Genomic DNA, 72,089 nt, shown 5'->3' with positions numbered 1-72,089 from the left:
GTGTTTCTGTACAGTTCCCTTACTCTGTGGAGTGTCTCACACTGTCACTGTATTTATGTAAAAATCTCTCAGTCTGTGTACAGTCCCACACTGTCACTGTGTTTATCTGGAGTTCCCTCACTCTGTGTACAGTCCCACACTGTCACTGTGTTTCTGTACAGTTCCCGTATTCTGTGTACAGTCCCACACTGTAACCGTGTTTATGTAGTGTTCCCTCACTCAGTGTACAGTCCAACACTGTAACTGTGTTTATGTAGAGTTCCCTCACTCTGTGTACATTCCCACACTGTCACTGTGTTTCTGTACAGTTCCCTTACTCTGTGGAGTGTCTCACACTGTCACTGTATTTCTGTAGAGTTCCCTCACTCTGTGTACAGTCCCACACTGTCACTGTGTTTCTGTACAGTTCCCTCACTCTGTCTACAGTCCCACACTGTCACTGTGTTTCTGAACAGTTCCCTCACTCTGCGTACAGTCCCACACTGTCACTGTGTTTCTGTACAGTTCCCTTAATCTGTGGAGTGTCTCACACTGTCACTGTATTTATGTAAAATTCTCTCACTCTGTGTACAGTCCCACACTGTCACTGTGTTTCTGTACAGTTCCCTCACTCGGTCTACAGTCCCACACTGTCACTGTGTTTCTGAACAGTTCCCTCACTCTGTGTACAGTCCCACACTGTCACTGTGTTTCTGTACAGTTCCCTTAATCTGTGGAGTGTCTCACACTGTCACTGTATTTATGTAAATATCTCTCAGTCTGTGTACAGTCCCACACTGTAACCGTGTTTATGTAGTGTTCCCTCACTCAGTGTCCAGTCCAACACTGTAACTGTGTTTCTGTACAGTTCCCTTACTCTGTGTACAGTCCCACACTGTAACTGTGTTTATGTCGAGTTCCCTCACTCTGCGTACAGTCCCACACTGTAACTGTGTTTATGTAGAGTTCCCTCACTCTGTGTACATTCCCACACTGTCACTGTGTTTCTGTACAGTTCCCTTACTCTGTGGAGTGTCTCACACTGTCACTGTATTTATGTAAGATTCTCTCACTCTGTGTACAGTCCCACACTGTCACTGTGTTTATGTAGAGTTCCCTCACTCTGTGTACAGTCCCACACTGTCACTGTGCTTCTGTACAGTTCCCTTACTCTCACACTGTCACTGTATTTATGTAAGATTCTCTCACTCTGTGTACAGGCCCACACTGTCACTGTGTTTATCTGGAGTTCCCTCAGTCTGTGTACAGTCCCACACTTTCACTGTGTTTCCGTACAGTTCCCTTACTCTGTGTACAGTCCCACACTGTAACTGTGTTTATGTAGAGTTCCCTCACTCTGCGTACAGTCCCACACTGTCACTGTGTTTCTGTACAGTTCCCTTACTCTGTGGAGTGTCTCACACTGTCACTGTATTTATGTAAGATTCTCTCACTCTGTGTACAGTCCCACACTGTCACTGTGTTTATGTAGAGTTCCCTCACTCTGTGTACAGTCCCACACTGTAACTGTGTTTCTGTGCAGTTCCCTTACTCTGTGTACAGTCCCACACTGTAACCGTGTTTATGTAGAGTTCCCTCACTCAGTGTACAGTCCAACACTGTAACTGTGTTTCTGTACAGTTCCCTTACTCTGTGTACAGTCCCACACTGTCACTGTGTTTCTGTACAGTTCCCTCACACTGTGTACATTCCCACCCTGTCACTGTGTTTCTGTACAGTTCCCTTACTCTGTGGAGTGTCTCACACCGTCACTGTATTTATGTAAAATTCTCTCACTCTGTGCACAGTCCCACACTGTCACTGTGTTTCTGTACAGTTCCCTTACTCTGTGGAGTGTCTCACACTGTCACTGTATTTATGTAAAATTCCCTCACTCTGTGTGCAGTCCCACACTGTCACTGTGTTTCTGTACAGTTCCCTCACACTGTGTACATTCCCACCCTGTCACTGTGTTTCTGTACAGTTCCCTTACTCTGTGGAGTGTCTCACACCGTCACTGTATTTATGTAAAATTCTCTCACTCTGTGCACAGTCCCACACTGTCACTGTGTTTCTGTACAGTTCCCTTACTCTGTGGAGTGTCTCACACTGTCACTGTATTTATGTAAAATTCCCTTACTCTGTGTACAGTCCCACACTGTACTGTGTTTATGGAGAGTTTCCTCACTCTGTGTACAGTCCCACACTGTCACTGTATTTCTGTACAGTTCAATTACTCTGTGGAGTGTCTCACACTGTAACTGTGTTTATGTAGAGTTCCCTCACTCTGTGTACAGTCCCACACTGTCACTGTGTTTCTGTACAGATCCCTTACTCTGTGCAGTGTCTCACACTGTCACTGTATTTATGTAAAATTCTCTCACTCTGTGTACAGTCCCACACTGTCACTGTGTTTCTGTACAGTTCCCTCACTCTGTGTACCGTCCCAAACTGTCACTGTGTTTCTGTACAGTTCCCTCACTCTGTGTACCCTCCCAAACTGTCACTGTGTTTCCGGACAGTTCCCTCACTCTGTGTACCGTCCCACACTCTAACTGTGTTTATGTAGAGTTCCCTCACTCTGTGTACAGTCCCACACTGTCACTATGTTTCTGTACAGTTCCCTCACTCTGTGTACCATCCCAAACTGTCACTGTGTTTATGTACAGTTCCCTTACTCTGTGGAGTGTCTCACACTGTAACTGTGTTTATGTAGAGTTCCCTCACTCTGCGTACAGTCCCACACTGTAACTGTGTTTATGTAGAGTTCCCTCACTCTGTGTACATTCCCACACTGTCACTGTGTTTCTGCACAGTTCCCTTACTCTGTGAAGTGTCTCACACTGTCACTGTATTTATGTAAGATTCTCTCACTCTGTGTACAGTCCCACACTGTCACTGTGTTTATGTAGAGTTCCCTCACTCTGTGTACAGTCCCACACTGTAACTGTGTTTCTGTGCAGTTCCCTTACTCTGTGTACAGTCCCACACTGTAACCGTGTTTATGTAGAGTTCCCTCACTCAGTGTACAGTCCAACACTGTAACTGTGTTTCTGTACAGTTCCCTTACTCTGTGTACAGTCCCACACTGTCACTGTGTTTCTGTACAGTTCCCTCACACTGTGTACATTCCCACCCTGACACTGTGTTTCTGTACAGTTCCCTTACTCTGTGGAGTGTCTAACACCGTCACTGTATTTATGTAAAATTCTCTCACTCTGTGCACAGTCCCACACTGTCACTGTGTTTATGTAGAGTTCCCTCACTCTGTGTACCGTCCCACACTGTAACTGTGTTTCTGTACAGTTCCCTTACTCTGCGTACAGTCCCACACTGTAACTGTGTTTATGTAGAGTTCCCTCACTCTGTGTACATTCCCACACTGTCACTGTGTTTCTGTACAGTTCCCTTACTCTGTGGAGTGTCTCACACTGTCACTGTATTCATGTAAGATTCTCTCACTCTGTGTACAGTCCCACACTGTCACTGTGTTTCTGTACAGTTCCCTTACACTGTGGTGTGTCTCACACTGTCACTGTATTTATGTAGAGTTCCCTCACTCTGTGTACAGTCCCACACTGTAACTGTGTTTATGCAGAGTTCCCTCACTCTGTGTGCAGTCCCACACTGTAACTGTGTTTCTGTACAGTTCCCTTACTCTGTGTACAGTCCCACACTGTAACTGTGTTTCTGTAGAGTTCCCTCACTCTGTGGACATTCCCACACTGTCACTGTGTTTCTGTACAGTTCCCTTACTCTGTGGAGTGTCTCACACTGTCACTGTACTTATGTAAGATTCTCTCACTCTGTGTACAGTCCCACACTGTCACTGTGTTTCTGTACAGTTCCCTTACTCTATGGTGTGTATCACACTGTCACTGTATTTATGTAGAGTTCCCTCACTCTGTGTACAGTCCCACACTGTCACTGTGCTTCTGTACAGTTCCCTTACTCTGTGTGCAGTCCCACACTGTAACTGTGTTTCTGTACAGTTCCCTTACTCTGTGTACAGTCCCACACTGTAACTGTGTTTCTGTAGAGTTCCCTCACTCTGTGGACATTCCCACACTGTCACTGTGTTTCTGTACAGTTCCCTTACTCTGTGGAGTGTCTCACACTGTCACTGTACTTATGTAAGATTCTCTCACTCTGTGTACAGTCCCACACTGTCACTGTGTTTCTGTACAGTTCCCTTACTCTATGGTGTGTATCACACTGTCACTGTATTTATGTAAGATTCTCTCACTCTGTGTACAGTCCCACACTGTCACTGTGTTTATCTGGAGTTCCCTCAGTCTGTGTACAGTCCCACACTTTCACTGTGTTTCCGTACAGTTCCCTTACTCTGTGTACAGTCCCACACTGTAACTGTGTTTATGTAGAGTTCCCTCACTCTGCGTACAGTCCCACACTGTAACTGTGTTTATGTAGAGTTCCCTCTCTCTGTGTACATTCCCACACTGTCACTGTGTTTCTGTACAGTTCCCTTACTCTGTGGAGTGTCTCACACTGTCACTGTATTTATGTAAAATTCTCTCACTCTGTGTACAGTCCCACACTATCACTGTGTTTCTGTACAGTTTCTTCACTCTGTGTACAGTCCCACACTGTCACTGTGTTTCTGTACAGTTCCCTCACTCTGTGTACCGTCCCAAACTGTCACTGTGTTTCCGGACAGTTCCCTCACTCTGTGTACCGTCCCAAACTGTCACTGTGTTTATGTAGAGTTCCCTCACTCTGTGTACAGTCCCACACTGTCACTATGTTTCTGTACAGTTCCCTCACTCTGTGTACCGTCCCAAACTGTCACTGTGTTTATGTACAGTTCCCTTACTCTGTGGAGTGTCTCACACTGTCACTGTATTTATGTAGAGTTCCCTCACTCTGTGTACAGTCCCACACTGTCACTGTGTTTCTGTACAGTTCCCTCACTCTGTCCACAGTCCCACACTGTCACTGTGTTTCTGAACAGTTCCCTCACTCTGTGTACAGTCCCACACTGTCACTGTGTTTCTGTACAGTTCCCTTAATCTGTGGAGTGTCTCACACTGTCACTGTATTTATGTAAAATTCTCTCACTCTGTGTACAGTCCCACACTGTCACTGTGTTTCTGTACAGTTCCCTTACTCTGTGGAGTGACACACACTGTCACTGTATTTATGTAGAGTTCCCTCACTCTGTGCACAGTCCCACACTGTCACTGTGTTTCTGTACAGTTCCCTTACTCTGTGGAGTGTCTCACACTGTCACTGTATTTATGTAAACATCTCTCAGTCTGTGTACAGTCCCACACTGTCACTGTGTTTATCTGGAGTTCCCTCACTCTGTGCACAGTCCCACACTGTCACTGTGTTTCTGTACAGTTCCCGTATTCTGTGTACAGTCCCACACTGTAACCGTGTTTATGTAGTGTTCCCTCACTCAGTGTACAGTCCAACACTGTAACTGTGTTTATGTAGAGTTCCCTCACTCTGTGTACATTCCCACACTGTCACTGTGTTTCTGTACAGTTCCCTTACTCTGTGGAGTGTCTCACACTGTCACTGTATTTCTGTAGAGTTCCCTCACTCTGTGTACAGTCCCACACTGTCACTGTGTTTCTGTACAGTTCCCTCACTCTGTCTACAGTCCCACACTGTCACTGTGTTTCTGAACAGTTCCCTCACTCTGCGTACAGTCCCACACTGTCACTGTGTTTCTGTACAGTTCCCTTAATCTGTGGAGTGTCTCACACTGTCACTGTATTTATGTAAAATTCTCTCACTCTGTGTACAGTCCCACACTGTCACTGTGTTTCTGTACAGTTCCCTCACTCGGTCTACAGTCCCACACTGTCACTGTGTTTCTGAACAGTTCCCTCACTCTGTGTACAGTCCCACACTGTCACTGTGTTTCTGTACAGTTCCCTTAATCTGTGGAGTGTCTCACACTGTCACTGTATTTATGTAAAAATCTCTCAGTCTGTGTACAGTCCCACACTGTAACCGTGTTTATGTAGTGTTCCCTCACTCAGTGTCCAGTCCAACACTGTAACTGTGTTTCTGTACAGTTCCCTTACTCTGTGTACAGTCCCACACTGTAACTGTGTTTATGTCGAGTTCCCTCACTCTGTGTACCGTCCCACACTGTAACTGTGTTTCTGTACAGTTCCCTTACTCTGCGTACAGTCCCACACTGTAACTGTGTTTATGTAGAGTTCCCTCACTCTGTGTACATTCCCACACTGTCACTGTGTTTCTGTACAGTTCCCTTACTCTGTGGAGTGTCTCACACTGTCACTGTATTCATGTAAGATTCTCTCAATCTGTGTACAGTCCCACACTGTCACTGTGTTTCTGTACAGTTCCCTTACACTGTGGTGTGTCTCACACTGTCACTGTATTTATGTAGAGTTCCCTCACTCTGTGTACAGTCCCACACTGTAACTGTGTTTATGCAGAGTTCCCTCACTCTGTGTGCAGTCCCACACTGTAACTGTGTTTCTGTACAGTTCCCTTACTCTGTGTACAGTCCCACACTGTAACTGTGTTTATGTAGAGTTCCCTCACTCTGTGGACATTCCCACACTGTCACTGTGTTTCTGTACAGTTCCCTTACTCTGTGGAGTGTCTCACACTGTCACTGTATTTATGTAAGATTCTCTCACTCTGTGTACAGTCCCACACTGTCACTGTGTTTCTGTACAGTTCCCTGACTCTATGGTGTGTATCACACTGTCACTGTATTTATGTAGAGTTCCCTCACTCTGTGTACAGTCCCACACTGTCACTGTGCTTCTGTACAGTTCCCTTACTCTCACACTGTCACTGTATTTATGTAAGATTCTCTCACTCTGTGTACAGGCCCACACTGTCACTGTGTTTATCTGGAGTTCCCTCAGTCTGTGTACAGTCCCACACTTTCACTGTGTTTCCGTACAGTTCCCTTACTCTGTGTACAGTCCCACACTGTAACTGTGTTTATGTAGAGTTCCCTCACTCTGCGTACAGTCCCACACTGTAACTGTGTTTATGTAGAGTTCCCTCACTCTGTGTACATTCCCACACTGTCACTGTGTTTCTGTACAGTTCCCTTACTCTGTGGAGTGTCTCACACTGTCACTGTATTTATGTAAGATTCTCTCACTCTGTGTACAGTCCCACACTGTCACTGTGTTTATGTAGAGTTCCCTCACTCTGTGTACAGTCCCACACTGTAACTGTGTTTCTGTGCAGTTCCCTTACTCTGTGTACAGTCCCACACTGTAACCGTGTTTATGTAGAGTTCCCTCACTCAGTGTACAGTCCAACACTGTAACTGTGTTTCTGTACAGTTCCCTTACTCTGTGTACAGTCCCACACTGTCACTGTGTTTCTGTACAGTTCCCTCACACTGTGTACATTCCCACCCTGTCACTGTGTTTCTGTACAGTTCCCTTACTCTGTGGAGTGTCTCACACCGTCACTGTATTTATGTAAAATTCTCTCACTCTGTGCACAGTCCCACACTGTCACTGTGTTTCTGTACAGTTCCCTTACTCTGTGGAGTGTCTCACACTGTCACTGTATTTATGTAAAATTCCCTCACTCTGTGTACAGTCCCACACTGTCACTGTGTTTCTGTACAATTCCCTTACTCTGTGTACAGTCCCACAATGTAACCGTGTTTATGTAGAGTTCCCTCACTCAGTGTCCAGTCCAACACTGTAACTGTGTTTCTGTACAGTTCCCTTACTCTGTGTACAGTCCCACACTGTAACTGTGTTTATGTCGAGTTCCCTCACTCTGTGTACCGTCCCACACTGTAACTGTGTTTCTGTACAGTTCCCTTACTCTGCGTACAGTCCCACACTGTAACTGTGTTTATGTAGAGTTCCCTCACTCTGTGTACATTCCCACACTGTCACTGTGTTTCTGTACAGTTCCCTTACTCTGTGGAGTGTCTCACACTGTCACTGTATTCATGTAAGATTCTCTCAATCTGTGTACAGTCCCACACTGTCACTGTGTTTCTGTACAGTTCCCTTACACTGTGGTGTGTCTCACACTGTCACTGTATTTATGTAGAGTTCCCTCACTCTGTGTACAGTCCCACACTGTAACTGTGTTTATGCAGAGTTCCCTCACTCTGTGTGCAGTCCCACACTGTAACTGTGTTTCTGTACAGTTCCCTTACTCTGTGTACAGTCCCACACTGTAACTGTGTTTATGTAGAGTTCCCTCACTCTGTGGACATTCCCACACTGTCACTGTGTTTCTGTACAGTTCCCTTACTCTGTGGAGTGTCTCACACTGTCACTGTATTTATGTAAGATTCTCTCACTCTGTGTACAGTCCCACACTGTCACTGTGTTTCTGTACAGTTCCCTGACTCTATGGTGTGTATCACACTGTCACTGTATTTATGTAGAGTTCCCTCACTCTGTGTACAGTCCCACACTGTCACTGTGCTTCTGTACAGTTCCCTTACTCTCACACTGTCACTGTATTTATGTAAGATTCTCTCACTCTGTGTACAGGCCCACACTGTCACTGTGTTTATCTGGAGTTCCCTCAGTCTGTGTACAGTCCCACACTTTCACTGTGTTTCCGTACAGTTCCCTTACTCTGTGTACAGTCCCACACTGTAACTGTGTTTATGTAGAGTTCCCTCACTCTGCGTACAGTCCCACACTGTAACTGTGTTTATGTAGAGTTCCCTCACTCTGTGTACATTCCCACACTGTCACTGTGTTTCTGTACAGTTCCCTTACTCTGTGGAGTGTCTCACACTGTCACTGTATTTATGTAAGATTCTCTCACTCTGTGTACAGTCCCACACTGTCACTGTGTTTATGTAGAGTTCCCTCACTCTGTGTACAGTCCCACACTGTAACTGTGTTTCTGTGCAGTTCCCTTACTCTGTGTACAGTCCCACACTGTAACCGTGTTTATGTAGAGTTCCCTCACTCAGTGTACAGTCCAACACTGTAACTGTGTTTCTGTACAGTTCCCTTACTCTGTGTACAGTCCCACACTGTCACTGTGTTTCTGTACAGTTCCCTCACACTGTGTACATTCCCACCCTGTCACTGTGTTTCTGTACAGTTCCCTTACTCTGTGGAGTGTCTCACACCGTCACTGTATTTATGTAAAATTCTCTCACTCTGTGCACAGTCCCACACTGTCACTGTGTTTCTGTACAGTTCCCTTACTCTGTGGAGTGTCTCACACTGTCACTGTATTTATGTAAAATTCCCTCACTCTGTGTACAGTCCCACACTGTCACTGTGTTTCTGTACAATTCCCTTACTCTGTGTACAGTCCCACAATGTAACCGTGTTTATGTAGAGTTCCCTCACACAGTGTACAGTCCAACACTGTAACTGTGATTCTGCACAGTTCCCTTACTCTGTGTACAGTCCCACACTGTAACTGTGTTTATGTACAGTTCCCTCACTCTGTGTACAGTCCCACACTGTAACTGTGTTTATGTAGCGTTCCCTCACTTTGTGTACAGTCCCACACTGTAACTGTGTTTCTTCACAGTTTCCTTACTCTGTGTACAGTCCCACACTGTACTGTGTTTATGGAGAGTTTCCTCACTCTGTGTACAGTCCCACACTGTCACTGTATTTCTGTACAGTTCAATTACTCTGTGGAGTGTCTCACACTGTAACTGTGTTTATGTAGAGTTCCCTCACTCTGTGTACAGTCCCACACTGTCACTGTGTTTCTGTACAGATCCCTTACTCTGTGCAGTGTCTCACACTGTCACTGTATTTATGTAAAATTCTCTCACTCTGTGTACAGTCCCACACTGTCACTGTGTTTCTGTACAGTTCCCTCACTCTGTGTACCGTCCCAAACTGTCACTGTGTTTCTGTACAGTTCCCTCACTCTGTGTACCCTCCCAAACTGTCACTGTGTTTCCGGACAGTTCCCTCACTCTGTGTACCGTCCCACACTCTAACTGTGTTTATGTAGAGTTCCCTCACTCTGTGTACAGTCCCACACTGTCACTATGTTTCTGTACAGTTCCCTCACTCTGTGTACCATCCCAAACTGTCACTGTGTTTATGTACAGTTCCCTTACTCTGTGGAGTGTCTCACACTGTAACTGTGTTTATGTACAGTTCCCTCACTCTGCGTACAGTCCCACACTGTAACTGTGTTTATGTAGAGTTCCCTCACTCTGTGTACATTCCCACACTGTCACTGTGTTTCTGCACAGTTTACTTACTCTGTGAAGTGTCTCACACTGTCACTGTATTTATGTAAGATTCTCTCACTCTGTGTACAGTCCCACACTGTCAGTGTGTTTATGTAGAGTTCCCTCACTCTGTGTACAGTCCCACACTGTAACTGTGTTTCTGTGCAGTTCCCTTACACTGTGTACAGTCCCACACTGTAACCGTGTTTATGTAGAGTTCCCTCACTCAGTGTACAGTCCAACACTGTAACTGTGTTTCTGTACAGTTCCCTTACTCTGTGTACAGTCCCACACTGTCACTGTGTTTCTGTACAGTTCCCTCACACTGTGTACATTCCCACCCTGTCACTGTGTTTCTGTACAGTTCCCTTACTCTGTGGAGTGTCTCACACCGTCACTGTATTTATGTAAAATTCTCTCACTCTGTGCACAGTCCCACACTGTCACTGTGTTTCTGTACAGTTCCCTTACTCTGTGGAGTGTCTCACACTGTCACTGTATTTATGTAAAATTCCCTCACTCTGTGTACAGTCCCACACTGTCACTGTGTTTCTGTACAATTCCCTTACTCTGTGTACAGTCCCACAATGTAACCGTGTTTATGTAGAGTTCCCTCACACAGTGTACAGTCCAACACTGTAACTGTGATTCTGCACAGTTCCCTTACTCTGTGTACAGTCCCACACTGTAACTGTGTTTATGTACAGTTCCCTCACTCTGTGTACATTCCCACCCTGTCACTGTGTTTCTGTACAGTTCCCTTACTCTGTGGAGTGTCTCACACTGTCACTGTATTTATGTAAAATTCTCTCACTCTGTGCACAGTCCCACACTGTCACTGTGTTTCTGTCCAGTTCAATTACTCTGTGGAGTGTCTCACACTGTCACTGTATTTATGTAAAATTCTCTCACTCTGTGTACAGTCCCACACTGTCACTGTGTTTCTGTAGAGTTCCCTCACTCTGTGTACAGTCCCACACTGTAACCGTGTTTATGTAGAGTTCCCTCACTCTGTGTACAGTCCCACACTGTAACTGTGTTTATGTACAGTTCCCTTACTCTGTGTACAGTCCCACACTGTAACTGTGTTTATGTAGCGTTCCCTCACTCTGTGTACAGTCCCACACTGTAACTGTGTTTCTTCACAGTTCCCTTACTCTGTGTACAGTCCCACACTGTACTGTGTTTATGTAGAGTTTCCTCACTCTGTGTACAGTCCCACACTGTCACTGTATTTCTGTACAGTTCAATTACTCTGTGGAGTGTCTCACACTGTAACTGTGTTTATGTAGAGCTCCCTCACTCTGTGTACAGTCCCACACTGTCACTGTGTTTCTGTACAGATCCCTTACTCTGTGCAGTGTCTCACACTGTCACTGTATTTATGTAAAATTCTCTCACTCTGTGTACAGTCGCACACTGTCACTGTGTTTCTGTACAGTTCCCTCACTCTGTGTACCGTCCCAAACTGTCACTGTGTTTCTGTACAGTTCCCTCACTCTGTGTACCCTCCCAAACTGTCACTGTGTTTCCGGACAGTTCCCTCACTCTGTGTACCGTCCCACACTCTAACTGTGTTTATGTAGAGTTCCCTCACTGTGTGTACAGTCCCACACTGTCACTATGTTTCTGTACAGTTCCCTCACTCTGTGTACCATCCCAAACTGTCACTGTGTTTATGTACAGTTCCCTTACTCTGTGGAGTGTCTCACACTGTAACTGTGTTTATGTAGAGTTCCCTCACTCTGCGTACAGTCCCACACTGTAACTGTGTTTATGTAGAGTTCCCTCACTCTGTGTACATTCCCACACTGTCACTGTGTTTCTGTACAGTTCCCTTACTCTGTGGAGTGTCTCACACTGTCACTGTATTTATGTAAGATTCTCTCACTCTGTGTACAGTCCCACACTGTCACTGTGTTTATGTAGAGTTCCCTCACTCTGTGTACAGTCCCACACTGTAACTGTGTTTCTGTGCAGTTCCCTTACTCTGTGTACAGTCCCACACTGTAACCGTGTTTATGTAGAGTTCCCTCACTCAGTGTACAGTCCAACACTGTAACTGTGTTTCTGTACAGTTCCCTCACACTGTGTACATTCCCACCCTGTCACTGTGTTTCTGTACAGTTCCCTTACTCTGTGGAGTGTCTCACACCGTCACTGTATTTATGTAAAATTCTCTCACTCTGTGCACAGTCCCACACTGTCACTGTGTTTCTGTACAGTTCCCTTACTCTGTGGAGTGTCTCACACTGTCACTGTATTTATGTAAAATTCCCTCACTCTGTGTACAGTCCCACACTGTCACTGTGTTTCTGTACAATTCCCTTACTCTGTGTACAGTCCCACAATGTAACCGTGTTTATGTAGAGTTCCCTCACACAGTGTTCAGTCCAACACTGTAACTGTGATTCTGCACAGTTCCCTTACTCTGTGTGCAGTCCCACACTGTAACTGTGTTTATGTACAGTTCCCTCACTCTGTGTACATTCCCACCCTGTCACTGTGTTTCTGTACAGTTCCCTTACTCTGTGGAGTGTCTCACACTGTCACTGTATTTATGTAAAATTCTCTCACTCTGTGCACAGTCCCACACTGTCACTGTGTTTCTGTCCAGTTCAATTACTCTGTGGAGTGTCTCACACTGTCACTGTATTTATGTAAAATTCTCTCACTCTGTGTACAGTCCCACACTGTCACTGTGTTTATGTAGAGTTCCCTCACTCTGTGTACAGTCCCACACTGTAACCGTGTTTATGTAGAGTTCCCTCACTCTGTGTACAGTCCCACACTGTAACTGTGTTTATGTACAGTTCCCTTACTCTGTGTACAGTCCCACACTGTAACTGTGTTTATGTAGAGTTCCCTCACTCTGTGTACAGTCCCACACTGTAACTGTGTTTCTTCACAGTTCCCTTACTCTGTGTACAGTCCCACACTGTACTGTGTTTATGTAGAGTTTCCTCACTCTGTGTACAGTCCCACACTGTCACTGTATTTCTGTACAGTTCAATTACTCTGTGGAGTGTCTCACACTGTAACTGTGTTTATGTCGAGTTCCCTCACTCTGTGTACAGTCCCACACTGTCACTGTGTTTCTGTACAGATCCCTTACTCTGTGCAGTGTCTCACACTGTCACTGTATTTATGTAAAATTCTCTCACTCTGTGTACAGTCCCACACTGTCACTGTGTTTCTGTACAGTTCCCTCACTCTGTGTACCGTCCCAAACTGTCACTGTGTTTCTGTACAGTTCCCTCACTCTGTGTACCGTCCCAAACTGTCACTGTGTTTCCGGACAGTTCCCTCACTCTGTGTACCGTCCCAAACTGTCACTGTGTTTATGTAGAGTTCCCTCACTCTGTGTACAGTCCCACACTGTCACTATGTTTCTGTACAGTTCCCTCACTCTGTGTACCGTCCCAAACTGTCACTGTGTTTATGTACAGTTCCCTTACTCTGTGGAGTGTCTCACACTGTTACTGTATTTATGTAGAGTTCCCTCACTCTGTGTACAGTCCCACACTGTCACTGTGTTTCTGTACAGTTCCCTCACTCTGTGTACAGTCCCACACTGTAACTGTGTTTCTGTCCAGTTCCCTTACTCTGTGGAGTGTCTCACACTGTCACTGTATTTATGTAAAATTCTCTCACTCTCTGTACAGTCCCACACTGTCACTGTGTTTATGTCTAGTTGCCTCATTCTATGTAAAGTCGCACAGTGTAACTGTGTTTATGGAGAGTTCCCTCACTTTGTGTACATTCCCACAATGTCACTGTGTTTATGTAAAATTCTCTCACTTTGTGTACAGTCCCACACTCTAACTGTGTTTATGTAGAGTTTCCTGACTGTGTGTACAGTCCCACACTGTCACTGTGTTTGTGTAGAGTTCCCTCACTCTGTGTACAGTTCCACATTGTAACTGTGTTTTTGTAGAGTTCCCTCACTTTGTGTACAGTCCCACACTGTAACTGTGTTTATGGAGAGTTCCCTCACTCTGTGTACAGTTCCACACTGTAACTGTGTTTATGTCCAGTTCCCACACTCCATGTACAGTCCAACAGTGTAATTGTGTTTATGTACAGTTCCCTCACACTGTGAACAGTCCCACACTGTAACTGTGTTTATGTAGTTTCCCCAGTCCATCTTTGTGATAAAACCGGCCAACACCGTTAAATTGAGATGATAAATCTCTCTGTACAATAACCCAATTTGTTATCCATACCTTCCTCAGTACATGTTTAACAGGAGATTTTGAACGTTAACTGTGGGTTTGAGTCAGCTCTGAGGTGAGGATGAAATCTTGATGTTGGAGATCTTTTGCCCATTAGTTTCAGTTCTGCCAGTCTGTCCCCTTTCGGTAAATATAAACCTGTTTGTTGGTGCAAAGAACAAAATCAGAATTGTATTTCCATATCTAAAGCAGCGTGCTTATTCTTTTTAGTAACATTGTTCCTCTGGGAGGTCCCCCTGCTCAGATTAAACTGGACTGTGATCTCTGAGAGGAAGTGTAATGAGAAGGAACTAGTCTTGATGTTATCGCTGAGTTTCGGACATCTGTTAAATATTAATAACAAATAGACACTGTGCTTCTAGTAAACGAGGGCTGCTCATCGAGGGCTTTCTGGAGCATTCATTCAGGATTAATTTGAACACCAGAATGCCAGTTTTCCATGATACATAAAGTAAACAGTTCACTTTCTCTGTAATCCCACTAGACTGTCCCATTTGAACACTCCTAGGGCAGGCATAGCACACATTAGATAGAGGCCTTCCGCAACTGATGGGCACCGCAGGGTCTGGAGTGCATCATTGATGCAGAGAATGCTATTTTAATTTGAGTTTTTGTTTATTGATCCACTTTTAAATATAGTTATTTTTATAAATTGTGTATCATGGGGGCCTGAGAAATAAAGGCCCCTTCACCAAATATACATAACAGGGGCCTGTAGTATAAAGGCCACCTTCAGATTAAAAGGTTAGATAGAGAGCAAAGCTCCCTCTACAATATCCCAATGAAATCTGGCAGGACAGATACACAACAGGTTCCAATTTTTTTCATAGCATGTGAGCATTGATGGCAACACCTGCATTTGTTGCCCATCACTAATTGTCCATAAGAAGGTGGTGGTGAGTCGTCTTCTTGAACTGCTGTATTCTATGGGGTACAGGGACATCTGCAGTGCTGTTAGGAAGGGAGTTCCAGGATTTTGACACAGCAACAGTGAAGGAATGGTGATATAGTTCCAAGTCAGGTTGGTATGTCAGGAGGAGGTGGGCGACCGTCTCTTCCCCACCACAGCCACCACGGGGGCATTGTGCGGAGAGGGCGAGACTTCGGGTATGCATGAAGGATCTGACGGGGGTATGGGCCAGACCTGCGCCACGTAGAGCAACAACGTGAGCGCCTCGCACCTGATGACCAGGTTCTTACCCACAATGGAGAGAGATCGCTGCCCCCACATGCCCAACTTTTGTCGTACCTTGGCTACTCGCTCCTCCCAGGTTTTGGTGCATGCCCCGGCCCTTCCGAACCATATCCCCAGCACCTTCAGGTAGTCTGACCTGACGGTGAAGGGGACAAAGGATCGGTCAGCCCAGTTCCCAAAGAACATGGCCTCGCTCTTGCCGTGGTTAACTTTGGCTCCCGAGGCCAGTTCGAACTGGTCGCAGATGCTCATCAGTCTGCGCACGGACAGCGGATCCGAGCAGAAGACGGCGACGTCATCCATGTACAGGGAGGTTTTAACCTGAGTGCCTCCGCTGCCTGGGATTGTCACCCCTCTTACGCTCGCATCCTTCCTAATAGACTCAGCAAAGGGTTCAATACATCAAACAAACAAGACTGGGGAGAGAGGACAGCCCTGTCTGACTCCAGATTGAATCGGGAAACTTTCCGATTCCCACCCATTGATTGAGACTGCGCTACTGATGTTTGTGTAGAGCAGTTGGATCCAATTGCAGATTCCCTCCCCAAACCCCACTTTGGAAAGCACGTCCATCATGTAGGTGTGCGATATCCTGTCAAAAGCCTTCTCCTGGTCCAGGCTGATGAGGCAGGTGTCCACCCTCCTGTCCCGTACGTAGGCGATCGTATCCCTGAGTAGCGCGAGACTATCAGAGATCTTCCTGCCGGGTACAGTACAAGTCTGGTCAGGGTGAATCACCAACTCCAGAGCAGACTTGACTCGACTGGCTATGACTTTGGACAGAATTTTGTAGTCAATATTAAGCAGTGAGATGGGCCGCCAATTTCTGATTTCTGCCCTCTCCCCCTTCCACTTGTAAATGAGGGTGATGATGCCTTTCCTCATGGATTCTGACATGCTGCCGGCCAGGAGCATACTCTCCTATACTTCCAGCAGGTCCGGGCCGACCCAGTCCCACAGGGCCGAGTACAACTCGACCGGTAAGCCGTCGCTTCCAGGAGTTTTACTCGTCTCGAAGGACTCGACGGCCTTTGTCAGCTCGTCCAGAGTTAGCGGCTTGTCCAGTCTCTCCCTCCTGCTGTCATCTAAGACCTCTGTGATAGATGACAGGAAGGACTGGGAGGCTCTGCTGTCTTTGGGCTTCGCGTCATACAGCCCAGCATAAAAGGATTTGCTGATCCTTAGTATGTCGGACTGCGAAGACGTTACCGAGCCATCTTCTTCCTTCAGGCTGCTGATAACAGCTCTCTCTGTGTACCTTTTGGAAGAAGTAACGCGAGCACGTCTCATCCTGCTCGATGGAGCGGACTCTGGACCGGAAGATGATCTTGGAGGCCTCCTTGGCAAAGAGCGAGGCCTGCTGGCTCTTCACCTCTTGGAGGTCCTCCTTGACCTCGACCCCCATTGACTGCAACCGGAGCAGATTTTGCATACTTTTCTGGAGTCGGGACATTTCCCTCTGTCTCTCTCTCGCCCTCTGAACACCTTTGTGGATGAAGAACCTCTTGATGTTCTCCTTGATCGCTTCCCACCAGTGAACTGGAGACTCAAAGAGGGGTTGCACGGTCCTCCAACCTTTGTAATCCCTTTTGAGTTCCTCAACATTCTCTGGGGTCAGCTGTGGAGCATTGAGCTTCCATGTCCCTCTGCCAACCCGCTGGTCGTCCTGTAAGTGACAGTCGGCCAGTAAGAGGCAGTGGTCGGAGAACACCGGCTTGATGTCGGTGGATCCGACCGTGACAGCACGGGACACAAACAGGAAGTCAATCCTGGAACGGGCAGACCCGTCCGATCTTGACCATGTGTATCTGCGCTGCGCTCCGTCTGCAGACGTCGTGCAGTTTGGCATCTTTAACTGTTTCTATTAGGAATCTGGATGTAGCGTCCAGTTTGCTGTCGTCACTGCCGGATCGTCCAGCCGCATCGATGATGCAGTTGAAGTCACCGCCTTGGATGACCGGCCTGGACGTCGCCAGCAGCAGTGGGAGCTGCTGGAAGACGGTCAGCCGCTCGCTGTGTTGTACCGGGGCATACAAGTTGATCAACCGGAGCGGAGTGTTGTTGTACATCACGTCTGCTACGAGGAGGTGACCGCCCACCACCTCCTTAACTTCGGAGATGGTGAAGTTACCTCCCCGCAGCAGAATACCCAGGCCGGAGGAACGGCAATCATTACCCCCCGACCAGATCGATGGTCCGTGGGACCACCATCGTGACCACTGCCTGTAGGTGCTAAGGTGTGGTATTCCACACTCCTGCAGAAACAGTAGGTCACCTTTGACCTTGGCGAGGTAATCCAAGGTTGAAACACATCGTGTAGTGGATTTAATGCTACGCACATTAATGGAAGCAATTCTTACACCCATTTTTTTAAAATTAGTTGTTGCTTCCCATACCATTTGTCCTTGCTAGTCCCAGTCCTTTGGGATGTTCCTGCATACCCATCGTGTGCGCGAGCAGTTTCACATTGGTTGGGCTCAGAAACCCCTCCTGGTTTTTCATGCAGGGGTTTTTCCGCTGGGGTGACATCGTGGGGGGGTCTTGTAGGCAGCAAAGGTTGGGTTATCCTCTGCTGCTTCCATCTGTTCCTCCTCGAAAACATCACTGCTCCCGGCCTCCAGGAGCTGAGGTGCGCCAGACATGTCTTTGCTCTCGGTGTCCCGGAGCTGAGAAGCGTTGGCCACGTCGTTACATGTGGCGCTTTGGGTTTGGGGCACGACGGGCCCATCACAGCTTCCAGTGCCCGGGGGCTGGGATGCTTTATCTTCCATCTCCTTGGAGCTCTGCCACCTCTTTTGAAGGGGCTGTCGTTCCAGCATTCCCCCGTCCAGTGAAGAGGAGTTGTTGCAGTCTGATTCAGAAGGTAGCCTCCTCTTGCCACTGGTTTGGCTGGTGGCCTGTTCCTCTTTTGGATGTTTTTTCTTTGTGGTTTTCCTCTGGACCACTTGCCACTGACCTGTTTGTCCATCTGCTGCCTCATCCTCCATTGATTCTGTCTGTGGAGGAGGGGTTTCCGGGCTCTGGGTAGGTGCTGGGTCGCTGGTTTCAGCTGCCTCCCCTTCCTTCTCCTTCTCAGGTTGATGTTCCTCACTGCGGTGAAGGTTGCTGGTCTCCTTTCGAACACCGGACGCCTTCGTCGTATCTTCTCCCAGCTTTTCCTTGGACCTTGCCGCCTGAGCATAACTGAGGCAGCGTTTGGGGCAGGTTTTGTAGAGATGGCCTGCCGCACCGCACAAGTTACAACACTTAGCCTGCTTACACTCCTTGGTCTGATGGCCTTCCTCCTTGCAGTTCTTGCAAACAACCGTGCTGCAGTTGGCCGCCACGTGACCAGATTTGCCACAGGTGCGGCAAACTCTGGGCTGCCCAGCGTAGACCAAGAAGCCTCGACTTCCCCCGATAGCAAAGCTGGAGGGAGAGTGGATGATGGCTCCACTGGGATCGACCTTCAAGGTCACCTTGACCTGCCGCTTGCTGGTCCAAATCCCAAAGGGGTCCTTGACATCAGTGCTGCTGCCGGCCACCTCGACGTACCTGGTGAGAAAGGTGAGTACATCCACCACAGGAACATGGGGGTTGTAGAGGTGAATCGTCACCACCCGGTCCCATTGTGACGGAAGCGTGAAGAGCGGCTCCGCTGTGAGGATCGACAGTGGCGCCCGGTCCCCTTTCTCCTTGAACGCCTTCAGGAACTTGATGCATTCCGCCACGTTCTGGAACGTCACGTCGAAGTGTCCACTGCTGGGGAAATCCTGCAGGCAGAAGATGTCTGTAGCTTGAAATCCACAGCAATCAAAGAGAATTTTCTTGATGAAGAAGGTGCGATCAACCGATGCATCTCCTTCCTTGTCCTTCATGACCACCTGAACGGTGTTGCGCACTCCCTGGCCCGAAGCTCGAAGATTGGTTATAGCCATTTTACTCAAAGCTTCCCCAGGATCAAAAGGCAATGATCATGGTCTCTTCTCAATCAAATAAGCACTGATAAGAACAGATACTACACTTGATCTTAGCCAAAAGGCCGAGAAGCAGAGTAAAGCTCCCTCTGCACTGTCCCATCAAACACTGCAGGATAGTGACAGTACAGGCAAGAGAGACAGTAAATCAGTAAATCTCAATCTACCCTGTCCTGTCAAACACTCCCAGGACAAGAACAACATAGGTGAGATTAGGAGGAAAGTTCCCTCTACACTGTCCCCATCAAACACTCCCAAGACAGGTACAGCATGGGGTGAGACACAGAGTCAAGCTCCTTTTACATTGTCCCAAATAAAAATGGGTTACAGGAAATAAAAAAAGGGGAAAAAAAGAAAAAAATGGGGTTAGATACACAGTAAATCTCCCTCGACACTGTCCCCATCAAAAAAAAAATGGGGTTAGATACAGAGTAAAGCTCCCTCCACACAGTCCCCATCAAACACTCCCAGGACAGGTACAGCACTGGGATTGGCTGGTCAATTTGGAGCACTTCCTGCCAGCAATCAGGGGGAGCAGCTGCACCTGTGTTGCAGCAATTGCAGAGTGGAGAGTGGAGACTGCAGCAACTGGGGAGAGGAGAGTGGAGACTGGAAACTGCAGCAACTGGAGAGAGAGACTGGAGAAAGGTGAATACAGAGTGGAGACTGCACCAACTGGGGAGAGGGACTGGAGAAAGGTGAATACAGAGTGGAGGGAAACCATCAAGGAAGGCTGCAATTTTTCTGGAGAGGTGGGTGTCAGGGCACCTGAAAGACTATTAAGTTTAAACTGTTTGGGGGAGGGAGAAGAGGCCTGAAGACTCAGGGGTGGGGCAGCCAAATCCAGTAGGGGCCCCTGTGTTTGTATTGGTGTTTGCACACAGGGAGCTCCCTCCCCACCCCAACTGCCTGCTCGGGACAGCTGGAGTTGCCCGGGTGAAGACTGTCTTGTTAAAATCAGAAGAGGAGAGTACCGGGCGGCTCCAGCCGTCCCGGGCGAAGAAGCCTCCCCCAACTGGAAGACAACAAACAAGTTTGGACTAATTGTGATAAAGGTGCTCCAACTGGCAGTTGGAACAAACATCCTTTTCAGCCTTTCTCTCCCTTCCTCCACTCAGTCGCCTCAGTCACCTATCCTCCCCTTTTCCTTTACCATCCTACGCCATCCTCCTCTACTCCCACTCCAACTTGTTTAAAGTTTGCTTTTTTTTAAAATTGTGTAAATTTGTTTTGTTTCTTGGGAGTGGACGTAGCTCTTGGAGCCCATGGCAAGCCCCTCTTCGCCGGTGGCGGGGCCTTCCCGTTCATATGCTGCTGCGGCTGCTGCAGCTGCACCTGTTGCCCCGTCACCGTTTGCTTTATTAACAACGAAGCATGGGGTCAAGAGCTACGTCCACCCGAACATGACTATAGAGGCATGCGTGAAAGCAATGGCCGGGGTTGTCGGCCCTTCGGCCATTGTTGCAGCCTCTAAAATGTACGGGAAGGCAGTGTTTTTCCTGAAGACCGAGCAGGCGGTGTCCCTGGCTCTGAGCAAGGGGCTCACCGTGGGCGGGACCTTTCTGCCAGTGGACCCCCTGGAGGCCACTGCGCAAAGGCTCCTTTTATCCAATGTCCCGCCCTTCATCCCTGGTGAGCTCCTCCTTCCCCACCTGCACCATCTGGGGGAGGTAAAGACGGGGCTCACCCCAGTCCCGCTCGGTCTTCGGGAGAACAGCCTCCGACACGTGTACTCCTTCCGCCGCCAGTTATTCATGCAGCTGGCGCGGGAGGAGGTGACAGAGGGCCACTTCAATGCAGAATTCCAGGGGACGGCCTACCGCGTCTTCTGGACCTTGGACGGGGTGCGGTGCCATGTCTGTAAGGGGGTGGGGCATGTTCGTAAGAACTGCCCCAACCTCCCGGCTGCCAACTCCAACTCCAACTCAGCGGCCCAGGGTGGCGACGCTGCACCTCCTCCCACCACCACTACACCACCACCAGATACCATTCAGTCGGTACCGGAGGCTGTGGTTTTCACGGCCTCCGGCAGGGAGGGGGGTGACCGTCCAAGTGGAAGGAAGGCGCGGAGGAGAAATAAACATCGAGAGGCGCGTCCCCTGGATATCGTGACACTACCCGAGCCTGAGCTCAGCCCAAGGCCCAATCTCGGGAAGTCAACTTGCCCCAGGGCTGGGCTCAGGCCCAGGATGAATTAAAAAAAGGAGAGTGTGGAGGTGGAGGCCTCTGATGATATGGAGGTCTCTGAGCCTCCGCACACAACTGGGAAAAAGAGAAGGCACCCCTCCACAGAGGTAACAAGGGGCCCTGAGGCGCAGGGCCCATCTGTTGGAGGGGAGCTGTCTCCTGTTTCAGGTCCCCAGGTTTCCCCTACCGCCACCACCAAGGCTGCAAAGTCAGGGCAGGTGCTCCCTATTCCTCAGGACAGAGGGGAGGGGATGGCCCCGGTACATGAGGCCCCTCCTGAAGGAGTAAGTGGGGCCCTGCTTGTGGTGGGGGAGCCTGGGGAAGCCGCCCATTCTGCCACTGCTACTGGGTCGGGTGTCCTGAATGAAGGGGAGGGCGAGGCCCCAGAGGGTCGGGCCTCCCAGCCGGAGTCCACCACCAACCAGGAGACCCCCGACCCAGTTATAACTGAGAATGCTGCCCCATCTGCTGGGCCTGTGGGTGCTGGCGGAGCAGGAGATGGCCTCCTCTCGCCACCTCCAGTCTCGGCTCTGGCTGGTTTCCCGGAGTCCGGAACTTCTGTCTCCCCTGGACCACTCATTGGCCTGGGGACGGAGGTGGAGGGGGGTCCTGTTTCACAATAGAACCCAGAGAGGACTCCTCCGCCATCGATCCTGGGGGTGGGATCGTGACGGAGGCGGGACCAGCTGGCGCGGCCGGGACGTCCGCCACACAGTGTGTGGTAGATGTGTCGTCCGCTGGCGGTGACGACCCGGAGGAGGATGGGGATTCGGTGCGGGGCACGGAGGATGATCTTGATTCCATCGCCAGTGAGGTGGTGGAGTCCCTCGTGCCTCCCACCGAATCTCCTCTCATCCCCACGGCGGAACTCCGGGATTTCCTCGCGGCTTGCAGAGGTTGCCGCAATAAAGTTCAGCTGGCCCTCGACCGTTGGTCGAATCTGGCGCTGATCATCCAGTCTGTCCGTGCCGCCCTTAAGATAGTGGGCAAGCGCGCGGACGTGAAACTGGTTGAGAGGCGCCGTTTTAATGTGTTCCTCAATGGGTTGCTGGGGGAGTGGAGGGCCAGGTGCACTTCCACTCCCTCCTCACAGTGAGGTGTTGGTGACGGGTTTTAAGTACCTTTGACATGAAGATAACCATAGCCAGCCTCAACATCAACGGCAGCAGAGGGGCTCACCGCAGATTTCATAATCTCTCAGTCCTTAGGGAAGGGAGATACGCGGTGAGCTTTCTGCAGGAAACCCACACCGTTCCGGGAGACGAAGCCACCTGGCTCCTGGAGTGGCAGGGTGGGGTCTACATGAGTCACCTCACCCCTATTTCTAGTGGGGTGGCTATCTTGTTGGCCCCGACTTTTCAGCCGGAGATCTTGGGGGTTAAGGAGCTAGTGCCGGGCCGCTTGCTCCACCTCGCCATTCGCCTGGGTAGCGTGCCGCTCCACTTTGTGAATGTGTACGCGCCCAGGCCCGGCGCTTTGCAAGCGCGCTTCTTTGAAGAAGTGTCCGCTCTCTTGAGCTCCATCGATAGCGGCGAGTGCATCATCCTCGGGGGGGATTTTAACTGCACCCTCGAGGTGGGGGATTGCTCCGGTCCCCAGCGCGGCCAAGCGTCGGTGGAGAAGTTGAGGGGACTGATCAGCTCCCTTAACTTGGTGGACGTCTGGCGGAATCTCCATCCTGACTCCAGCGCCTTCACGTGGAGGTCTGGAGGAGGGGGGTCGCGAATCGACCGCCTCTACATTTCACAGGCGTACGTCTCCCGCGTTTCGGCGGCCTCCATGCGGCTGGTGCCGTGCTCGGACCACCGCCTGGTGTGGGCGGAGTTCACTCCGCTCCGCACGCGGGCGGGGTCCGCGTACTGGCACTTTAACAACCGGCTGCTGGAGGACGTGCGATTTCGGGACTCGTTCTGTCGATTCTGGGCCGACTGGAGAAGGAAGCAGGGGGGCTTCCCCTCCTTGAGGCTATGGTGGGATGTGGGCAAGACTCACATCCGCGTCTTCTGTCAGGAGTACGCGAGGGGGTCGACCAAGAGGCGGGAAGCCGAGATCGGGCGCCTTGAGAGGGAGTTGCTCGACTTGGAGTCCCGCCTCGGTCATGCCGTCGTGGACCCGGCCCTGTGGCAGGCGTACAAAGAGAAGAAGGGCGCGCTGAGGAACCTGCAGCTCATAGGGTCCCGAGGCGCGTACGTGAGGTCGCGGATCCAGATCCTGGAAGATTTGGACCGCGCCTCACCCTTCTTCTACTCGCTGGAAAAATGGCGGGGGGTCCGTAAGCAGCTCGTCGAGCTGCTGGCCGACGACGGATCCTCCATCACGGATCCGGAGGGAATGGGCCTCCTGGTCCGGACTTATTACAGTGCGTTGTTCTCTCCGGATCCGTCCAGCGAGGATGCGCGCAGAGTTTTGTGGGAGGACCTGCCGCAGGTCAGCCCGGAGGGCGCCGAAGGATTGGAGGCTCCGTTCACGTTGGCGGAGCTGACTGGCGCCCTCCACCAGCTCTCGAGGGGCAAATCCCCAGGGCTGGATGGGTTGACCGTGGAGTTCCTCAGGGCGTTCTGGGACGTCCTGGGGGACGATTACGCGCGGGTCCTGGGGGAAAGCCTGGCGATCGGGGAGATGCCCCTCTCGTGGCGCAGGGCGGTCATTGTCCTGCTGCCGAAGAGGGGCGATCTCCGCCTGCTTAAAAACTGGCGTCCGGTCTCCCTCCTCAGCACGGATTATAAGATCTTTGCCCGGGCTATGTCTACCCGCCTGGGCTCCGTGCTGGCCCACATGATCCACCCCGACCAGTCCTACACGGTCCCGGGCCGGTCCATCCAGGACAACATCCACCTGGTCCGGGACCTGATCCATCTTTCCCAGAGGACTGGTCAGTCGGTCGCCTTTCTCTCCCTCGATCAGGAGAAGGCGTTCGACAGGGTGGATCACGATTACCTTTTCGGGACTCTGCGCACTTTCGGACTCGGGCCGCATTTCGTGGCCCGGGTCCGACTTTTATACGCCGCCGCAGAGTGGCTAGTCAAAGTTAACGGGTCCTTGAAGGCGCCCCTTCGATTTGGGAGAGGAGTGCGTCAGGGGTGCCCCATGTCCGGCCAATTGTATACCATCTGCGTGGAGCCCTTCCTGTGCCTGCTTCGCAGGAGGTTGACGGGATTGGCTCTGCGCGAGCCGGCCATGCGGGTCGTCCTCTCGGCTTACACCGACGACGTGCTCCTCGCAATCACAGTTCCCGTTGACTTGCGGAGGATGCGCGACTGCCAGCAGACCTTTTCTGCCGCGTCCTCCGCGAGGATCAATTGGGAGAAATGTTCCGGACTCCTGGTTGGTCAGTGGCGGGTGGACTCCCTGCCGGAGGAGATGACACCTTTTGCGTGGAGCACCACGCACCTCCTCTATCTGGGAGTCCACCTTAGCCCCGCTGAGGAAGCCTGGCCGGCAAACTGGCAGGAGTTGGAGGCGAAAGTCACCGCTCGGCTGGGGCGCTGGACAGGACTGCTCCGAGTGCTTTCCTACAGGGGCCGAGCGTTGGTCATAAACCAACTGGTGGCCTCCATGCTGTGGTACCGGTTGGTCACTTTGGCCCCACCCCCTGTATTTGCCACCAAGATCCAGAAGAAACTCGTCGATTTCTTCTGGGGCAAGAGGAAACACTGGGTCTCTGCCACGGTCCTGAGTCTCCCGATCGAGGAGGGCGGTCAGTCGCTGGTGTGCGTCCGCACCCAGGCTGCGACTCTCCGCCTTCGGACCCTGCAGAGATACCTGTACGTCGAGCGTCCTCCCAGATGGTGTGCGCTGGCGACGTATTTTTTCCGCCAGTGTCACTGCCTTCAAGAGGACACGCAGCTCCCGGTGGAGTCTGTTAGCCGCGCCTCTCTGAGGGAGTTGCCTGTCTTTTACCGGGATCTTTTCCGAGTCTGGAACATGGTCGCCTCCAGTCAGGGCGCTCCCCCGCCGGCGGAGGAGAGCGCCTCGGCTGTCCGGGCGGCCGACTCCGGGGACGGTCCGGCGGGCGGAGGAGTAGCCGAAACCCCCGGGACGCCCCTCACTGCGGGTGGCGAGGGGGCTCGGGAGTGCGGAGCGATCCCGGCCGAGCTGACCCCCACTCGGCCGGAACTGCTCATCGGACCCAGGCCCCGAAACCCTCCTCGGGAGCCGGTCCCGCACAACCCGAGCCGCCTCTCGGAAATGCCCTCCGTGCCATTCCAATCGGCGCGGAGGGGTTTCCTGTACGGGCTGCTCCTGCACACTCTCCACTTCCTCGCCCTCATCAGCCGGCCGGACACGCCCTGGCGGTCCGCGTTGCCATCTGGCGGCGAGGGGAAACCCCGATGGAGGTCTCTCTACGCGGGAGTCTTCCCCCTTTACATCGGGGACCTGGGGTGGAGGGTGCTGCACAGTGCAGTCCCGTGCAATAGGCTTTTAAGTAGGTTCACGGACTCCCAGACCAGCTGTACTTTCTGCGGCCTGGACGAGTCCGTGTTCCACATTTATACGGAGTGTGCGAGGTTGCAGCCCCTATTTGAGTATCTGAAGGGGCTGCTCCTCAAATTCTGGCTGCACTTCAGTCCCACGCTCCTGATCTTTGGGCACCCGGTGCGGAGGGGCTTGGGCCGGGAGGAGGATCTCCTCGTCGGTCTGGTCCTGGGCCTGGCCAAGGTGGCAATTCACAGGTCCAGGTTGCGGGCCGTCGGGGGGTCCGTCCTCCCCGATTGCCTGCCCTCTTCCGCGGTTACGTTCGCGCCCGGGTGTCCCTGGAAAAGGAGCATGCGGTGTCCGCCGGTACGCTTGAGGCCTTCCGCGACCGGTGGGCACCGCAGGGACTGGAGTGCATCGTCGACGCCGAGAATGGCATTTTAATTTGAGTTTTTTTGTTTATTTATCTGGTTTTAATAAAGTTATTTTAAAAATATAAAAAAAAAAATGGGGTTAGATACAGAGTAAAGCTCCCTCTACGCTGTCCCCAGCAAACACTCCCAGGACAGGTACAGCAGAGAGGAAGGTTTTAGTAGCTGATACATTGAGGAAGAGGTGGAGAAATGCAGTGTTACTGAGAAGGAAGTAAGCAGTCTTTGTGATGGAGAGGATATGGGATTGGAAGTTCAACTCAGAATCAAACAGGATGCCAATGATCAGGAAGAGGCGAGTTCAGTCAGGGAGGGAGGTGGAACAAGTGGCTGGAGAACAGAATTTGTGGTGGAAGCTGAAGACAATGGCATTGATCTTCCCAATTCAAATGGGAGCAGGGAATGAGGTACTTCAGTTATGTGGAGAGACTAGAGAAGCTGGGATTGTTGTCTTTAGAGCAGAGAAAGTTGAGAGTCTTCAATATTATGAAGGTTCTTGATAGAGTAAATCGAGAGAAACCGACTCCATTGGCAGGAGGGTTGATAAACAGAGAACACAGATTGGGGGTAATTTTCAATAAAACCAGAGGGAAGATGAGGTGAATTTCTTTAACACAGCAAGTTGTTATGATCTTGAACACACTGCCTGAAAGGGTGGTAGAAGCAGATTCAACTGTAACTTTCACAAGTGAATTATATAAATATTTGAAGAAAAAAACACTGTAGGGCTTTAGAGAAAGAGCAGGGGAATGGGAATAATTGGGTAGCTCTATCTCACACACACAATGGGCCGAATGGCCTCCTTCTGTGCTGTGTGACTGCGTTTAATTGGAGGAAATTGTCGCTCATTGAGGATTGGATTTCTGACAAGCAGTTAAACAACACAAAGGCAGTGGATGGGTGAGAGAGGTGCTGATGAGGTAGAGCTGGGTATTGTGAACATACATGTGGAACATCGCGTCATGTCTTTGGATGATGTCACCGAGGGGCAGCATGTAGATGATAAATAGGAGGGAAGCCAAGGATAGATCCTTGGTTAACTCCAGAGGTAATGGTGTGGGGACAGGAAGAGAAACCATTGCAGGTGATTGTTTGGCTACAACTGGATAGGTAAGAGTGGGACCAGATGAGGGCAGTCCCACTCTGCTGGACAAATGAGGAGAAGAATTGGAGCAGGATGGTGTGGTCAACAGTGTCAAAGGCTGCAGACATGTTGAGAAGGATGAGGAGGGATCGTGCACCATGGTGACAGAGACAGAGGATGTCATTTACATCAATCACAAAGCTGATTGAAATAAATATTCCATAAGGGGAGTTACTGTGTTCAGTTCTGGGCACCGCACCTCAGGAAGGATGTATTGGCCTTGGAGATGAGGCAGTGCAGATTCACCTGACTCCATAGACTAGACTTGTATTCTCTCGAATATAGAAGTTTAAAGGGTGATCTAATTGAGGTGGTTAAGATGATTAAAGGATTTGATAGGGTAGATAGAGAGAAACTATTTCCTCTGGTGGGGGGAGTCCAGAACAAGGGGCATAACATTAAAATTAGAGCAAGGCCATTCAGGGGTGCTGTCAGGAAGCACCTCTTCACACAAAGGGGAGTGGAAATGGGGAACTCTCTCCCCTGAAAAGCTGTTGAGGCTGGGAGAGTCAATTGAAAATTTCAATATTGAGATTGACAGAATTTTGTTAGTTTACGCGTATTAAAGGATATGGAACCAAGGTGGGTAAATGGAGTTCAGATACAAAGCTGCCATAATCTAATTAAATGGTGGACAGGATCGAGGGGCTGAATGGTCGACTCCTGTTCCGACATTCCTATGTATAGGACAAATTTGAACACAATCTCTCAATGTGCAGCTGTTGATTTACCAGAAAGCGGTTTGATATTTTCATTCTTCGTTGACAGATGTGCGAAACTTGGCAACAACCTCAGGTCTATTTCCTTCTACTTAAGCTTCCTGTAGGAGTTCACAGCACCGTTTAAACTGAACAGGGGACCTCCCAGAGGGAACCATGTTACTAAAAAGAATAAGCACAGTGTTTTACATATGGAAATATGGTTCTGATTTAGTGAACGACCCCAAAGAACAGTTTCACTTGCTCAGAGCCGATGACATTTCTAATTTTTGCCAGTTCTGATGAAAGGTCACTGACATGAAATGTTAACTCTGCTTCTCTCTCCACAGATGCTGCCAGACCTGCTGAATATTTCCAGCACTTTCTTTTTTATTCCATGTACAATCCACACTGTCCTGGGACTACCCACCCATTTAATCTCCTTCCACAGTCCATGCACAATCTACACTGTCCTGGGACTACCCACCTGTTTAATCTCCTTCCACAGTCCATGTACAATCCACTCTGTCCTGGGACTACCCACCCATTTAATCACCTTCCACAGTCCATGTACAATCTACACTGTCCTGGGACTACCCACCCATTTAATCACCTTCCACAGTCCATGTACAATCTACACTGTCCTGGGACTACCCACCCATTTAATCACCTTCCACAGTCCATGTACAATCTACACTGTCCTGGGACTACCCACCCATTTAATCACCTTCCACAGTCCATGTACAATCTACACTGTCCTGGGACTACCCACCCATTTAATCACCTTCCACAGTCCATGTACAATCTACACTGTCCTGGGACTACCCACCCGTTTATCCCCTTTCACATACTATGTACACTCTCCCCGTCATCAACTGTACCCATTGTATTTAATCGTCTGAGGAAAATCTCTGTCGAAAAGCTCCCCGACTGCCAAATACAATTAAAGAAATCTCCTGAATAATCATCAATCCTCACATCTCCATCAAGCATGTGTCTGGATCATTCCCCCCTGACAGGATCCATTCTGTCCCTTGCAGTACTGATTGTCTCTATCAGAACCTGCCCCTGAACTACTGGAATAATAATATTCACCCAGCTCCTTCCTTCAGTTCTGTGCTTACATTCCAGTTGAATAATTTGTTTATAACTGGATTGTGGATGGTTGTTTATATCCTAAAGCTGTGGATCAGTTGAAAGCAAGTTGTATTCCACAAATCCGAGCATTTAAAACCCCACCTCTCAACATGATTTTTATCAATTTAAACTGAATTTCGAATTCTCAGACTGGTGGGATTTATGAATTTACTGGATTAATCCAGGCTTCTGGATTCCGGGTCCGGTAACACAACCACTGCAGCACTGCACCCCATTGTGAGGAACACTGTCCATTACATCAACCCTTGTCAAACATACTGGGGAAAAGATCCCACTCTCCTTAAATCCCATCAGTAATGGGTTAGTCGAACTTGGGGCAGCCTCAGTGAGCCCTGGGCCAGGCTTCACAACACAGCCTAAACGGAAACAGGATGGAAAACACAGGAGGTGGGACATTCCAGGCTGGGTATCACAGGCAGCTTAGAAACTCCAGCCCAGTCAGGGAAACATTTAGAGTGCGGTTTCTATCAATCATTGCTGCTGGAGTGAGTTTAGTTTAGTTCTGGGTGACTGTGTGTTGCTGCTTGTTGCTGATAAGGACTCTGTCTAAACAGGCGTTTCCGCTGTTGATCTTGAGGACAGCAGTGACCGGTTCTGTGAGCAACCCACTGACCTGTGTCTGGGTGGGTGATCGGTAAAAGGTACCTCTTCCTCCTGGTTCTGAACCCCGGCACAATTCTGCAAATCAGTAACAGCTACTGGAAATTCAACAGTGAAATTGTAATGGGGAATGTTCCACATAATAATGAACCTATTTGGAGACTCGCACATCTTATATAAATAAATACATAATGAGAGAATGAGCGAAAGAGAGAGAGAAACATAGATGTAGATAGACAGAATATTACCTTAGACAGTGTTACTGGTATGTGTGTGTGTGATACACGGGCTGATAAGTGGCAAGTAACATTCACGCCACCCAAGTGCCAGGCAATGACCATCTCCAATGAGAGAATCTAACCATCTCCCCTTGACATTCAGGGAATTCTGCTGTGAGTAACTCACCTCCTGACTCCCCAAAGCCAGTCCACCAATTGCAAGGCACAAGTCAGGAGTGTGATGAAATAGTTACCTGGATGGGTGCAACTCCAACAACACTCAAGGATCTCGACACCATCCAGGACAAAGCAGCCCACTTGATAGGCACCCCATTCATCACATTAAACGTTCACTCCCTCCACCACTGACGCACAGTGGCAGTAGTCTGTATACCATCTATAAGATCCACTGCAGCAACTCACCAAGGCTCCTTCGACAACACCTTCCAAACCCGCCACCTCTACTACCTAGAAGGACAAGGGCAGCAGACGCATGGGAACACCACCACCTGCAAGTTTCTTTCCAAATCATCCACCATCCTGACTTGGAACCATATCGCTGTTCCTTCACTGTCACTTAGTGAAAAACCTGTAACTCCCTTCCTAACAGCACTGTGGATGCACGTACACCAGATGGACTGCAGCAGTTCAAGGAAGCAGTTCACCACCACCTTATCAAGGGCAATTAGGGATGGGCAGTAAATGTTGGCCTTGACAGCAATGCTCACAAGCCATGAAAGAATATTTAAAAAAACACCCGGTGCTTTTACTGCTGCAGGTATAGTACGAATACTTTAGACAGTGTTCCTGGTGTGGGTGTGTTATTCAGATATCTGATGGTGTCACTGAAGCAGGTCATCACACATTATAATGGTAAATGTCCTCCTGTCAATGGGAACAGTCGATTGATGCTCACCTTTACTTGTTATTTTATCATCATGTACACCTATCACATATCCTTTGTTACAGTCCGGGTCTGCCATAGATCCCTTCCCAGGTTCAATATCAGTAATCACATTGAGCCATCTGACCATCTTGTTATGAAGGTAGTTGGCTCTCACTGTCGAGTATCTACATTAGAGCATTAAAACATCAGAAATAGGAGCAGGAGGAGGCCATTTGACCGTTCAAGCCTGCTCCACCATTCAATATGATCATGACTGACCTTTTACCTTTCTGCACTTTTCCAATATCCCTTAATCCGCTTCGTACTGTCATGCAGACCCCCACCTGCCAAGAATGAGGCATATTAATTTTCTCACATGAACATTGATTTTAAACTGTTGCGGGAGTGAAGAAAGGACTTGTTAAAAAATCACCAGACACTTGGCTGAAAGGACATTTGCGCACGAACAGACAGTGCTTGTGGAGACAAAGGGCTATTGCCTGGTCCACTTAATCTACAATGGATTTTGATCACCAGACATTGAAGGTGTAAGGGACAGCATTCCAGAGACTGCTAAGGTGATACAATCTACAGAAGCCAGGACTGGTTAAACCAGCTGGTTACATGACTAACTGGCAGGTCCAGGGTTTTTTTTTGAACTAGCCACAGAGAATTTGAAGTCAGAAAGATTGTTTGCTCCTGGAGTGAGCAGACCTCTCCTGTCTGCTCCCATCTCTTTCTCACAAGCCTCTGGACCCACTAAGGACACATGAACTTCAAGAGAGAAAGGTCAAGGTTTAAGAAGAATACTGGGCCCCAATGAAAAGCAAGACCTACCTGCAATCAAGGACTTTACAGCGAGCTCGAAGAACAGTAACCAAAACCATCTTCAGCTATTTCCTCAAGCTTTTCCACTTTATTTCTTCTGCTCTTTTCTGTCTCTATCTGTATGTGTGTATCGCATATATATTGCTAGATTGGGCACATCACATATCCTTAGGTGTTAACCGAATTAGAGTTTAAGTTTAATAAAGTACATCCTTCCTTAGGTAAGGAGACCAAAACTGTACACGGTACTTCAGGTGTGGTCTCACCAAGACCCTATACAACTGTAGTAAGACTTCTTCACTCTTATACTCCAATCCCTTTGTAATTAAGGCAAACCTACTATCTGCTTTCCCAATTGATTGCTGCACCTGCATGTTAACTTTCTGTGATTCATGTACAATAACACCCAGGTCCCTCTAAATACCAACTTTTTTTTATTTCCAAAATATACTTTATTCATAAAAATCTGTAAAAATTACATTGCCAAACAGTTTCCAAACAGCACCAAAAAATACAAACATTGCAAAAGAGATCAGTTTCTTTCAATAATGTCATGAGTTTCTTCCCAACCCTTCCGTTTCACAATTGTCATGTCAATTACAGTTTTACATTTACAGCAATTGAGAATATTAACGATACAGTTCGAGGGGTTTCCCATGAATCCAGCCCCTCAGTCCAGCTTGGTGGGGGAACCTTACACTGTGGTCTTTCCCCATTGAGCCTTTGCTGCGGCTGCCCCAAGCTTTAGTGCGTCCCTCAGCACGTAGTCCTGGACCTTGGAATGTGCCAGTCTGCAACATTCGGTGGTGGACAACTCTTTGCGCTGGAAGACCAGCAAGTTTCGGGCAGACCAAAGGGCGTCTTTCACCGAATTGGTCCCTCTAAATACCAACATTTCCCAGTTTTTCACCAATTACTTGGTATTCTGCTTTTCTATTTTTCCTTCTGAAGTGGATAACTTCACACTTCCCCACATTTTACTCCATCTTCCCCAATCACTTATTCTGTCCATGTCCCTTTGCACCCTCTTTCTATTCTCCACTATATTCACTGGTTTCCCCTGATCTAACCTGCGAGTTACACCCTCAAAAACTCTAGCGGAATTGTAAAACACAATTTCCCATTTATAAATCCGCGTTGACTCTGCCAAATCAAATATTATGATTTTCTAAGTGCTCTGTTATCACGTTCCTGATAATAGATTCTAGCATTTTCCCTAATACTGATGTCAGGCAATTTGGTCGACAGCTCCCGGTTTTCTCTCTCCCTTGTTTCTTGAATAGTGAGGTTATATTTTACTGCCTTCCAATCCATGGGAACCGTTCTAGAATCGAGGAAATTCTGGAACATTAAAACCAATACATCCACCATCTCTACAGCTACCTCTTTTAAAACCCGAGGATGCAGGTCATCAGATCCAGGGATTTGTCGATTTTTAAGTCCCGTTAATTTCTCCTGTACTAATTTTTTACTGATACTAATATCCCTAAATTCCTCATTCTCATTAGACCCTTCGTTCCCACTACTTCCAGAATTTGTTTTGTGTCTTCGACCATGAAGGCAGAGACAAAGTATTTGTTTAATGTCTGCTTTTTCCTTATTCCCTGTTATAATTTCTCCTGTCTCTGCCTCTAAGACACTTATGTTCATTCTCGTTAATCTTTTCCTTTTTACATACCTACAGAAACTTTTATAATCTGTTTTGTGTCTTTTACTAGTTGAGTCTCATATTCTATTTTCTCTTTCTTTATTATTTTCTTGGTCATCATTTCCTGAATTCTAAAATCCACCCAATCCTCAGGCTTACTATTCTTTTCTAATCAAATACCGTCTTTAATTTCTCTTGTCTACCATGGTATGCCCACTTTTCCCTTTTTTTAGTCTTTACTGGAATGTATATTTGTTGCATATTATGAATTAACTCTTTAAATGTTTGCCATTGCTTATCTACCATCATATCTTTTAATCTATTTTCCCAATCTATCTGAGCCAACTCACCCCCATACCTACATAGTTTGCTTTGTTCAGATTTAAGATCTACTCATACCATAGGAAGACCTGAGGTTGTAACAGTGATATCCCCTTGTGAACCACACCCGACACTCATGACCTTCGTGCCTGTATCACCTCAGCCTTGGCTCAATGGTATCACTCTTGACTCTGACTCAGATGGTTGAAGTCCCACTCCACAGAATTGAGCCCATAATCTCGGCTAAAACTCTCAGTGCAGTCCTGAGGAAGCATTGCACCATCGTAAGTGCTGTCTCTGGGATCAGATGTTAAAGTGAGCCCCTGTCTGTCCAGTCAGGTGGATGTAAAAGAGCTGGGGCGTTCTCCCAGTGTCCTGGGCCAACATTTATCCCTCAAACAACATCATTAAAACTAGATTATCTGGTCAGAAGTTTCCCGATCAAATCTGGAGTCAGACAGGGCTGTCCTCTCTCCCCGGTCTTGTTTGTTTGCTGTATTGAACCCTTTGCTGAGTCTATTAGGAAGGATGTGAGCATAAGAGGGGTGACAATCCCAGGCAGCGGAGGCACTCAGGTCAAAACCTCCCTGTACATGGATGACGTCGCCGTCTTCTGCTCGGATCCGCTGTCTGTGCGCAGACTGATGAGCATCTGCGACCAGTTCGAACTGGCCTCGGGAGCCAAAGTTGACCACGGCAAGAGCGAGGCCATGTTCTTTGGGTACTGGGCTGACCGATCCTTTGTCCCCTTCACCGTCAGGTCAGATTACCTGAAGGTGCTGGGGATCTGGTTCGGAAGGGCCGGGGCATGCACCAAAACCTGGAGGAGCGAGTAGACAAGGTACGACAAAAGTTGGGCATGTGGGGGCAGCGATCTCTCTCCATTGGGGTAAGAACCTGGTCATCAGGTGCAAGACGCTCACGTTGTTGCTCGACGTGGTGCAGGTCTGGCCCATACCCCACTCCTGCACTGTGGCAGTCACCCGAGCCATTTTCCGCTTCATCTGGGGATCTAAAATGGACCGGGTCCGGAGGGACACGATGTTCAAATCTCTGGACAAGGACAGGAAAAATGTACCCAACGTGTCCCTCATCCTGATGACCACCTTCGTGTGCGGCTGCATCAAGCTGTGTGTAGACCTCCAGTACGCAAACTCCAAGTGTCACTACGTGCTGAGGTTCTATCTGTCCCCGGTGTTGCGAAGGATAGGCCTGGTCACATTGCCGCGGAACGCTCCATGCAGTTGGGCCGTGCCGTACCACCTATCCTTCGTGCAGCAGTTTCTGCGGGAAAACACTTTTGACCACCGGTCCATCAGGCAGTGGTCTGCACGGAATATCCTCAAGGCCCTACGGGAAAAGGAGACGGTGGATCCTGTCGGATGGTTCCCCGAGCAGACCGTCACAGTCATTTGGCGGAATGCCTCATCACCAGAACTTTCAAACAAGCACCAAGACGTAGCTTGGCTGGTGGTGAGAAGGGCCCTCCCCGTCAGATCCTTCATGCACACCCGAAGTCTCGCCCTCTCCGCACAATGCCCCCGCGGTGGCTGTGGTGGGGAAGAGACGGTTGCCCACCTCCTCCTGGAATGTGTCTTTGCAAAGCAGGTGTGGAAAGAGATGCAGTGGTTTTTGTCGAGGTTCATCCCAAGCAGCTCTGTAACACAGGAGTCTGTGCTCTACGGGCTGTTCCCAGGGACGCACACCGAGACAAACATCAACTGCTGCTGGAGGACTATCAATTCGGTGAAAGATGCCCTTTGGTCTGCCCGAAACTTGCTAGTCTTCCAGCGCAAAGAGTTGTCCACCACTGAATGTTGCAGACTGGCACATTCCAAGGTCCAGGACTACGTGCTGAGGGACACACTAAAGCTTGGGGCAGCCGCAGCAAAGGCTCAATGGGGAAAGACCACAGTGTAAGGTCCCGCCACCAAGCTGAACGGAGGGGCTGGATCCATGGGAAACCCCTTGAACTGTATCGTTAATATTCTCAATTGCTGTAAATGTAAAACTGTAATTGGCAGGAAAATTGTGAAATGGAAGGGTTGTGAAGAAACTCACGATAGTATCGAAGGAAACTGATCTCCCTTGCAACGTTTGTATTTTTTGGTGCTGTTTGAAACTGTTTGGCAATGTAATTTTTACAGATTTTTATGAATGAAGTATATTTTGGAAATAAAAAAAAAATCTCATTGCTGTTTGCAGAACTTTGCTGTGTGCAATTTGACACCTGCCTTTCCCACACTGCAACAGTGATTACACTTCAAAAAGTACTTTTTAAAAATTCATTTCATCGGATGTGGGCATCACTGGTTAGGCCAGCATTTATTCCCCATCCCTAACTGCCCATGAGAAGGTGGTGCTGAGCTGCCTTCTTGAACCACTGCAGTCCATGTAGGGTGGGTACACCCACAGTGCTATTAGAATTAGAATTAGAATTAGAACATTACAGCGCAGTACAGGCTCTTCGGCCCTCGATGTTGCGCCAACCTGTGAAACCATCTGACCTACACTATTCCATTTTCATCCGTGTGTCTATCCAATGTCCACTTAAATGCCCTTAAAGTTGGCGAATCTACTACTGCTGCAGGCAGGGCGTTCCACGCCCTTACTACTCTCTGAGTAAAGAAACTACCTCTCACATCTGTCCTATATCTATCACCCCTCAACTTAAAGCTATGTCCCCTCGTGTTTGCCATCACCATCCGAGGAAATAGACGCTCACTATCCACCCTGTCTAACCCTCTGATTATCTTATATGTCTCTATTAAGTCACCTCTCCTCCTCCTTCTCTCCAACGAAAACAACCTCAAGTCCCTCAGCCTTTCCTCGTAAGACCTTCCCTCCATACCAGGCAACATCCTAGTAAATCTCCTCTGCACCCTTTCCATAGCTTCCACATCCTTCCTATAATGCGGTGACCAGAACTGCACGCAATACTCCAGGTGCGGTCTCACCAGAGTTTTGTACAGCTGCAGCATGACCTCGTGGCTCCGAAACTCGACCCCCCTACTAATAAAAGCTAACACACCATATGCCTTCTTAACAGCCCTATTAACCTGGTTAGCAACCTTCAGGGATTTATGCACCTGGACACCAAGATCTCTCTGTTCATCTACACTACCAAGGATCTTCCCATTAGCCCAGTACTCTGCATTCCTGTTACTCCTTCCAAAGTGAATCACCTCACACTTTTCCACATTAAACTCCATTTGCCATCTCTCAGCCCAGCTCTGCAGCCTATCTATGTCTCTCTGTACCCGACAACATCCTTCGGCACTATCCACAACTCCACCGACCTTCGTGTCATCTGCAAATTTACTAACCCACCCTTCTACACCCTCTTCCAGGTCATTTATAAAAATGACAAACAGCAGTGGCCCCAAAACAGATCCTTGCGGTACACCACTAGTAACTAAACTCCAGGATGAACATTTGCCATCAACCACCACCCTCTGTCTTCTTTCAGCTAGCCAATTTCTGATCCAAAGCTCTAAATCACCTTCAACCCCATACTTCTGTATTTTCTGCAATAGCCTACCGTGGGGAACCTTATCAAACGCCTTACTGAAATCCATATACACCACATCCACTGCTTTACCCTCATCCACCTGTTTGGTCACCTTCTCGAAAAACTCAATAAGGTTTGTGAGGCACGACCTACCCGTCACAAAACCGTGCTGACTATCTCTAATGTACTTATACTTTTCAAGATGATTATAAATCCTGTCTCTTATAACCTTTTCCAACATTTTACCCACAACCGAAGTAAGGCTCACAGGTCTATAATTACCAGGGCTGTCTCTACTCCCCTTCTTGAACAAGGGGACAACATTTGCAATCCTCCAGTCTTCCGGCACTATTCCTGTCGACAATGACGACATAAAGAGCAAGGACAAAGGCTCTGCAATCTCCTCCCTAACTTCCCAGAGAATCCTAGGATAAATCCCATCTGGCCCAGGGGACTTATCTATTTTCACACTTTCCAAAATTGCTAACACCTCCTCCTTGTGAACCTCAATCCCATCTAGCCTCGTAGCCTGAATCTCAGTATTCTCAACAACATTTTCTTTCTCTACTGTAAATACTGACGCAAAATATTCATTTAACACTTCCCCTATCTCCTCTGATTCCACACACAACTTCCCACTACTATCCTTGATTGGCCCTAATCTAACTCTAGTCATTCTTTTATTCCTGATATACCTATAGAAAGCCTTAGGGTTTTCCCTGATCCGATCCACCAATGACTTCTCGTGTCCTCTCCTTGCTCTTCTTAGCTCTCCCTTTAGATCCTTCCTGGCTAGCTTGTAGCTCTCAAGCGCCCTAACTGAGCCTTCACGTCTCATCCTAACATAAGCCTTCTTCTTCCTCTTGACAAGCGCTTCAACTTCTTTAGTAAACCACGGCTCCCTCGCACGACAACTTCCTCCCTGCCTCACAGGTACATACTTATCAAGGACACGCAGTAGCTGCTCCTTGAATAATCTCCACATTTCGATTGTTCCCATCCCCTGCAGTTTCCTTCCCCATCCTACGCATCCTAAATCTTGCCTAATCGCATCATAATTTCCTTTCCCCCAGTTATAACTCTTGCCCTGCGGTATATACCTGTCCCTGCCCATCGCTAAGGTAAACCTAACCGAATTGTGATCACTATCACCAAAGTGCTCACCTACATCTAAATCTAACACCTGGCCGGGTTCATTTCCCAGTACCAAATCCAATGTGGCATCGCCCCTGGTTGGCCTGTCTACATACTGTGTCAGAAAACCCTCCTGCACACACTGGACAAAAACTGACCCATCTAAAGTACTCGAACTATAGTATTTCAGTCGATATTTGGAAAGTTAAAGTCCCCCATAACAACTACCCTGTTACTCTCACTTGCTGTTAGGAAGGGAGCTCCAGGATTTTGATGCAACGACAGTGAAGGAACGGCGATATAGTTCCAAGTCAGGATGGTGTGTGACATAGAGGGGAACTTGTAGGTGATAATGTTCCCACTTCATTGGCTGTGAAGAGGTTTGGGATGTCCTGAGGTTGTGAAAGCCACTCTGTGAATGCAGGTTACCATGAAGGGAGGTGAAATAAAAACAGAAATTTCTGGAAAAACTCAGAAGGTGAACTTTGATTTGTGAGTTAGAATCATAGAACCATGCAGCACAGAAGGAGGCCATTCAGCCTGTCGTGTCTGTGCTGGATCTTAGTCCCACATCCCTGTTGTTTTTCTGTAATCCTGTAAGTTCCTCCTCCTCAAGTAGATATCAAATTCCCTTTTCCAATTATTTATGGAATCAGCTTCCAGCACCTTATCAGGTAAAGAGTTCAGATCCCAACAACTCTCAAAGTGAAAACATTTCTCCTCATCTCCCCTCTCGATCTTTTGCCAATGATTTTAAATCTATGGCCTCTGGTTATTGACCCACTCACCAGAGGGAACAGTTTTTCTCTATCTATCCAATCAAAACCTCTCCCCATCTGTTAGGGCACCTCTTAACCTTCTCTGTTCCAACAACAACAACAACTTGTCTTTATATAGCACCTTTAATGTAATAACACACTTCCAGCTGCTTCACAGGAATGGTATGTAATGAAATTTAACACCAAGCCACATCAGGAGATATTAGGTGGGATGACCAAAAGTTTGGTTAAAGACTTAAGTTTTAAAGAGTGTCTGAAAAGAGGAGAGAGTTAGAGAGTTTTAAGGAGGGAATTCCAGACCTTCCAAAGTCAACAGCCTAACTTTCCCAACTTCTCCTCAGAACTGAAGTCCCTCATCACTGGTAACATCCTGGTAAACCTCCTCTGTATTCTTTCTCAGGTCTTTACACCTTTCCTGAAGTGTGGTGTCCAGAATTGTGTTTCCAGCAGCATTTGGCTGCCCACCTAACTGAGGAACCTTCGGTTTTCAAAAGCCCGACTGACCCTCGTGGTGTCTGTGTTCTGTTACCAAAAGCTCTGCATCAAAAGACCTGCTCCTCTCACAGACTGACAGAGATCAAAGGGGTTTCTAACACAATGGTGAGAGGTGTCTGACCCAATATCCAGACAAATGTAAAACTTATTGTCTAGATACTGGGAGAGACAACTCATGATCAGTATATAATCCACCTTCCATCTGAATATCTCTGTTTTTATTCATTAGATTAGATTAGATTAGAGATACAGCACTGAAACAGGCCCTTCGGCCCACCGAGTCTGTGCCGAACATCAACCACCCATTTATACTAAATCCTGCACTAATCCCATATTCCTACCAAACATCCCCACCTGTCCCTATATTTCCCTACCACCTACCTATACTAGTGACAATTTATAATGGCCAATTAACCTATCAACCTGCAAGTCTTTTGGCTTGTGGGAGGAAACCGGAGCACCCGGAGAAAACCCACGCAGACACAGGGAGAACTTGCAAACTCCACACAGGCAGTACCCGGAATCGAACCCGGGTCCCTGGAGCTGTGAGGCTGCGGTGCTAACCACTGCGCCACTGTGCCGCCCATCATTCTCGGGATGTGGGTGCCGCAGGCAAAGCCAGCATTTATTGTCTGTCCCTAATTGTCCCGGGAATGTAATGGGCCTTTGTCTTGAATCACTAGCAGTGATTTTATACAAACTGAATGGCTTGCTCGTTCACTTCAGAGGCAACCAGGTTGGTGTTGGGACTGGAGTGACGTGGAGGCTGGACTGGGGAAGGGCGGCAGGTTCCCCAAAGGGAGTTAGTGAACCAGTTGGAATTTTAATGATAATTTTACGGCTTTGCGGTCACTTTTACTGATTGAGTTTTTTATTTCCAGATTTAGTTTTGAACTGAATTCAGTTTTTCAAAGTGCTGTGGTGCGATTTGAACTCACATTCTCTGGGTTATTAATCCAGGCATCTGGTTTACTGATCGAAGTGTTCAAAATCATGCGGGATCTGGACACAGCAGTGAGGGAGAAACTGTTACCATTGGTGAGTCGAGATCCAAATGACACCGATTTCAGGTGAAAGGCAAAAGAACCAACGGTGACAATAATTTGAAGAGAATTGAAATCTCTGCTGGAGGCGGGGACAGGAAGCTGTGCCTCTGGTTTCAGTGGGTGGAGCTGCTGTTTAAACTGTGGGACCCTCACTCACTCACTCACTCCGCTTCCCTATTTAAACAGCACTGACTCCAGATCCAAACAAAGCCGCCCTGAAGCAGCCGATTTCTGGTCTGTCTGAGTCTGGGTGAATACACAGGGCGATGGGGATTGCTCCTTATCTCTGTGTCCTTCTGGCCTGTCTAACCGGTGAGTGGTCCCGCAGCTTTATTCCCTCACAGTGCGGCTGCTTATTCGCAGACTCTTTAACCCTCTGTTTATACAACGGGTTTATTAAAGTGAACTCTTCTTTTTCTCTTTTATTAACAGGTGTCCGGTCCAATATCGTGTTGACCCAGCCCGATTCAGCTGTGAAAAAGCTCGGGGAGTCTCACAAATTGTCCTGTGGAGTGAGTGGGTTCAGCCTCAGCAGCTACGGCATGCACTGGGCGAAACAGGTCCCCGGGAAAGGGCTGCAGTGGGTCGCGGTTATAGCTTCTTCTGGTAGCAAGTATTACGCATCTGGAGTTCAAGGCCGATTCGAAGTTTCCAAGAGCGGCAACACCGCCTATCTACAACTGAATAATCTGAGAGTTGAGGACACTGCCATGTATTACTGTGCGAGATATACTGGGTGGCACAGTGTGAGAGATGGGGGCTCCCTTCATTCAAAAACCTGCCACATGAAAGCTATTTGAACTGGACTCTTCAGATGATATCACCGGCTTTTACCTCATGTCCAGTGGATATAAATCAGATCCTGATTCAATAATCCGGATGTGTGAACAACTTTCTTTGAAGATATTAGTTGAAAAAGAGGAAACAGTGCCGAGTAACAGCTCTGGGATGAAGATGTTGATAGTATACAGAACACACAGTGAGCTGTGGGATATTTCAAGTGGCGATGGTCCTTTAGGAGACTAGTGCAAAGAAGAAAATGTGAAGAATTCAATAAATCATTATCTTCCCAGTCCAATGAAAATGAAACTGGGAGGGGTGAAGTACATGTTGTGTAGAAACGATCCCTAACCTGCAGAAAGAGGTGGACTTCTGTTACTTCTTCTGATTCAAGGGTTGTTCTGCCACTGCAAACTAACCATCTTCCTTGACAGGGAATCATCATCAACAACTTTCATTTATATAGCGCCTTTAATGTCGTAAAATGTCCCATGGTGGTTCACAGGAGTTAAACCAGGGAAAAATTGACACTGGGTCAAAAAAGGAGATATTTGGACATGCGAACAAAAGCGAGGGATTTTAAGGACTGTCGAAAGGAGGAGAGAGAGGTGACAGGTCACTGAGGTTTAGAGAGTGAGGTCCAGAGATTAGGAACTGGACGGCTGAAGGCATGGCCACCAATACTGGAGCAAAGGGAGCAGAGGATGTCCAAGAGGCCAGAGTTGGGCAGAGTTTTCGGAGGGTTGTTGGGCTGGAGAAGATTACAGAAATAGAGAGAGGTGAGGCCATGGCGAGATGTGAACATTAGGATAAGAATTTTAACATTGAGACAATCCAAATAGAGAAAGGAAGAAAACACTTGCATTTATATAGCACCTTTCACAAACATAGGACATCCCAAAGATCTTTACAGCCAATGAAGTACTTTTGAATTGTAGTCACTATTGTAAGGTAGGAAATGTGGGAGACAGTTTATGCACAGCAAGCCCCAACAAAAAGCAATGTGATAATGACCACGTATTCTGTTTTTGAAACGTTGAATGAGGGATAAATATTGGCCAGAACACCGGGAGTAACTCCCCTGCTCTTCAAAATAGTGCCTGAGACCTTTTATATCCACATGAGGAGGAGGATGTGGCCTTCGTTTCATGCCTTATCCAAAAGGCAGCACCTCTGACAGTGCAGCACTCCCTCACTACCACACAGGAGTGTCAGCTTCGATTTTTGTGCTCAAGCAGGACTTGAACCCAGAACATTCGACCTGTGGGGTAAAAGTGCTACGAACTGAATGACAACTGACCTGTCTAAAAGGAAAGGACTCCTCATTGATTCAGTTATCAATCGATCCACAGCCCCACACATGGGCTGTGAGTGAAAAAGCATTTATTGAATTGTTTCTTTTGTTAAGCAGTCTGGATCTCTCTCTCACTCCATTTCACAAACTGAAGATTGCATTTTATTGACATTGTCACATCTAAATGTTGCTCAGCCCAACAACTCCATTCTAGTCCTCACTGTGAACCTTTTGCTCATATTTAGGACAGGAGGTGGTGGCGTAGTGGCATTGTCACTGGCTTAGTAACCCAGAGACCCAGGGTATTGCTCTGGGGACATGGGTTCAAATCCCACCACAGCAGAAGGTGGAATTTGAATTCAATTAATAAATCTGGAATTAAAAAGCCAGTCTAATGATGGCCATGAAACCATTGTCGATTGTTGTAAAAACCCATCTGGTTCACTAATGTCCTTTAGGGAAGGAAATCTGCTGTATTTACCTGGTCTGGCCTACATGTAATTCCAGACCCACAGCAATGTGGTTGACCCTTACATGCCCTCTGAAATGGCCTAGCAAGCCACTCAGTTAGGGCAATTAGGGATGGGCAATAAATGCTGGCCTGGCCAGCGACGCCCACATCTCATGAATTAATTTTAAAAATGGACAAACGGGTTCAAAAAAGATCCGTCGGATTCTTGATGCTCTGATTATGTTTTCTCGGTCAAAACTTGAAAATCAAGAATTGAAAGACATTGTTTAAATAACCCTGTGATTTTCGAATGTTCAATTTGTGACAAATTTAGATGGCAAGTGGCTTGATCCAGTATCAGCTCAAGATATTATCGGTTCAGTTTAAAGTCACTTCTGTCCTCACCTTCCATCGCTTATGATCAGGAAGGTTTCCTGTAAAAGTCTGAAGCTTGGTGACACCAGACAATGTCAATTCTTCTGATGTGTAACCTTTCCTATTCCTAGAAATGTCTCTCTTTATTCAAAAGCCTTCTATTGAAGAGGTTTGGATCAACAAGACTGCTACCCTGGTGTGTACAGTGGTCTGTTCTGATCCGAGCAAGGTCCAAATCTCCTGGAATGTGAATAGGAAGAAGAGAAGTGAAGGGGTAACGACTCAGCGCCCAACAGAGGAAGGGACTCAATACATCATCATCAGCCAACTCCGAACCAGTGCGGAGGAGTGGGGCAGCGGAGTGGAATTTGTGTGCTCTGCCCAAAGTGCTTCCTCGTCCTCACCCGTGTCAAAACGGGTAAAGAATGTAAAAGGTGGGCAAGAGATCAGAAATTAAATGCTTGGCTTTGTTAATCTTGAGGGAAGGAGTTTAACACCTTCTTTCTTTACCTGTCTGTTCCAGCCAAGCCAAAAAGTCCCATGGTCAGATTACTGCCTCCACCAGAGACCAAGAATGAGAGCACGGCCACCCTTGAGTGTGTGATCACTGGATTCTACCCGGACCTCATACACGTCTCCTGGGAGAAAGACGGTGCTCCGATCACATCCAACACCCGCGCTGGACTCACCGCTCTGGAACAGGAGGGAACATTCAGTGTCACTCACTACCTGACTGTGAGTACAGAGGAGTGGACGAAAGGTTCAAGCTTCACCTGTACAGTGTCTCATCCACCTTCCAGCTACAAAACCAGCAAGGAGGTGAAGAACATCGAAGGTAGGATCCTGGGCCTGAATCCAATATTAACATAACTTAAAAACATGACAAGAGTCAGACAAGTTCAACACTAATGACAGAGGTATGGTAATGTAGTGGTTATGTATGTGGACAATAATCCAGAGGCCAAGGCAAGTAAAGAAAGAAACAATTGCATTCATGTAGCTCCCTTCACAACCTCAGGACATCCCAAAGTGCTTTGCAGCCAACAAAGTATTTTTGTTTTGAAGTGTAGTCACTGTTGTAATGTAAAAACACATCAATTAATTTGCAGACAGCAAGGTCCCACAAACAGCAATGTGGTGCTGACCAGATTATCTGTTCTCGTGTTGCTGGTTGAGGGATAAATGTTAGACAGCCACAGAGAAGATCTCCCCTTCTCTTCTTAGAAATACTGTCTGCAGGATCTTTTTGTTCCACCTGAGAGGGTAGACGTTGCCTCGGTTTATTGTCACATCTGAAAGATGGCACGTCCAACAGTGCAGTGCTCCCTTAGTCCTGACACCAAGATTGGTGGCCTGGATTATATGCTCATGTCTCTGGTGTGGGATTTGAACACATGGCCTTCTGACATAGTGGAGAGAGTCCTTCTAGTTAATAATCAGGAGAAATAAGATCAGATCTCACCAAGGCAGTTTGAGAATTTGAATTCCGTTTTAAAGTAAGAACTGGAAATAAACAACTAGTATCAGTAAAAGTGAAAACTCCGGAGGTTGAAATATTTGTTCCCTGCATTAGTTTTGAATTGCCATCCTACTCCCTTCAAGCACAGGTCATGTCCTCTGATCCTACTGTTCTGGTCAAGGTGAAGCAGCTTGTCATGGTCCTCATGATCGAGAAACATGAGGATCCTAAAAATACAGGATGGAGCAGAGTTCAGGGCCGTGTGGAGCTCCCAATTTCCTAGCATGGGGGAGGGGAGGTGAAATTGTATAACACTTAAATCTGCAACTCTTCCAATTCCAGGTGGAAATGTAAATCTTCCTGTTCCAGGTGGAAACACTCCCTGCACTTGTCCTCCTTCCTCTTGTTCTGGGTGTATGCCAAAGCTTGTTTACCAGACTGACCTTAATGTGACCCTTGAAAATGGAGGTCAGCTCCAATATAACTGTCACCAACAAGCGTGCAAAATAAAGTGATTGGTTGTGAATGGAATTGGCCGTTGAATTTTATTACAAACCATTTGGTAGGTTTAAATCCAGCCCATGGTGTCTGTCTGGGTGAAAGTGTAAACAGTGTGAGAAGTTACAGCCCGAGCTTGGGTTCCTCACCCAACCCACTCCTTGTATAAATGGTCATTTTCTTTTTGTGACCTGTGGTGGATCAGGTTGGATAGGGTCTCGGCCACACCACTTGACCATCACCTCTCAGGAATGACTCTAGTTCACAAAAATTGGAAGCCTCTTTGTTACCCAGCGAGGCCGTGGGGGGGTTGGGACGTGGTGAGGGAGGAGGCAGGGTGATGAGAAATATCACCTTGATCCAGTAACAGGGAGGATTAACCCTCAATGATGGTGGTCCTGAGGCAAATTGGTGATTCAGGACACAAAGATTTAACTGGTGCCATGAACGACCTGGTAGGTTTTAAATAAAAACTCTGATCAGCAGAAAAAGAAAGAGTTCCCTTCACTCCCCAAACCTAGGTACTGATGTCAGCAGGGGGAGGTGGTGGCAGCGTAGTAGAATATCACTAGATTAGTAAACCAGAGCCCCAGGCTAATGCCCTGGGGAAATGGGTTCAAATCCTTCCACGTCCTGTGCACAAAAAGCAGGACAAATCCAACCTGGCCAATTAGCACCCTATCAGTCTACTCCCGATCACCAGCAAAGTGATGGAACGGGTCGTTGACGGTGCTATCGGACGGCACTTGCTCAGGAATAACCTCCTCACTGACGCTCTGTTTGGGTTCTGCCAGAGCCACTCAGCTGCTGACCTCATTATAGATTTGATCCAAGCGTGGACAAAAGAGCTGAACTCCAGAGGTGAGGATGAGAGCGATTGCCCCTGATATCAAGGCAGCTTTTAACTGAGTATAGCATCAAGGAGTGGAGACAATGGTAATCAGGGGGGAAAGTCTCTGTTGGTTGGAGTCATACCTAGCACAAAGGAAAATGGTTGTGATTGTTGGAGGCCAGTCATCTCATTCCCAGGACATCACTGCAGGAGTTCCTCAGGGTAGTGTCCTAGGCCCCACCATCTTCAACTTTTTCATCAATGACCTTGTCCCCAGCATAAGGTCAGAAGTGGGGATATTCACTGATTATTGCACAATGTTCAGCACCATTCGTGACTCCTCAGATACTGAAGCAGCTCGTGTCCATATGCATCAAGACCTGGACAACACCCAGGCTTGGACTAATAAGTGGCAAGTAACATTCACGCCACGCCACACAAGTGCCAGGCAATGACCATCTCAAACAAGAGTGGATCTAGCCATCTCTCCTTGACGTTCAATGGCATTACCATTGCTCAATTCCCCCACTATCAACATCCTGGGGGCCCCATTGACCAAACACTGAACTGGACCAGCCACATAAATGCTGTGGCTACAAGAGCAGGGCAGAGGCTGAGAATTCTGCAGCAAGTAACTCACCTCCTGTATCCCCAATGTCTGTCCACCATCTACAAGGCACAAGTCAGGAGAGTGATGGAATACTCTCCACTTGCCTGGTTGGGTGCAGCTCCAACAACACGCAAGATGGTCGAAACCATCCAGGACAAAGCAGCCCTCTTGATTGGCACCCCATCGACTACCTTAAACCTTCAACTCCCTCCGAAGCTGACAAATGGTGAAAAATGGATATGGGACACTTGCCTTTGCCTTTATCAATCGAGGCATAGATTACAAAAGCGGGGAGGTCATGTTGGAGTTGTACAGAACTTTGGTAAGGCCACAGCTGGAGTACTGTGTGCAATTCTTGTCGCCACATTATAGGAAGGATGTGATTGCATTGGAGGGGGTGCAGATGCGATTCACCAGGATGTTGCCTGGGATGGAACATTTAAGCTACGAAGAGAGGTTGGATAGGCTTGGGTTGTTTTCGCTGGAGCAGAAAAGACTGAGGGGTGACCTGATCGAGGTGTACAAGATTATGAGGGGCATGGACAGGGTGGATAGGGAGCAGCTGTTCCCCTTAGTTAAAGGGTCAGTTACGAGGGGACACAAGGTTAAGGTGAGGGGCAGGAGGTTTAAGGGGGATTTGAGGAAAAACATTTTTACCCAGAGGGTGGTGACGGTCTGGAATGCCCTGCCTGGGAGGGTGGTAGAGGCAGGTTGCCTCACATCCTTTAAAAAGTACCTGGATGAGCACTTGGCACGTCATAACATTCAAGGCTATGGGCCAAGTGCTGGCAAATGGGATTAATGCATCGGTGCAGACTCGATGAGCCGAAGAGCCTCTTCTGTACTGTATTATTCTGTGATTCTAAATTATTGATTATACACAGTGTATATGAAACCTACATAGTGTATATCAAACCTAGGTTTTTAAAATTATTTACCATATATGGTGTACATTAAACCGAGGTTTACAAATCATTGACTAGACATTGTGTATACTAAACCTTGGTTTACAGATAACTGAATATAGACAGTGTATACTAAACCAAGGTTTACAAATCATTGACCACACACAGTGTATATTAAACCTAGATTTACAAATTAGTGACTACTTATGGTGTATATTAAATCCAGGTTTACCATTCTTGACTATATCCGATGTATATTAAACATAGGTTTACAAATCATTGACAATAGAGAGTGTATATGAAACCTAGGTTTACAAATCATTGACAATATACAGTGGATATGAAACCTAGGTTTACAAATCATTGACAATAGAGAGTGTATATGAAACCTAGGTTTACAAATCATTGACAATATACAGTGGATATGAAACCTAGGTTTACAAATCATTGACAATAGAGAGTGCATATGAAACCTAGGTTCACAAATCATTGACAATATACAGTGGATATGAAACCTAGGTTTACAAATCATTGACAATAGAGAGTGTATATGAAACCTAGGTTTACAAATCATTGACAATAGAGAGTGGATATGAAACCTAGGTTTACAAATCATTGACAATAGAGAGTGTATATGAAACCTAGGTTTACAAATCATTGACAATATGCAGTGGATATGAAACCTAGGTTTACAAATCATTGACAATAGAGAGTGTATATGAAACCTAGGTTTACAAATCATTGACAATATACAGTGGATATGAAACCTAGGTTTACAAATCATTGACAATATACAGTGGATATGAAACCTAGGTTTACAAATCATTGACAATAGAGAGTGTATATGAAACCTAGGTTTACAAATCATTGACAATATACAGTGGATATGAAACCTAGGTTTACAAATCATTGACAATAGAGAGTGCATATGAAACCTAGGTTCACAAATCATTGACAATATACAGTGGATATGAAACCTAGGTTTACAAATCATTGACAATAGAGAGTGTATATGAAACCTAGGTTTACAAATCATTGACAATAGAGAGTGGATATGAAACCTAGGTTTACAAATCATTGACAATAGAGAGTGTATATGAAACCTAGGTTTACAAATCATTGACAATATGCAGTGGATATGAAACCAAGGTTTACAAATCATTGACAATAGAGAGTGTATATGAAACCTAGGTTTACAAATCATTGACAATATACAGTGGATATGAAACCTAGGTTTACAAATCATTGACAATATACAGTGGATATGAAACCTAGGTTTACAAATCATTGACAATAGAGAGTGTATATGAAACCTAGGTTTACAAATCATTGACAATATACAGTGGATATGAAACCTAGGTTTACAAATCATTGACAATATACAGTGGATATGAAACCTAGGTTTACAAATCATTGACAATAGAGAGTGTATATGAAACCTAGGTTTACAAATCATTGACAATATACAGTGGATATGAAACCTAGGTTTACAAATCACTGACAATATACAGTGTATATGAAACCTAGGTTTACAAATCATTGACAATAGAGAGTGTATATGAAACCTAGGTTTACAAATCATTGACAATAGAGAGTGTATATGAAACCTAGGTTTACAAATCATTGACAATATACAGTGTATATGAAACCTAGGTTTACAAATCATTGACAATAGAGAGTGTATATGAAACCTAGGTTTACAAATCATTGACAATATACAGTGGATATGAAACCTAGGTTTACAAATCATTGACAATATGCAGTGGATATGAAACCTAGGTTTACAAATCATTGACAATATACAGTGGATATGAAACCTAGGTTTACAAATCATTGACAATAGAGAGTGCATATGAAACCGAGGTTTACAAATCATTGACAATAGAGAGTGTATATGAAACCTAGGTTTACAAATCATTGACAATATACAGTGGATATGAAACCAAGGTTTACAAATCATTGACAATATACAGTGGATATGAAACCTAGGTTTACAAATCATTGACAATATACAGTGGATATGAAACCTAGGTTTACAAATCATTGACAATAGAGAGTGTATATGAAACCTAGGTTTACAAATCATTGACAATATACAGTGTATATGAAACCTAGGTTTACAAATCATTGACAATATACAGTGGATATGAAACCTAGGTTTACAAATCATTGACAATATACAGTGGATATGAAACCTAGGTTTACAAATCATTGACAATATACAGTGGATATGAAACCTAGGTTTACAAATCATTGACAATAGAGAGTGTATATGAAACCCAGGTTTACAAATCATTGACAATATACAGTGGATATGAAACCTAGGTTTACAAATCATTGACAATAGAGAGTGTATATGAAACCTAGGTTTACAAATCATTGACAATATACAGTGGATATGAAACCTAGGTTTACAAATCATTGACAATATACAGTGGATATGAAACCTCGGTTTACAAATCATTGACAATAGAGAGTGTATATGAAACCTAGGTTTACAAATCATTGACAATAGAGAGTGCATATGAAACCTAGGTTTACAAATCATTGACAATAGAGAGTGTATATGAAACCTAGGTTTACAAATCATTGACAATATACAGTGTATATGAAACCTAGGTTTACAAATCATTGACAATATACAGTGGATATGAAACCTAGGTTGACAAATCATTGACAATAGAGAGTGTATATGAAACCTAGGTTGACAAATCATTGACAATAGAGAGTGTATATGAAACCTAGGTTTACAAATCATTGACAATATACAGTGGATATGAAACCTAGGTTTACAAATCATTGACAATAGAGAGTGTATATGAAACCTAGGTTTACAAATCATTGACAATAGACAGTGGATATGAAACCTAGGTTTACAAATCATTGACAATAGAGAGTGTATATGAAACCTAGGTTTACAAATCATTGACAATATACAGTGGATATGAAACCTAGGTTTACAAATCATTGACAATAGAGAGTGGATATGAAACCTAGGTTTACAAATCATTGACAATATACAGTGGATATGATACCTAGGTTTACAAATCATTGACAATAGAGAGTGTATATGAAACCTAGGTTTACAAATCATTGACAATAGAGAGTGTATATGAAACCTAGGTTTACAAATCATTGACAATAGAGAGTGTATATGAAACCTAGGTTTACAAATCATTGACAATATGCAGTGGATATGAAACCTAGGTTTACAAATCATTGACAATAGAGAGTGTATATGAAACCTAGGTTTACAAATCATTGACAATATGCAGTGGATATGAAACCTAGGTTTACAAATCATTGACAATATACAGTGGATATGAAACCTAGGTTTACAAATCATTGACTTCAGACAGTGACAGTGAGATCAGTCTCAATCTGTCACTTTTTTGCAAGGATATTGCTCATCATTCTGCTTCAAAGGTGGGGGAGAGAAAGTGAGAACATCTCAAGTTAATAAAAGACAGTCTTGTCGGACACTGTGCATTGAACATCATCTGAAACTGCAGCTGGAGGAAGTAATTCTCAGAGCTCATTAAAGTATTTGATCCTGATACAATGATAGTCATCCTTCCTGCTGCACCCAACTTTTAACTTATCATTATATGGAGGGGGAACAGTTGTGATCTGCAGCACTCCCTTATACTGGCACCGAGAGTGTCTGCATGGATCAAGTGCTCAGGTCTCTGGAGTAGATTTTGAACACACAAACCTTCAGACATAGAGGAGAAGTTCCTACCAAATAACCATGGCTAACATATCCATTTAATAATCCAGAGAACTGAGTTCAAATCACACCAAGGCAGTTTGAGAATTTGAATTTGCTTTGAAAAGGAAACAGGAAGATGTGCAGGAGTCTTTGTGGTATGTGCCACTTTCAGACTAGTACTCAGCACTGGAGACTGAATGAGTGTAGTCCAGACGATGGCAGCAGTGGGCAAGGAACTGCACAGGGAAGAACAGCAAAGCATAGAAATACAGTTGCTTTAGGAGATTCCATAGTTAGGGGGTCAGACAGGCATTTCTGTAACCTTCATCATGAGTCCTGCATGGTTTGTTGCCTCCCTGGTGCCAGGGTAAAGGACATCACAGAGAAAGTGCAGAATAGTCTGCAGTGGGAGGGGAGTGAGGCAGAAGCTGTGCTGCATGTCGGTATCAGCAACATAGAGAGGGAAGGTATTGAGGTCCTATGGTCAGACATTCAGGAATTAGAGAGGAAGTTTACAAAGTAAGACCTCGAAGGTAGTAATCGCTGGATTACGCCCAGAGTCATGCGCCAGTGAGAGTAGAAATATGAAGGGAGGGAAGATCAATGTGTGGCTTGAGGCAGAATGCAGGAAGAAGGGCTTCAGATTCTTGGGGCTTTGGGACCAGTTCACGGGCAGGAGGCATCTGTTCAAAAGGGACGGGTTACATCCAAAGAGGACTGGACCAATGTCATCACAGGGAGGTTCACTGGTGTCATTGGGAAGGGTTTAAACTAAATTGGAAGGGGCCTGCACACCTGCATATCAAAGTAGAAAAGAGAAATAATGTACATAAAGGAGTGGGAGTCTTGGATAGTGCTCGAGAAGGAAGTAGTACGACATCAGATAGAAGCAGATCAAAAAAAAGGAAGATGAAGAATACAAAGACAGGTTTAGAAAACATGTATGTAACGCACAAAGTGTGGTGAATAGGGAAGATAAACTACACGTGCAAATAGCCATGTGGGAATATGATGTCGTGGTAATAACAGAAACGTGGCTTAAAAATGTTGCGACTAGACATTGAATCGTCAAGGATAGAAAGTGCTCAGAAAAGATAAGGAAGGAAAAAAGGAAGATGGTGTGACAGCACTGTTTAGGGAAGATATTGTAGTGTTGAAAGGAGAGGATGTCCTTGAGTGGGCAAGGACGGAATCCATTTGTTTAGATTTGAGAAGCTAAAAGTGTATGATCACACTACTGGGGAGGGGATTCTATTTGCCTCCGAATTGTGAGAGAGAGACAGAGGAGCAAATCTGCAGGAAAATCACAGAAATGTGCAAGAACAATAGAGTGGTGATACTGGGGGGCTTTGATTACCCAAATATTGATTGGGATCATGTTAGAGTAAAGGGAAAGGAGCAGGAGGAATTTCTGAAATGTGTTCAGGAGAATTTCCTTGACCAGTATGTTTTTGTCCAACCAGGCTGGATTTAGTGCTGAGGAATGAGATGGGCCAAGTGGACAAAGTGTCTGTGGGAGAACACTTGGGGATGAGTGATCATCGTATCATAAGGTTTAGATTAATAATGGAGAAGAGCAAAGAACAATCGAAAGTAAAACTTCTAAATTGGAAGAGGGCTAACTTGAATGGGATGAGAGGGGATCCAGCCAGGGTAAAATGGAACCAAAGTTTGACAGGAAAAACTGTAACGAAACAAAGGATGATCTTTAAGGAAGAGATATTTCAGGTATAGGTTGGGTACATTCTAACAAGTGGGAAAAGCAGGGGAACAAAAGCTAGGGTTCGTTGGATGACGAAGGAGACAGATAATATGATGAAACAAAAAACAAGGGTGGATGATGCACATCAGGTGAAATCTTCAAGTGAGAACCAGGCCAAATAAGTTGAGAGGGGAAGTGAAGAGGAAAATGAGACTGGAAAAGATCAGACAGGCTGTTGAAGGTAACAGAGATAGGGAGAGGTGAGGCCATCGATCCACGGCCCCACACGGGGGCTGCAAGTAAACAAGCATTTATTCAGCTGTTTCTTTTGCTGAGCATCTGTCTCTCTCTCTCTCTCTCTCTATCAGTCCATTTCACAAACTGGACATTGCATTTTATTAACATCACCACATCTAAATGTCACTCAGCCCCACAATTCAATTGCAGTCCCCAGTGAGGATCTATTGGTCACAGTTGTGACAAACTGATTCAAAACAGATCTGGTGGGTTCCAGATGCTCTCATTATGTTTTCTCAATCAAAACATAAAAGCTAAGAAATTCAAGATAACTTTTAAATAACCCTGGGATTTTCTAATGTTCAATTTGCTACAAATTTAGCTGCAGTATCGCTTGATCCAATATCAGCCCAAGATATTATCTATTATAAAGGATTCTGTCTTCACCTTCCATCACATCATCTTTTTTATTCATTTCATGGGATGTGGGCATCACAGGCAAGGCCAGCATTTGCTGCTCATCCCTAATTGCCCCTGAGAAAGTGAAGGTGAGCTGCCTTCTTGAACTGCTGCAGAGCATCTGGTGCAGGTACACCCACAGGGCTGTTAGGGAGCAAGTTCAAGGACTTTGATCCAGCGACAGTGAAGGAACCGCAAAATATTTCCAACTCAGGATGGTGTGTGGTTCAATTGAACAATAGAAAAGTCTAAAATTCTGAAGCCTGCTGACATCAGACAATGTCAGTTCTTCTGAAGTTTTCCGTTTCCCATTCTCAGAAATGTCTGTCTTTATCCAAAATCCTTCGATGGAAGAGGTTTGGATCAACAAGACTGCTACCCTGGAGTGTGCAGTGCTCTGTTCTGATCCCAGCCATGTTCAGATCTCCTGGGAGGTGAGCAGGAAGAAGAGAAGTGATGGGGTTAAGACTCAGCGACCGACAGAGGAAGGGACCCTACAGATGGTCATCAGCCAACTTCAAACCAGCGTGGAGGAGTGGGACAGCGGGGTCGAGTTTGAGTGCTCTGCCCAACATGCTTCCTCATCCTCAACTGTGTCAAAACGGATAAGCAGTGAAAAAGGTGGGCAAGAGATCAGAAATTACACACCTAACTTTGTTAAACTTGAAGGAAAAAGTTTAACACTTCCTTTGTTTGCCTCTATATTCCAGTCGAGCCAAAAAGTCCCATTGTCAGACTGCTGCCTCCACCAGCCCAAGAGACCAAAAGAAAGAGCACAGTCACACTCGAGTGTGTGATCACTGGATTCTACCCAGACCTCATACACGTCTTCTGGGAGAAAGACGGTACTCCGCTCTCCTCCAACACCCGCGCTGGACTCACTGCTCTGGAGCAGGTGGGAACGTTCAGTGTCAGTCACTACCTAACTGTGAGTACAGAGGAGTGGAGGAAGGGTTCAATCTTCAACTGCACAGTGTCTCATCCACCCTCCAACTACAAAACCAGCAAGGAGGTGAACAATGTCCAAGGTAGGATCCTGGGCCTGACTCCAATATTAATATCATTTGTCCCGATGGCTATAAACTCAATTAGGTCCAGACAAGTTCAAAACGTGCAGTAATGTAGTGGTTCTGTAAGTGGACTAGAAAGCCAGAGGACTGGACAAAGAAAGAAATAATAGCATTTTTGTTGCATCTTTCACATCCTCAGGACATTCCAAAACACTTGACAGCCAACAAAGTATTTTTTTGAAGTGCAGTCACTATTGTAATACAAGGAGCGCGTCAAATAATTTGTGTACAAGGTCCCACAGACAGCAATATGATGATGACCAGATAATCTGTTTCAGTGTTGTTGAATTTGAGATAAATCTTGACCAGGCCACGGAGGACATCTCCCCTTCCCTCTTTTGAATCATGGCCATAGGATCACTTTGGTCCACCTGAGAAGGCAGAGTAGGCCTTGGTGTAACATCTCATCTGAAAGACGGCAGGTCTGACAGTGATGCACTCCCTCAGTCCTGGCTCCGGGTACGTCGGTCTTGATTATGTGCTCAAGTGTCTGGAGTGGAGCTTAAACACACAACCTTCCGACATAGAGGAGAGGGCCCTACCAATGAGCCAAGATTGACAGGTACAGTTCATAATCCTGAGAACTGAGTTCAAATCCCACCGAGGCAGTTTGAGAATTTGAATTCAGTTTGAAAAGTAAAATTTGGAAATAGAAAGTTGGTTTCAATAAAAGTGACCATGAAGCTGTCGGATGGTCATAAAAACCCAACTGGTTTGTGAATGTTCCTTTGGGAAAGGATACCTGTTGCCTTTACCCTGGTGGTTCTAGTCCCATACCACTGTGCTTGACACATAACTCCCCTCTGAAGTAGCCAAGCTAACCACTCAGTTGTATCTCTGGAGATGAGCATGAAATGCCAGCATTGCAAGTGAAGCCGACATCCCATTATGGAATCAGAAAATAATATTGTAATATTTCTCCCAGATGAATGTTTGGACACTGGGATCTCGGTCATCTTAAGCAAGCCTCTTTTTGAAGAGATCTGGAGGAACAGGATGGCGACAATTCTTTGTGAGGTACTTCATGGTGATTTAGAGGGGGTCAGGGTAACCTGGCAGGTGGATGGAAGTGAGAGAGAAGATGGAGTGAAGACTCAGGGTCCCGAGAGGATTGGAGATAAAGACGTGATCTTCAGCAGACTGACGGTCCCTGCTGCAGAGTGGGAGAGTGGGGTTGAGTATTTGTGTTTGGTGGAGGACAAGAGTTTGCCAACGCCGGAGAAGAGGTCAATCAGGAAAGCTCAAGGTACGTGTGGATGGAACTGTGAGTCTGTTCTTAGCAAATTAAGTGATTTATTAATATCTAACAGTAAGCTGTTTAATCCGGGGTGTCAGACTGTGTTAAAGACCAAGAGATGTGCAAACACTGCCAAGAAATAGATCAAATAAAACCTCAAATCACCACAACAGCCTCACTCCAAATCACACTGACTCCCATGGAATCAGTTCACGGTTATGGAATAAACAGAGAGGGATTAGCAGCTTTCACAACATTAGAAAGATCCCGAGTCAAGTCAGCCATTGGAATGGTGAGGGAGATCGTCTGTCTGAGGAGTAGGTTGAAGCCGAGCAAATCCATTAAGAGGAAGGGGAGATGAAGCAGACACCACAGGACGAGAATAATCCCTGAAGCCTAACTCTCAACAACAGTAAGCAGGGGCTGGGAAGTGGATCTCTGATGTTTCTCATAGAATCATATAACACAGAAGGAGGCCATTCAGTCCATCACCCCTGGGCCAGCTCTTTGAAAGAGCTATTCAATAATCTCACACCCGATCTACTCTTCCCCAATAGCCTTGCAGTTTTCTCTCTTTCAACCAGATATACAATTCCCTTGTGAAAGTTGCTAATTAATCTGTTTCCACCACCCCCTTTCAGGCAGTGCTTTCCAGATCATCAGAACTCGCTGAGCAAAAGAAGATTCTCCTCTCTTTTCCTCTGGTTGTTTTCCAATTCTCTAAAATGACTGCCCTCTATTTCCTGACTCTCGTACCAGTGGAAACACTTTATCCTTATTTATTCCATTAAAATCCCTCACGATTTTAAGAATTTTGATTAAATTGATCATTCAAAGAACAGTCCATCCTCATTAAACATTCGGACACTTTTTCTGCAGAGTCCCAGTTGTTCACTGGCTCCAAATGTTTAAACTGAACAAGTTATTCTCACTGGTTATAAAATCAGCATGATTGAAGATTCCATCCCATGCACCCTCTACTCCAACAATGAACAAAGAGAGAAATGCTTTTACTTTCTGATATAGGAGGGGTTCTTGGGGATGCAAAAGTTCCTAGGTTTGTAGAAGAATAGAACATGTTAGGTAAATACAGGATGAGTGAAAGACTCAGTCTAACCCAGGTTGTCTCTGTTTCCAGTTGATGTTCAGACTCATCCTCAAGTCTACCTCCTCCCCCCTTCATCACATGAGATGGAGACGGATCAGACGGCAACCCTGGTTTGTCTGGTCACCGGATTCTCCCCCGCAGAGATCTACCTGGCCTGGATGGCCAATGACACGCTTCTGAAGTCAGGGTTTGTGAACCAGCCAGTGACCGAGGATGGCAGAAGTGGCTGGAACTCAGGCAGTCAGTTGACAGTCTCTGCAGAGGAGTGGAACAGCGGAACCACTTATTCCTGTGTGGTGGGACACGAGTCCGTCACAACCAGTTTGTTCAGAAGCATCAATAAATCTCATAACAAACCCACCTTGGTCAATGTCTCACTTGTTCTAACTGATAGCTTTAAATCCTGTTCATAACATCTACTGATTCAATCAATCACCTATTTCTCTAATCCCTGTAAATGTATGGTTAACCCAACCAGAGGATTGTTGTGATCGCGATGAAATCTTTCTTCTGGCAGTAACTGAGGAAAAAAAATATCCATTGATCAAATTAGACAATAAACATCCTTTTCTCCAAATGTCTGAATGTCCAGAGTTCTTTTTGAAACCTTCTTGTGCTGTGTTTGAGCAAGTGTGAAACTTGTATGGGACCCCATGAAGGGTTAAATGTATTAGTAAATTGTTAATGTACTGATCCAATTTCAATAAACGAGATGTGAAAAGGTTTTAGTTTTGGGTGTTCATTATTGCTGTGTTTTGGGAGACAGTAAATGAGAAACTTGGGACATGAGGTGTGGGGGGTGTAGCATGTTTGGGAGGAACAGGGGACTTTGGACCTACAGTTTCCAAAGTTCTCCACCACTGGGATTTATCACTGCATGTCTGGGTCTGTTGTAGATGAATCAATAAGAGATTGATTGATATGATTAGTTCACAACTCCATCATCATTGTATCACACGAATATCAGGATGGCAGAAGGCAAACTCGATGGACTTTGGTCATTCATTGTTGAGCAATTTCAGTTTGTGCAAAGCAAGATCCCACAATAAGAGCTGTGAGAATGACCACATCATCTGTTTTTAGATGTTTGTGGAGGGATTAAATGTTGTCTCAGAACACTGGAGAATTCCACTGCTTTTCTTTTAATAACGCTGTGGGATTATTTACATCCACCTGAGGGGCCATTATTTAACGTCTCATCTGAAAGACAACACCTGACAGTTCAGCACTTCCTCAGTCCTCCACTGGAGTGTCGACCTATATTATGGGCTGAAGTCTTTGGAGTGGAACCCATAACCTTCAGACTCAGAGGCAAACATGCTTCCCACAAAGCCACCTGTGTCAGGTGAGGGATGTCCCTGTTTGAGGTGCTCAGGCACCTCGGTGCTGCTCAACCAGGTGTGGATGGATGAGGTTGAATGAAAGAAGTCGTGTGTTTAGACACTGGTCACTTTTCAAACCAATGGTTTAGTGAAACGTCTGTCTGTCAATACCAAACTAAATCTCACTTATAACACTTGACCAATAAGCTATCCTGTGGAAAACTGTAGTTAATAGTATCGCAATGACAGAGGGTTCTGTAGCAATGAGGCTGGTAGATCCCCTCATGTTTGCACACTGACCATCACTGGATTACTTCCCGTTATTACATTACAGTGATCCATCAATCGCAGGCTTTCACATCCCATTTGGTCCCTCACTCACTCACATCACCGCTCAGAAGAGTTTATGTCATTGAGCAGATGAGGCCATTGACTCCTTTGAATTTAAAAGTTCATTTAATGCAGCCTCAGAAAATTTTATGTTGATGACAACTTTATATAGAAGCAGAGAATCAGAAAGAACAACATTTTTCAAGTTGCAATGCATCTCATCCTGGCTACAGGGATAATCTGAGAGTGCTTCATAATCAATGGGTTTGTTTGTCGGTCACTGACTGTTAATGAAGCCAAGGAGTCAGCAACTCGTGTTTGAGTTGATAGGTTGGATAACACAACAGGGAAATGAAGAATCAAGGGGAGACGGAAGGACCGAGGTTTTGGAAGTGATTTAATGTCCATCAGATGTTTGTGCATGAGTTTGAGAGTATCAGTGAGTGAGACAAAGAGAGGGAGAAATTATGAGAGCGACAGTAAAATAGAGAGAGGGGGACAGAATATGTGAGATAGAGGGAAGGAAGTGAGAGAGACAGAAAGACAGAGACAAAGAGGGAGACAGAACCAGAGAGAGAGACAGACTGAGAAAGTGACAAAGACAGACAAGATAGAGATAAAGACTGTCTAATGATTCACTGCCCCCAGTGCTGCTCCATCATAACCTCCTCCCTCGCTGTATCATCTTCAAACTATTGAGATGTTGTTGACCTTCAGGAAATGTCCACAATGAACTTTAACAACCCCAATTTCTCATTTCTTTCAGATAACCTTTCAGACCTGGAAGGGAAGGAAGAAGCGGGAGATTGGGATGGAGACGACAACGTGCTAACAGTCGCTGCCTTTGCCATTCTGTTTATTCTAAGTTTCCTCTACAGTACCTTTGTTACTGTTGTCAAGGTAACCAGACTTTTAACTATCAAATGAACAACAACACAGACATCCTAAAAAGAGCCAGTGATTACCTTCAATTTATCACCACATCTTATTATCTGACTCTGAGATTCCAACTATCACATTAGGAACAGACGAACAGTGCAGTGAGGAGCCCTTCACAACCATTGGGACTTTGAAGCTTTTCTCTTCACCTGTCCCGAGGGCCTGGATGCACCACAGAAGGTCAGACCGCCACTCTTTAGGGTCCATCTCCCAGAATAAGGTCAGATCACCTGTCCTTTATACACCCAGCATAAGGACAGAATACTTGTCCTTTCAGACCCAACTTCAAGAATAAGAACAGAACATTTATCCTTCAGTGCCCATCTCACTGAATAAGGTCACATGGCATGTCTTTTAGGGTCCATCTCCCGGAACAGAGTCAGACTGCCGTTCCTTTAGGATCCATCTCCAGAATAGTGTCAGACTGCCTTTCCTCCAGGGTCCATCTCCCAGAATAGGGTCAGACTGCCTTTCCTTTAGGGTCCATCTCCCAGAATAGGATCAGACTGCCTTTCCTTTAGGGTCCATCAGCCATAAAGGGTCAGACTGCCTTTCCTTTAGGGTCCATCGGCCATAAAGGGTCAGACTGCCTGTCCTTTAGGGTCCATCTCCCAGAATAGGGTCAGACTGCCTATCCTTTAGGGTCCATCTCCCAGAATAGGATCAGACTGCCTTTCCTTTAGGGTCCATCGGCCATATAGGGTCAGACTGCCTGTCCTTTAGGGTCCATTTCCCAGAATAGGGTCAGACTGCCTGTCCTTTAGGGTCCATCAGCCATATAGGGTCAGACTGCCTGTCCTTTAGGGTCCATCTCCCAGAATAGGATCAGACTGCCTTTCCTTTAGGGTCCATCGGCCATAAAGGGTCAGACTGCCTTTCCTTTAGGGTCCATCGGCCATATAGGGTCAGACTGCCTGTCCTTTAGGGTCCATTTCCCAGAATAGGGTCAGACTGCCTGTCCTTTAGGGTCCATCTCCAAGACTAGGGTCAGACTGCCTGTCCTTTAGGGTCCATCTCCAAGACTAGGGTCAGACTGCCTGTCCTTTCGGGTCCATCTCCCAGAATAGGGTCAGACAGCCTGTTCTTTAGGGTCCCTCTCCAAGACTAGGGTCAGACTGCCTGTCCTTTCGGGTCCATCTCCCAGAATAGGGTCAGACTGCCTGTCCTTTCGGGTCCCTCTCCAAGAATAGGGTCTGACTGCCTGTCCTTTCGGGTCCATCTCCCAGAATAGGGTCAGACTGCCTGTCCTTTCGGGTCCATCTCCCAGAATAGGGTCAGACTGCCTGTCCTTTCAGGTCCATCTCCCAGAATAGGGTCAGACTGCCTGACCTTTCGGGTCCCTCTCCAAGAATAGGGTCAGACTGCCTGTCCTTTAGGGTCCCTCTCCAAGACTAGGGTCAGACTGCCTGTCCTTTCGGGTCCATCTCCCAGAATAGGGTCAGACTGCCTGTCCTTTCGGGTCCCTCTCCAAGAATAGGGTCTGACTGCCTGTCCTTTCGGGTCCATCTCCCAGAATAGGGTCAGACTGCCTGTCCTTTCAGGTCCATCTCCCAGAATAGGGTCAGACTGCCTGTCCTTTCGGGTCCATCTCCCAGAATAGGGTCAGACTGCCTGTCCTTTCGGGTCCCTCTCCAAGAATAGGGTCAGACTGCCTGTCCTTTAGGGTCCCTCTCCAAGACTAGGGTCAGACTGCCTGTCCTTTCGGGTCCATCTCCCAGAATAGGGTCAGACTGCCTGTCCTTTCGGGTCCCTCTCCAAGAATAGGGTCTGACTGCCTGTCCTTTCGGGTCCATCTCCCAGAATAGGGTCAGACTGCCTGTCCTTTCGGGTCCATCTCCCAGAATAGGGTCAGACTGCCTGTCCTTTCAGGTCCATCTCCCAGAATAGGGTCAGACTGCCTGACCTTTAGGGTCCATCTCCCAGAATAGGGTCAGAATGCCTGTCCTTTAGGATCCCTCTCCAAGAATAGGGTCAGACTGCCTGTCCTTTCGGGTCCATCTCCCAGAATAGGGTCAGACTGCCTGTCCTTTCAGGTCCATCTCCCAGAATAGGGTCAGACTGCCTGACCTTTCAGGTCCATCTCCCAGAATAGGGTCAGACTGCCTGACCTTTAGGGTCCATCTCCCAGAATAGGGTCAGAATGCCTGTCCTTTAGGATCCCTCTCCAAGAATAGGGTCAGACTGCCTGTCCTTTCGGGTCCATCTCCCAGAATAGGGTCAGACTGCCTGTCCTTTCAGGTCCATCTCCCAGAATAGGGTCAGACTGCCTGACCTTTAGGGTCCATCTCCCAGAATAGGGTCAGAATGCCTGTCCTTTAGGATCCCTCTCCAAGAATAGGGTCAGACTGCCTGTCCTTCAGGGTCCATCTCCCAGAATAGGCTCAGACTGCCTGTCCTTTAGGGTCCATCTCCCAGAATAGGGTCAGACTGCCTGTCCTTTAGGGTCCCTCTCCCAGAATAGGGTCAGTCTGCCTGTCCTTTAGGATCCCTCTCCAAGAATAGGGTCAGACTGCCTGTCCTTCAGGGTCCATCTCCCAGAATAGGCTCAGACTGCCTGTCCTTTAGGGTCCATCTCCCAGAATAGGGTCAGACTGCCTGTCCTTTAGGGTCCCTCTCCCAGAATAGGGTCAGACTGCCTGTCCTTTAGGGTCCATCTCCAAGAATAGGGTCAGACTGCCTGTCCTTTAGGGTCCCTCTCCCAGAATAGGGTCAGACTGCCTGTCCTTTCGGGTCCATCTCCCAGAATAGGGTCAGACTGCCTGTCCTTTAGGGTCCATCTCCCAGAATAGGGTCAGACTGCCTGTCCTTTAGGGTCCATCTCCAAGAATAGGGTCAGACTGCCTGTCCTTTAGGGTCCATCTCCAACAAAATGGTCAGACTGCCTGTCCTTCAGGGTCCCTCTCCAAGAATAGGGTCAGACTGCCTGTCCTTTAGGGTCCCTCTCCAAGAATAGGGTCAGACTGCCTGTCTATTAGTGTCCATCTCCAAGAATAGGGTCAGACTGCCTGTCCTTTAGGGTCCCTCTCCAAGAATAGGGTCAGACTGCCTGTCCACTAGTGTCCATCTCCAAGAATAGGGTCAGACTGCCTGTTCTTTAGGGTCCCTCTCCAAGAATAGGGTCAGACTGCCTGTCCATTAGTGTCCATCTCCAAGAATAGGGTCAGAATGCCTGTCCTTTAGGATCCCTCTCCCAGAATAGGGTCAGACTCCCTGTCCTTCAGGATCCCTCTCCAAGAATCGGGCCAGACTGCCTGTCCTTTAGGGTCCCTCTCCAAGAATAGGGTCACAATGCCTGTCCTTTAGGGTCCCTATCCCAGAATAGGGTCAGACTGCCTGTCCTTTAGGGTCCATCTCCCAGAATAGGGTCAGACAGCCTGTCCTTTAGGGTCCATCGGCCATATAGGGTCAGACTGCCTGTCCTTTATGGTCCCTATCCCAGAATAGGGTCAGACTGCCTGTCCTTTAGGGTCCATCTCCCAGAATAGGGTCAGACAGCCTGTCCTTTAGGGTCCATCGGCCATATAGGGTCAGACTGCCTGTCCTTTAGGGTCCATCCCCAAGAATAGGGTCAGACTGCCTTACCTTTCGGGTCCCTCTCCAAGAATAGGGTCAGACTGCCTTACCTTTAGGGTCCCTCTCCAAGAATAGGGTCAGACTGCCTGTCCTTTGGGGTCCCTCTCAAAGAATGGGGTCAGACTGCCTGTCCTTTCGGGTCCATCCCCAAGAATCGGGTCAGACTGCCTTACCTTTAGGGTCCCTCTCCAAGAATAGGGTCAGACTGCCTGTCCTTTGGGGTCCCTCTCCAAGAATAGGGTTAAACTGCCTGTCCTTTCGGGTCCATCTCCCAGAATAGGGTCAGACTGCCTATCCTTTAGCGTCCATCTCCCAGAATAGGGTCAGACTGCCTGTCCTTTAGGGTCCATCGGCCGTATAGGGTCAGACTGCCTGTCCTTTAGGGTCCATCTCCAAGAATAGGGTCAGATTGCCTTACCTTTAGGGTCCCTCTCCTAGAATTGGGTCAGACTGCCTGTTCTTTCGGGTCCCTCTCCAAGAATAGGGTCACGTCGCTTGTCCTTTACGGTTACACTACCTGTTCTACTGTGGCACACACAAGCATCTTACTCTGCTGTCTGTATTACAGGTTCAGCAATGACCAGCTGATGCACGCTCCTCACATTCAGACCTGTCAAGATGTGAATTGTCCAGAAGTGTCCCCGTGATATTTGGGAATGGGACCTTTCCATTGCGCACTGGGAAATGTTCAGCGACTGCACTGCAACAGCATATTCTGGCAGATGAAACTTCAGATGGACTGGCGGAGATTAAGAGAGAAAGGGGTGGAGGGGAGAGGGTAGGGAGTGAGGAGTGGGGAGGGAAATGGGGGAGGGGAGGAGCATGGGAACAGGGGAAGGGAATGGGAGGGGATTACTGCCTGCAGCTTTCTTTTAACAAGTTTTTCACTGATGTAAAAGTTTTTGTTTGAAACTAAATCAATAAAAACCAAAATGTGAAATGAAATATGCTGTGGTGTAAATGGGGAGGGGGATGAAACTAAGGGAGACTGAGTACAGTCATTGGGCAAATATACCCAAGGATCAGATATTGAAGGAGATTTACAGTCCCATGTGTGAGTGAATTCCCCCAAGTGCAGTTATTGGGGAATAAACCTCAGGAGCAGATATTGGAGGAGATTCACAGTCCCATGTATGAATGAATTCCCCCAAGTAGTTATTGGGGAATGCACCACAGGAGCAGATATTGGAGGAGATTTACAGTCCCATGTGTGAGTGAATTCCCCCAAGTAGTTATTGGGGAATATACCCCAGGAGCAGATATTGGAGGAGATTTACAGTCCCATGTGTGAGTGAATTCCCCCAAGTAGTTATTGGGGAATGCATACCAGGAGCAGATATTGGAGGAGATTCCCAGACCTATGTATAAGTGAATCTCCTGAAGTACAGGTAACAGGTTTGAGGATTTTGCTGGAGTCAACAGGGAAATAGACCCAGGACCTGACATTGGGAGAGAATCTTAGTAACAAAATTTGAGGGAATACACAGCTGTATATTCACAGGAGTGTTTCAGCCCAGGATCTGATATTGGGGGAATGTTTCCTAGGAACAGATATTGGAGTGATTTCCAGTCCCAGGCATGAAACAATTGCCCCCCAAGCACATTAACTGGGGGGAGAAGACCCCATGAACAGATGTGGGGTGAAATCACAGTCCCATCGACCAAGTACAAAGAGTAAGGGAATGCGTCTGTGAACCATAAAAGATTCCTAGTCGCATGTACGAGAGAATCCACACCTGAGTACAAATAGTGAGGGTATGGACACCAGGGGCATATATTGGGGAAAGTCCCAATCTAATGTATGAGGGAAATGTCCCCATCATGTACAGTCTTTGGGGAATACACCATGGGACCAGAAATTGCGAGAGATTTTCAGTAACATGTATTTAGAAATCATCCCATACAGAGTTCAGGAATGCCACTGAGGATAATATACCGGTGGAGATTCCCAGTAACATGCATGAGGGATTGTTCCACAGGAAATGCACCCCAGGACCAGATACTAGAGGTGAAACCAGGCCCATGTATGTGACCAAACGAACATATGAATTAGGAGCAGGAATAGGACACTCAGCCCCTGGAGACTGCTCCACCATTTAATCAGATCACGACTGATCTGTTTGTAACCTCGACTCGACATTCCCGCCTACCTCTGATAACCTTTCACCCCCTTGTTTATCAAGAATCTATCTAGCTCTGCTTTAAAAATATTCAAAGACTCTTCTTCCACCGTCTTTTGAGGAAGAGAGTTCAAAAGACTCACGACTCTCAAAGAGAAAAAAATTCTCCTCATCTCTATCTTAAATGGGTGACCCCTTATTTTTAAACAGTGACCCCTTGTTCTAGATTCTCCCACAAGGAGAAACATCCTTTCCACATCCACCCTGTCAAGACCCCTCAGGATCTTATATATTTCAATTAAGTCGCCTCTTCCTGTTGTGAACTCCAGCAGATAGATGCAAGCCTAGCCTATCCAACCTTTCCATGAAAGACAACCCTCCCAATCCAGGTATCAGTCCAGTAAACCGTCTCTGAACTGCTTGCAACACATTTACATCCTTCCTTAAATAAGGAGACCAATACTGTACACAGTACTCCAGATGTGGGAGACCCCAGATGCGTCCTTTGGCGAGTACAACCCAGCACCAAATATTGGGGGAATATGCCACAGAATCTGCTATTTGAGGAGATTCCCATGTATGAGGGATTCCCGTCAGTGGAGTCATTCAGAAAATAAAGCCCAGAGCCAGATACTGGGGGTGATACCAGTCCCATTGAAGAGGGTTAACTAGAACAGCCAGTGGTGGAATACACCCAGGACCGGATATTGGAAGTTTCCCAGTGCCCCCCATGAATCTTCCCCAAGCACATTCATTGGGCCAAAATACCTCAGGATCAGACATTGGGATGAGGATGGGGGTGATGGATTAAGAGCCCCAAGTAGGAGAGAATCCACCCAGTACAGACCTTGGTTCAATATATCCGAGGAGCAGATACGGGGGGAGAACATCAGTAATAGGATTGAGGGTATTCCCCCCAGTACAGTCAATGGAGAAGTAACCCCTAGGACCTGATATTGGGGGACAATCCTAGTCACAGAAATTGCAGGAATACCCCAGCTATATAGTTACATGAGTATTAAACCCAGGAACTGATATCGGGGAAATCAGTTCAGGAACAAATATTGGGAATGGGTCCAATTACCCTGTCCGAATTTCATCCAAAGTACATTCATTGGGGAATAAACCCCAGAGACTGGCATGGGTGGGGGGTGGGTGCGGTTACCGAGTTTCATGTATGGCGGAATATCCTCCAGTGGAAGGAGTGAGGAAGGCACACAATATCATTTATTAGTTGGATATTACCAGTCCCATGTATGAGGGAATCCAACCTGTACCGTCATTAAAGAAATACACACCAGTGCCAGATATTAGTGAAATACACACCCAGGAGCAGACATGAGGAGAGATTTCCAGTTGCATATTCGAGGTAATCCATATTCGAGTGCAAAGATGTTGGAGGAGACGCCAACAACACAGATAAGGGAATTGCCCCCACCACCCACAAAATAGTTTCTTTTTATTCTTTCAGGGGATGTGAACATCGCTGGCAAGTCCAGCATTTATTGCCTATCCCTAATTTTTTTTTAATTCTTTCATGGGATGTAGGTATTGCTGGCTAGGCCAACATTTATTGCACATCCCTAATTGCCCTTGATAAGGTGGTGATCAGCTGCTTTCTTGAACGCTGCAGTCCATGTGGTGTGGGTACACCCACAGTGCTGTTAGGAAGAGTGTTCCAGGATTTTGACGCAGTGACAGTGAAGGAACAGCAATATAGTTCCAAGTCAGGATGGTGTGTGACTTGGAGGGTAACTTGCAGGTGGTGGTGTCCCCATGCATGTGCTACCCTTGTCCTTCTAGGTGGTAGAGTTCACGGTTTTGGGAGGTGCTGTCGAAGGAGCCTTGGTGAGTTGTTGCAGTGCATCTTGTAGATGGTACACACTGCTACCACTGTCCGTCGATGGTAGAGGGAGTGAATATCAAAGGTGGTGGATGTTGTGCCATTCAAGCAGGTTGCTTTGTCCTGGATGGTGTCGAGCTTCTTGAGTGTTGTTGGAGCTGCACCCATCCAGGCAAGTGGAGATTATTCCATCACACTCCTGACTTGGGGCTTGTAGATGCTGGACAGGCTTTGGGGAGTCATGAGATGAATTACTTGCCACAGAATTGGCAGTTTTTGACCTGCCCTTCTGACCACAGTACTTATATGGCTACTCCAGTTCTGTTTCTGATCAATGGTAACGGCCAGAATGTTGATAGTAGGGGACTCAAGTGATGGTAATGCCATTGAATGTCAAGGGGAAATGGTTGGATTCTCTTGTTGGAGATGGTCATTGCCTGGCACTTGTGTGACGCGACTGTAACTTGCCACTTATCAAGCCAAGCCTGGATATTGTCCAGTTCTTGCTGCATATGGACATGGGCTTCTTCAGTTTCTGAGGAGTCATGAATGGTGCTGAACATGGTGCAATCATCAGCGAACATCCTCACTTCTGATCTTATGTTTGAAGGAAGGTCATTGATGAAGCAGCTGAAGGTGGTTGGGCCTAGGACACTATCCTAGTCATAGAGTTTAAGAGTTTTACAGCACAGAAACAGGCCCTTCGGTCCAACGCGCCTGCGCCGACCATCAAGCACCCGTCCTAACTAATCCCATTTCCCCGCACTAGGCCCATAGCCTTGTATGTTATGGCATTTCATCTAAATACTTCTTGAATATCATGAGTGTTCCTGCCTCTACCACCTCAAGGCAGTGTGTTCCAGGTTCCAACCACCCTCTGGGTGAAAAAATTTCTCCTCAACTCCCCTCCAAACCTCCTGCACCTTACCTTAAATCTATGCCCCCTAGTTATTGACCTCTCCGCGAAGGGAAAAAGGTTCTTCCTATCTATCCTTCCCTCATTTTGTATACCTCAATCAGGTCCCCCCTCAGTCTTCTCCGCTCCAAGGAAAACAACCCTAGCCGATACAGTCTGTCTTCATAACTGAAATGCTCCAGCCCAGGCAACATCCTGGTGAATCTCCTCTGCACCCTCTCCAGTGCAATCACATCCTATAGTGTGGTGACCAGAACTGTACACAGTACTCCAGCTGTAGCCTAACCAGCGTTTTATACAGCTCCATCATAACCTCCCTGCTTTTATATTCTATGCCTCGGCTAACAAAGGCAAGTATCCCGTATGCCTTCCTAACCACCTTATCTACCTGTGCTGCTGCCTTCAGTGATCTATGGACAAACACCCCAAGGTCCCTCTGACCCAATGTACTCCCTAGGGTCCTGCCATCCATTGCCTTGTTCGTCCTCCCAAAGTGCATCACCTCACACTTCTCAGGATTAAACTCCATTTGCCACTGCTCTGCCCATCTTACCAGCCCATCTAGATCGTCCTACAGTCTAAGGCTTTCCTCCTCACTATTTACGACACCACCAATTTTCTTGTCATCTGCGAACTTACTGATCAAACCTCCTATATTCACGTCTAAATCATTAATGTACACTACAAACAGTAAGGGTCCCAGCACCGATCCCTGCGGTACACCACTAGTCACAGGCCTCCATTCACCAAAACAACCCTCTACCTTCTCTTTCCACAGATGCTGCTAGACCTGCTGAGTGATTCCAGCATTTCTTGTTTTTGTTTCCTCTACCATCACCCTCTGTTTCCCTCCACTGAGACAATTTTGAATCCAATTTGCCAAATTATCCTGGATCCCATGGGCTTTTACTTTCTTCAGCAATTTCCCATGTGGGACCTTATCAAAAGCCCAAAAGCCCATGAAGTCCATATAGACTACATCAACTGCGTTGCCCTCATTTACACATCTACTCACCTCCTCGAAAAATTCAATCAAGTTTGTTAGACATGATCTCCCCCTGACAAAGCCATGCTGACTATCCCTGATTAATTCCTGCCTCTCCAAGTGGAGAGTAATCCTGTCTCTCAGAATTTTTCCAATAATTTCCCTACCACTGATGTTGGACTCACCAGCCTGTAATTACCTGGTTTATCCCTGCTACCCTTCTTGAATAATGGTACCACATTTGCTGTCCTCCAGTCCTCTGGTACCTCTCCTGTGGCCAGAAAGGATCTGAAAATTTGTGTCAGAGGCCCCGCTATCTCCTCCCTTGCTCACATAGCAGCCTGGGATACATTTCGTCTGGGCCTGGGGATTTATCCATCCTTAAGCCTGCGAATACAGCCAATATTTCCTCCTTTACAATGCTAATTTGATCAAGTATATCATAATCCCCCTCCCTGATCACTACACCTACATTGTCCCTCTCCATAGTGAACACAGATGAAAAGTAATCGTTCAAAACCTCCCTATGTCCTCCGGCTACACACACAGATTGCCTCTATGATCCCTAATGGGCCCCACTTTTTCCCTGGTTATCCTCTTGCCCCGAACACACTTATAAAATGCCTTGGGATTTCCCTTTATATTGTCTGCCAGTGAATTTTCATGCCCCCTCTTTGCTCTCCTAATTACTTTTTAAAGTACTCCCCTGCACTTTCTATACTCCTCTAGGGACTCCGCTGTTTTCAGCACTTTGAATCTGCCATGCGCCTCCTTTTTTTACCTTCTCCAATCCTCTATATCCCTTGACATCCAGGGTTCCCTTGATCTATTGGTCCGACCCTTCACCTTTACAGGAACATGCTGCACCTGAACCCTCACCATTTCCCTTCTAAATGACTCCCACTGGTCTGATGTAGACTTTCCTATAAGAAGCTGCTCCCAGTTCACTTTGGCCAGATCCTGTTTTAGCATATTGAAATCTGTCTTCCCCCAATTCAGTACTCTTATTTCTGGTCCCTCTATGTCCTTTTCCATAACAACCTTAAATCTTACAGAGTTATGGTCACTATCCCTGAAATGCTCCCCCTCTGACACTTCTACCACTTGTCTGGCTTCATTCCCTAGGATTAGGTCCAGTACTGCCCCTCCTCTTGTAGGACTCTCGACATGCTGGCTCAAAAGGGCTCTCCTGAATGCACTTGGAAGAATTCTGCCCCCTTTAAGCTTTTTGCACTAATACCACCCCCTCTAATATAGGGGTAGTTGAATAGCCTACTATTATTACCCTATTATTTTTTCACCTCTCTGAGATTTGCCTACATATCTGCTCCTCTACTACTGCCTGACTGTTTGGAGACCTGTAGTACACTCCCAGCCAAGTGATTGCCCCCTTTTTGTTTTGAAGTTCTACCCATATGGCCTAATTCGACGAACCTTCCAGGATATCATCCCTCCTTACTGCAGGAATTGACTCCTTAATCAATAGTGCAATGCCACCTCCTCTTTTACCCCCTCCCCTATCACGTCTGAAGATTCTATACCTTGGGATATTAAGCTGCCAGTCCTGCCCTTCCCTCAACCACGTCTCAGTGATAGCAATAATATCATATTCCCATGTGTTAATCAACGCCCTCAATTTCTCTGCCTTACTAGTCAGACTCCTTGCATTAAAATAGATACAATCCAGCCTTGCATTCTTTGCCTGAGCCTTAACAGGTCTACATTTACTCTGTCCTCCGGACTGACTTAACTTCACATTTATATTTGATGGTACAACACCCCCGACAGTGCTTCCACTCTGTATCCCATCGCCTTGCCAAATTAGTTTAAACAGCCCCCACCAACAGCACTCGCAAACCTCCCAGCAAGGATGCTGGTCCCGTTCTGGTTCAGGTGCAACCCGTGCATCTTATAAAGATCCCACCTCCGCCAGAGACAGGCACAGTGATCCAAGAATCTAAAGCCCTCCCTCCTGCACCATCTGCCCAACCATGCATTCATCGGCTCCAACCTCCTATTCATATGCTCACTGGGCCGTGACACTGGACAAAACCCAGAGATTACAACATTTGAGCTCCTACTTTTTAATCTGCTGCCTAGCTCTGTAAATTCTTTTTGCAGGACTTCATCCCTCTTTCTACCTATGTCATTGGTACCAACGTGGACCACGACCTCCGGCTGTGCATCCTCACCCTCCAGAATACTCTGTACCCGCTCAGTGATATCCATGATCCTTGCACCAGGGAGGCAACATGGAATCATGTCTGCAACCACAGAAACGCCTATCTGTTCCTCT

General features: G+C 46.9%; 2 pseudogenes; one reads left to right on the top strand and one right to left on the bottom strand.

Annotated features, from left to right (window-relative positions):
* Positions 1-19,504: 19,504 nt before the first annotated feature.
* LOC137349451 (U2 spliceosomal RNA) lies at positions 19,505-19,613 on the bottom strand (annotated as a pseudogene).
* Positions 19,614-41,216: 21,603 nt separating this feature from the next.
* LOC137348901 (immunoglobulin mu heavy chain-like) lies at positions 41,217-58,198 on the top strand (annotated as a pseudogene).
* The last annotated feature ends 13,891 nt before the right edge of the window (positions 58,199-72,089 follow it).

Source organism: Heterodontus francisci, chromosome 34 (assembly GCF_036365525.1).
Source record: "Heterodontus francisci isolate sHetFra1 chromosome 34, sHetFra1.hap1, whole genome shotgun sequence".
Lineage (NCBI taxonomy): Eukaryota > Metazoa > Chordata > Chondrichthyes > Heterodontiformes > Heterodontidae > Heterodontus > Heterodontus francisci.
This window is presented reverse-complemented; position numbering and strand designations above follow the sequence as displayed.